General features: G+C 42.5%; 2 protein-coding genes across 2 annotated transcripts; one reads left to right on the top strand and one right to left on the bottom strand.

The window, feature by feature from the left end:
* Positions 1–1,815: 1,815 nt before the first annotated feature.
* LOC112249869 (glycine receptor subunit alpha-4-like) lies at positions 1,816–30,454 on the top strand. Its single transcript, XM_024419580.2, has 10 exons — positions 1,816–2,074; positions 2,987–3,114; positions 4,015–4,082; positions 4,176–4,399; positions 4,610–4,692; positions 4,892–5,029; positions 5,515–5,729; positions 6,449–6,607; positions 27,880–27,990; positions 29,300–30,454. Exons 1-10 carry the CDS (start codon positions 2,016–2,018, stop codon positions 29,567–29,569), a joined length of 1,455 nt encoding a protein of 484 aa, XP_024275348.2. The 5' UTR covers positions 1,816–2,015; the 3' UTR covers positions 29,570–30,454.
* A 730-nt stretch (positions 30,455–31,184) lies between these two features.
* Positions 31,185–33,004, bottom strand: LOC112250266 (60S ribosomal protein L36a). The gene is made up of 5 exons (XM_024420263.2): positions 32,885–33,004; positions 32,437–32,542; positions 31,776–31,843; positions 31,459–31,581; positions 31,185–31,254 (listed from the first exon to the last, which is right to left on the bottom strand). The coding sequence occupies exons 1-5, from the start codon at positions 32,885–32,887 to the stop codon at positions 31,234–31,236; spliced, it is 321 nt and encodes a 106-aa protein (XP_024276031.1). The 5' UTR covers positions 32,888–33,004; the 3' UTR covers positions 31,185–31,233.
* Positions 33,005–61,796: the final 28,792 nt, after the last annotated feature.

Raw genomic sequence — 61,796 nt, 5'->3', positions numbered from 1 at the left:
ATGATCTAAAGAAGGCTGTCACGTTAAAATTAAGGCCGGCCTACTTAACCACTATGGGACTGGAAATGGTTTTACATGCAGAAAACTTACTTCATGATTGTAATGAATTTTCCCCATCCGCTGACACTTTGGCTCTTAAAGACCTTCTTGTGGGAAGGTGGGAAAGGTCTTACAGATGTGAGGGAAAGGTCTTATGACAACATGTGCAGATAACATCCCTGTTGCTAAGGTAGTCGTAGGCATAATTACTATTTTTTTTAACTGTGTGAAATGTATTGCGGCCTCTGTTACTGTAATTTAATTATGCCAATGTGCTTTCATTAATTGAAAACCCTTAATCTATTTTATGAGAATTTGTAAGATTCTTTGTTTGCATAAAATAGACGCAGACCAGTCTTTCAATAATAGGTAACATAATTTATTCTCAGAGCGCGCTGCTACTTAACCACGAGCAACAGTTTATATATAGATCGTGACATCATTTCATTGCTTTTACAGAATCCCCTCCTCTCGACCGGGACAAAGTGAGGTGAAAAGTTCATTCTAACTTACTAACACACTCCCAGGTAACGTTTGACCCCTCAACATTATCGATCACCACTGAGCTGACAGTTCTAATTAACAGAAAACCTAGGAATGCACTCACTGTCTTATCTAAAAACCCCAGAGCTAATTTTCTGTAGGTTCAATGCTAGGTTAAGGACCTTATGTGTTTACACAGTCCCCAACCCATTCGTTTCTTCCTAGTTGGGATGGTGTTCATTAACTTTAATTACTCCTTGTCCGTGTCACACAATCCCTTCTTATGAACTCATATTGTTAATCAGATATAATAAAACAGAGTATAAGTTTTACTTAGTTACAGTTCCATTTAAAATGATTTGTTCAGTCATTTAATCATAATTTTACCAACAGCCTCATGTCTGACTTTTACTATAAATCTGAGTTACATTTTAGCAGACGCTCTTATCCAGAGAGACTTACAATTAATGCATTCATCTTATGGTACTGTAGCTAGGTAAGACAACTACACAATCATATCATGTACATTTTCCTTCAAAGTATTTATCAGCAAAGTTTGTACTTGTGGTAAAAGGGAAGTGCCTTTATTTTTAATATATATATTTATTTATTTTTTTGGGGGGGGGGTTACTACATAGGTGTTGTAATTTATCTAGGTGTTCAAAGATACTGAAGTGATTAACCTGTGAACAGAAAATGTAACCCTTCAAGGGAGAGTTTAATTAACTAGTTGAGACAACTAACATTTTTCATAAGAAATAAATATGCAAAATATCTTCCCCTTTTGCCCTTTTTTATTTGACTCCTAGAAAGTAATTTCCTTTAACTTTGTACCCTTGATTATTGCATTTGACTGCCTTGAGTGCCCCTCTTCTCATGCTAGACTTCAAAATCAAAATCCTTTTTACCAATTAGTATTTATTTACTAAATAATTATTGAAATGAATTACTATTTTAATAATGGAAGTATCTATACATATATATTTGGGGAATGTATGTCCACGTTCTCTGTTATGAATGTGTTTTTATTTGTGGGGGGGGGGGGATGATTTATTCCACATGAAATGCCATCATAAGAGTGTGGATCCAAACTGTGCTCAAAGTCTAAAGCCATCATTAGATGAAATCTCAAGGTATTTTGGGCTCAAAAAGTGCACTGAAAAGAGAGTCTAAAATGCTGCTGTCTCTTTAAATATTCCTGACGTAATTCCTGCAGCATGCATGTGGCAATGAAAAAGAGATAAAGCTTGTGTTCTTCCACACAAACTCTCATATAGCAAAACTTCCCCAGACCTTGAGTTATAGACAAGCATCATCTTGGATGTTACACCTGCAGAGAGCGGGAGGGTCAGAGGGCTCCATAAGGATTTGTCTGGGTAGCGGAGCAATACCATGGTTCTCTGCATAGGTTCACAGACTCTTCACTGAGTTATATGCCTCTGAATACTTAATAAAATTGTCCTTTATTTTATGTGTATTGCTGTAAGCAGAGAATGCTTTCACTGGTCCCATGGATGGTATGGGTCTCGTCTGTCTGCTTTCTACAAGGCAGGTAAGACACATCTAATTATTGTCTTGACCTTAGGCTTACTAAGCCTTTAGGTACTTATTGTTGTTTTATTATAGCCTATGCCTCTGGCTGTTTTGAGTCAAATTGGGGAGGAGACTAAAAAAAACGAAATATGTTGTTTCAGTGTACATTTATAATGTGTAATAAAATGAAGAAATATAGATCAGCTACTTTTGAAGTGAGAGAAGTTGTTGAACCATAGGGAATTTACAATGTTTTGCCAATTATATGAAAATCAGGCTAATTACCTACAGAGAAACATAGTTATTTGAAAGGTTCATGTTATTTAAATGTACCTAAGGAACACATGTAACATATATATTTTATTGAGGTGACGAGCTAAGCATGTTTTACATTGCATTTTGTAAAAGGAATGACCAACAACTAGGATTTGTAAACCGCTGAGAGACGGAAAGAGACGACTTGGAATGTTGGGAAAGACACAGTGGAGAGGAGGATGTTGTTGGATGTTGGAGGATGTTGTCCATTGGATGAGATATACAACAGTCTACATAGAGGGAGGGGCAAGCTACATGACCTGCGTGTTTCTAATTTCAATATAATATATAACCGATCACTCCCACTGAACTACCATCCTTTTAATTGTAATTATATGAATATTACAATTGTATTACCAAAAACGACTTTACTTTAGTGCATGTGGTTCATCACAAAAAGATGGCAAATACAAAAGAGCATATCTTATTTCCTTATGTTTTCTGAGAAATATTTGAGCAGAAAATCACTTGAGCTACAGAGTGTAAACTCCTCACCTTCACCTGTATGACTCAAATCCCTTTATCATGGCCATCATCTGAAGCAGTAGTTGCCCATCAGTTCCAGTTAATAGCACTCCTGCTTTTCCTCTTACGGTTTCCTCCTCCCCTCTGGCAGGCCTGGGTCCTGTAAGGAGATTAAGCTACCTAGCAGGGTAGGGAAGGCCCCTTCCCCATCTGACTTTCTGGATAAACTTATGGGAAGGACATCTGGGTATGACGCCCGCATTAGACCCAACTTCAAAGGTATATTGCAATATATAGTACAGTAGATTGCACAGTACAGTAATACACATTACCGTATAGTACACCCTACACAGGTGGGTATAGTACAGTAGTTTTACAGAATAAATCTAAGACACAATGTGACATAAATCAGAAAGATTTCCACTTTCTATTTATTGTGGTACTTGAACCCAGAATAACTAAAGAGTGTTTGTTTTTGGTTAGAAGTGTCATTTTGAATGCATGTTCACCCACAGGCCTAGTTTATTTTGTTTCTTCACAGCCAGCGAAGCCAGCAGATTCCCTCTGACATACTTCCTCTTCATTTCTCAGGGGTCACATCTCGTCATATATATTTCATGCTTGCTCCACATCACTGAAATATGCCAGTACATGCCTTGCAGGGTAACTCCCTGCTGATGTCTATAAATACACTAATGTAACTCAAGTAGAATTAATAAATGATACCCTCTTAGGAAATTATATTATGAAAAATGTAGGATGTCAGTAGTTGAGAGATGCAATATACTAATGGGAGTGTATTGGAAATGACAACACCATTTTATTCTGTCTGTTTGTGATAACTTAATCTAATACAAGACAACTTGCCACAATATGAATGTAAGCTGTTATTCCATTATGCAATGGTAGACAATACAATCCTCATGTCATTGCAATTTAGATACTGTAGACCTGAAAATGTTTTCTGATCAGTTTGTGTTTACCACAGATGCTGCATCTTTTCAGTGAGATAATAAACATGTATGAATGAACATGTACAAGTAATGCATTTTACTGTACATCTGAAGCTAAGAACACTGCCTGTTTCAGAAAGCAGCATAAAATGAAACATGGAATTTATATTTATATTACAGATATATTACATATGAATGGCTGAGTTTCTTATGGACGATTTTTCAGGTCCTCCTGTGAATGTCACCATTAACCTCTTCATCAACAGCTTTGGATCCATCACAGAAACCACAATGGTGAGGGTCTTTTCACTATCGCCATCCACCTTTCATCCAAACAGTGGCTGTTCGCTCCATTTAATAGTCTCTTTTATACAATAACTACCGTAGGATTATCGTCTCAATGTGTTTCTACGTCAACAATGGAATGACCCGCGACTGGCCTATAAGGAGTACCCTGATGACTCTCTGGACCTGGATCCTTCCATGTTGGACTCCATCTGGAAACCTGACCTTTTCTTTGCCAATGAAAAGGGGGCAAACTTTCACGAAGTCACCACAGACAACAAACTGCTGCGGATATTCCAAGATGGGAATGTCCTCTACAGTATCAGGTGACCGGTGTCTCTAAAACTGTAGTCTCCTCATAATGATAGATAATAATAAAATGCTATAACGTGATCAGTAAAAATAATTAGCAAAAGTTCACATCTTTGACTTTATACACTCAATTTGAAGCCACAGGTAATGTTAGATTGTACAAAGCTCCCCATACCTGTCTTCGATTCATCTTCTCACTATGTGCTTCTGGTTCTGTGAGCCAGGTTAACTCTGATCCTGTCCTGCCCCATGGATCTGATGAATTTCCCCATGGACATTCAGACGTGCTCTATGCAGCTGGAAAGCTGTGAGTTTTCTTTTCCCTCTTTTTATCTATTCTTTGCACTTGGCTAGTTTCACTCCCTGATGCCTCTTTTTCCCCATTCTCTACACTTGACTAGACAGGCTTTTGCTGTTGACAACTTTATAAATAAACTCTCTCTGTCGCTGGCTATACCATGAATAAAAGAAACCCATGTTCTCCCTTCTTCTCCTCTGTGCTCTAGTTGGCTACACCATGAATGACCTGTGTTTCCAGTGGCTGGACATTGGTCCTGTCCAGGTTGCTGATGACCTGATGCTTCCTCAGTTTGTGTTGAAGGAGGAGAAAGACTTGGGCTACTGCACCAAGCACTACAACACAGGTAGATTCTGGACTCCCAATGCTATGCTATTGCCACACTTTGCTTAAAACTACAGGATCGGTGTCCCCGCGCAGGACGTTTGAGCTAACGTAGGCTAATGTGATTAGCATGAGGTTGTAAGTAACAAGAACATTTCCAGGACAGACATACATTTTGGCCTTTCACTTGCATTTCAAAGATGGGGGGGGTCTAATGTGTTATATTCTCCTACATTAATTTCACATTTCCACAAACGTCAAAGTGTTTGCTTTCAAATGGTATCAAGAGAATGCATATCCTTGCTTTAGGTCCTGAGCTACAGGCAGTTAGATATGGGTATGTCATTTTAGGCAAAACATTTTTTTTAAAGGGTCCAATCCTTATGTTAGTGTCACAGGTCGCAGTTGTAAATGAGAACTTGTTCTCAACTGGCCTACCTCGTTAAATAAAGGTGAAATAAAAATAAAACAAAAAATGTAATCTCCAACCATCTGGCATGCTGGCAGGTAAATTTGCCTGCATTGAAGTAAAGTTCCACCTGGAGAGACAGATGGGCTACTACCTGATCCAGATGTATATCCCCAGCCTGCTAACCGTTATCCTCTCCTGGGTCTCCTTCTGGATCAACATGGATGCCGCCCCAGCTAGAGTGGGCCTTGGTATCACCACAGTGCTCACCATGACAACCCAAAGCTCTGGGTCCAGGGCATCCCTGCCTAAGGTCAGAGAGAAATTATATTGTATTCTGCTCAGGTGTTTTGTCTGGACAACCAACATATAGTCAATAAACATTTATTTAAAAATATGTTTTAACTCAGAAGCTACCAGTTCTATACGTAATTCCCAATCCACACATTATTTATTTTATTTTTTACCCCTTTTCTGTGGTATCCAATTGGTAGTTATACAGTCTTGTCTCATCGCTGCAACTCCCGTACAGACTCGGGAGAGGTGAAGGTCGAGAGCCGTGCGTCCTCCGAAACACAACCCAACTAAGCCGCAATGCTTCTTGACACAAAGCCCACTCAACCCGGAAGCCAGCCACACCAATGTGTCGGAGGAAACACTGTGCACCTGGCGACCATGTCAGCGTGCACTGTGCCCAGTCCGCTACAGGAGTCATTAGTGCTCAATGGAACAAAGACATCCCTGCCGGCCAAACCCTCCCCTAACCCGGATAACACTGGGCCAATTGTGCACCGCCCCATGGGTCTCCCGATCGCAGCCGGCTGTGACAGAGCCTGGACTCGAACCCAGGATCTCTAGTGGCACCGCTAGCACTGCAATGCAATGCCTTAGACCACTGAGCCTATCGGGAGGCCCCCACATTATTTCAGTGGTGGGAACGTTCCTTTACTAAGAGCACCATCACCGTGTTGTTTACCTGCATGTTACAGTTGTGATTCTAACCATTATTCATTTATTTTGTGGGTTGTGTAGGTGTCTTATGTGAAGGCCATTGATATCTGGATGGCTGTGTGTCTTCTTTTTGTGTTCGCTGCACTGCTGGAGTATGCAGCAGTAAACTTTGTTTCACGGCAGCACAAAGAGTTCTTCAGACTGAGGAAAAGGATCAAAGAACAACAGCGGCAGAGAACTGTGAGTACAGTACAATTATGTATATAAACATTGCATTGCTGATGCTATGTATTGGCCATTGAGAGGCTTTGACGACACTGGGTAGCCATATTTGCACTCCCCAGTAAAAGCAATCCTCCATAGGAATGAATGGAATTGTGCAGTATTTCAATTAAATGTTTCAAGGACAAAAAAGTATTTAAATGTTGTAGAGTGTCAGTAAGGTTAGTTATACAAAAAAAGTATGCATTTAGGTGTCTGTAATAGAATACATTTGGCAAAAACAAATGTAGACATGAATAAATGCATTTCTATAGCTTCCAATATGTTTTTTTTTACAACAATGGGGGAGTGCCAAGGTGGCGGCATGGTGGCTTCAACTCAGTGCTCCCCTATCCGTCATCTAGTGTATAAATCATTGGTACAAGCCCCTGTGCAGCCCACCCCCTCAGGCTGCTGTCGCCTGCTATTCCATCTAAGCCCAGTTATGCAGCAGCTATACAGTTCAGCTGGCTGTCGTATCTCATGCTGGGAGATCCACAGATCCACTGGCCTGTGCTAAATTCAAGTCCTTTTCTTTCTTCTTCTGTCTATATGTGCTCTGTACAACAGCTTAGCTTGCCGTTTCCCTTTGCATCTCAAAATAATGAGACAAATATGAAAGTAAACAAGTAACACAAAAGAGAATGATCTAAAACATTTTTTTGTCAGGAATTATTTAACTGAATTGTGGTAGTAGTTTGTGTGTAGCTCCAGAGCGAGCCTGCCCACAATATTATGACAATTCTGGTAACACTTCATTTCAAGTATGTAACGTGTAATGAGTGAAGAGGTGTGGAGTCAGGCGCAGAGAGCAAAAGGATGTGGGAAAAAACACGCTTTAATGTCCAGGAAAAATAACATGAACAAAAGTAGGAAAACAAATGAACAGAAATATTAACGGACAGCGCGAAACCCAAAATGCAAACAAAATACACTCTAACACAAAACAGACGAACAAGCCCGCACGAAACAGAAGCAGGCTGAACCAACTTAAATAACCCCACCCTAACAACCAAACAAGAAATAGGTGATACCAATTAGACAAAACCAAACGAACACAGAACAAAGGATCGGTGATAGCTAGTAGACCGGTGACGACGACCGCCGAGCGCCACCCGAACAAGAAGGGGAGTCACCTTCGGTAATATTCGTGACAGTACCCCCCCTGACGCGCAGCTCCCGCAGCGCTCCGGCCTCGGGACGACCCGGGGGCCGAGGCGCCGGGCGATCCGGACGGAGGCGATGGAACTCTCTCAACATAGATGGATCTAGAATATCCCCCACCGGAACCCAGCACCTCTCCTCCGGACCGTACCCCTCCCAGTCAACGAGGTACTGCAAGCCCCTCACCCGGCGTCTCGAGTCCAGAATAGCTCGTATAGTGTATGCCGGGGACCCCTCGATGTCCAGAGGGGGCGGAGGGACCTCCGGAACCTCACCTTCCTGCATGGGACCAGCTACCACCGGCCTGAGAAGAGACACATGAAACGAGGGGTTAATACGATAATACTAAGGAAGTAATAATCGATAACAAACCTCGTTTATTCTCCTCAGGACTTTAAATGGCCCTATACACTGCGGACCCAGCTTCCGGCAGGGCAAGCGGAGGGGCAGGTTTCGGGTCGAGAGCCAGACCCTGTCCCCAGGTGCAAACACGGGGGCCTCACTGCGGTGACGGTCAGCGCTCTTCTTCTGCCTTACACTCGCTTGGCGTAATGACTCTTGGACAGCCCTCCAGGTCTCCTTAGAGCGCTGCACCCACTCCTCCACCGCAGGAGCCTCAGTCTGGCTCTGATGCCAAGGTGCCAGGACCGGCTGGTACCCCAACACGCACTCAAATGGTGACATGTTGGTAGAGGAGTGGCTTAGTGAGTTCTGGGCCATTTCTGCCCAGGGAATGTATCTCGCCCATTCCCCTGGCCGGTCCTGGCAATACGACCACAGAAACCTACCCACCTCCTGGTTCACTCTCTCCACCTGCCCATTACTTTCCGGGTGATACCCTGAGGTCAGGCTGACCGAGACCCCCAGACGTTCCATAAATGCCCTCCATACACGGGAGGTAAACTGGGGGCCCCGATCAGACACTATATCCTCGGGCACCCCGTAGTGCCGGAAGACATGGGTGAAAAGAGCTTCCGCAGTCTGTAGGGCCATAGGGAGACCGGGCAATGGGATAAGACGGCAGGACTTAGAGAACCGATCCACAACAACCAGGATCGTTGTGTTACCCTGAGAGGGGGGAAGGTCAGTAAGAAAATCCACCGATAGATGGGTCCACGGCCGTTGTGGAACGGGGAGAGGTTGTAATTTACCTCGTGGCAGGTGCCTAGGAGCCTTACTCTGGGCGCACACCGAACAGGAGGAGACGTAGAATCGCACATCCCTCACCAAAGTGGGCCACCAGTACTTCCTCCGAAGACCTCGCACTGTCCTAGAAATACCTGAATGACCCGACGAGGGTAGACTATGAGCCCATCGAATCAATTGATCACGAACAGCGAGCGGCACGTACCTACGACCCTCCGGACACAGTGGAGGCGCAGGTTCCTCCCTTAGCGCCCGCTCGATGTCCGCGTCCACCTCCCATACTACTGGTGCCACCAGCTTAGCTGCCGGAATGATGGGAGTAGGATCGATGGACCTGTCCTCAGTGTCATAGAGTTGTGACAGCGCGTCGGCCTTAGTGTTGAGGGAACCTGGTCGATACGAGATAGTAAAACGAAATCTGGTGAAATACATGGCCCACCTTGCCTGATGAGGATTCAGTCTCCTAGCTGATCGGATATACTCCAGGTTACGGTGGTCAGTCCAGATAAGGAAAGGGTGCTTAGCCTCCTCAAGCCAGTGTCTCCACACCTTCAGGGCCTCAACCATAGCCAACAACTCCCTGTCCCCCACATCATAATTCCACTCCGCTGGCCCGAGCTTCTTCAAAAAAAAGGCACAGGGGCGGAGCTTCGGTGGCGCACCCGAACGCTGTGAGAGCACCGCTCCAACCCCCGCCTCGGATGCGTCCACCTCTACTATAAACGCCAAAGACGGGTCCGGATGCGCCAACACCGGCGCCTCAGTGAACATCGCCTTCAACCTACGAAAAGCTCCGTCCGCCTCTGCTGACCACTGCAAACGCACCGGCCCCACGTTCAGCCCGTTCAGCAGTGAGGTAATAGGAGCTGCTACCTGACCAAAACCCCGGATAAACCTCCGGTAGTAATTGGCAAACCCTAAGAACCGCTGCACCTCCTTTACCGTGGTCGGAGTCGGCCAATTACGCACGGCCTTTACGCGGTCACCCTCCATTACCAACCCAGAGCTGGAAATGCGATAACCCAGGAAGGAAACTGATCGTTTAGAAAACTCACATTTCTCCGCCTTCACGTACAGGTCATGCTCCAGCAGTCGTCTAAGAACTTTGCGCACCAGAGACACATGCGCAAAATATCGACAATATACACCACTACACCCTGTCCGTGCAGGTCTCTGAGAATCTCATCCACAAAGGATTGAAATATAGCTGGAGCATTCTTTAACCCGTATGGCATGACGAGGTACTCATAATGGCCAGATGTAGTGCTAAATGCAGTTTTCCATTCATCTCCCTCCCGAATACGCACCAGATTATACGCACTCCTGAGATCCAGTTTTGTGAAGAACTGCGCTCCGTGAAATGATTCCACTGCCGTTGCAATGAGAGGTAGTGGGTAACTAAAACCCACCGTGATGGAATTTAGACCTCTATAATCAATACACGGATGCAAACCACCATCCTTTTTCTTCACAAAAAAGAAACTCGAGGAGACAGGTGACATGGAGGGCCGAATGTACCTCTGTTCCAGAGCCTCGGTGATATATGTTTCCATAGCCACCGTCTCCTCCTGGGATAAAGGATACACATGACTCCTGGGGAGTGCAGCGTTTACCTGGAGGTTTATCACGCAATCCCCCTGACGATGGGGTGGTAATTGGGTCGCCTTCTTTTTACTGAAAGCGATAGCCAAATCGTCATACTCAGCAGGAATGCGCACGGTGGAAACCTGGTCTGGACTCTCCACCGTTGTCGCACCGATGGAAACCCCTACACACCTGCCTGAACACTCATCAGACCACCCCTGGAGAGTTCCCTGTTTCCACGAAATCGTAGGATTGTGAATAGCTAGCCAGGGAATCCCCAGCACCACCGGAAACGCAGGTGAATCGATAAGGAACAGACTAATTCGCTCCTTGTGATTCCCCTGCGTAATCATCTCCAACGGAATTATGGCTTTCCTCACCAGCCCTGACCCTAATGGTCGACTATCTAAAGAGTGCACGGGAAAAGGGGGGTCTACTTTTACTAACGGAATCCTCAACCTCTGAGCAAGTCCGCGATCTATAAAGTTCCCAGCTGCACCTGAATCTACCAGTGCCTTATGCTTGAGAGAGGGAGAATAATTAAGGAAACAAATTAATAAGAACATGTGACCAACAGGAAACTCTGGGAGAGTGTGGTGCTTACTCACCTGGGGTGACCGAGGAGTGTTCTGCCTGCCTTCTCGACTCCCAGATGAATTCCTCCAGCACCGACCAGACGTGTGCCCTCTCCGGCCACAACTGGTACAGGAGGAGCCTCCTCCTCCGATCTCCCTAGACGCAGTCCCTCCTAGCTCCATCGGGATAGGAGCGGGAGGGTCAGGAGGTAGAACTGACAGGACCCTTTCAGAACGTCCGCGAGCAGCTAGCAGATGGTCCAACCGGATCGACAGGTCTATCAGTCCATCCAGGCTAAGAACGTCCTCTCTCAGGCTACACCGGTAATGGTCTATCAGGGCCCTGTCGTTCCACCCTGCTCCAGCGGCCAAGGTCCGGAACTCCAGCGCAAAGTCCTGCGTGCTCCTCGTCCCCTGCCTGAGATGGAACAACCTCTCACCCGCCGCTCGACCCTCTGGAGGGTGATCGAACACGGCCCGGAAACGGCGGGTGAACTCCGGGTGATTGCCCTTCGCTGAGTCGGGCCCGTTCCAGACCGCATTGGCCCACTCAAGGGCTCTACCCGTAAGGCATGTGATGAGGACACACATGCTCTCCTCGTCCGAGGGAGCCGGCCGAACGGTGGCCAGATAGAGTTCTAGTTGAAGCAGGAATCCCTGGCACCCCGTCGCTGCTCCATCGTACTCTCTCGGAGGCGTAATGCGCAGAGCGCTGGAACCGGATCCCGATGGGGGAGATGGTAGAGTTGCTGGTGGGAGGGTCGGTGGGGTAGTAGGGAGACCATTCCTCTCTCAACGATCCATCCTCTCCATCATTTGATCCATTGCTGATCCGAGGCGATGGAGGATGGACGAGTGATGAAGGACTCTCTCCTCCATCGTGGGAAGAGGAGTGGTCGCTGCTCCTGCTGACTCCATATTAAGGTGCGGGCTTCTATAACGTGTAATGAGTGAAGAGGTGTGGAGTCAGGCGCAGAGAGCAAAAGGATGTGGGAAAAAACACGCTTTAATGTCCAGGAAAAATAACATGAACAAAAGTAGGAAAACAAATGAACAGAAATATTAACGGACAGCGCGAAACCCAAAATGCAAACAAAATACACTCTAACACAAAACAGACGAACAAGCTCGCACGAAACAGAAGCGGGCTGAACCAACTTAAATAACCCCACCCTAACAACCAAACAAGAAACAGGTGATACCAATTAGACAAAACCAAACGAACACAGAACAAAGGATCGGTGATAGCTAGTAGACCGGTGACGACGACCGCCGAGCGCCACCCGAACAAGAAGGGGAGTCACCTTCGGTAATATTCGTGACAAAGTAGTCCTTATTATAGTGTAATAGTTACATTGTAACAAGTATTGTAATTTATTGTAATAATTCATAGTTACACTGTAATAACAACATGTGGTAATTGCAGTCTGTAATTACAGGGGTGTAAAAACGAATGCTCATTACAAATCTTAAAGTTTCTGATAGCATCCAAACTCACCATATTTCAGCCTGCACAAACCATGTGATAAGTGTAAGCCAATTGAAAACCGACCACCTCATTGACAACATGAGGGACAACAAGTGCTCATTGTGCAAATGTTTTTATGTTTTTAATAAACATTGGAAATGAAATATAGTTTACATGTCAATAATCTAAGCCAACCTCGTATGTTTTGCCCCATAGTTACCCGGTCTAGTTAAAATTTCTAGCCCAATGACTACTCAAAATGCCCTGAAAGCTAGCCTAAATGTTTTTTTTTTCACAGCAAGAGAGAAGTTGCCACATTTAGCCAATAAACCCTTTTTCAACAACGTTATCGAGTGAAATAAGAAGGGATATCGACTTAACTTCTAACAACCTAAGAAGGTTTTCCATCAAAATAATCATTCTTGTAAGCTATAATGTGACTAATAAAGGAATTTGAATGTGTTGCAAGAGAAAATATAATTTGCCCTTATTAGACTTCAAAAAACAAATGTTACGCTATTTTCTAGCCATTGTGCCCTTATTATGTGCCAGATGTTATGACTACAAACTGCTATAAATGGCCTATTTGCACGATTGACTTGTCATTTCCACAGGCATAGGCTAGGCCTACTGACTAAAATCTGGGTTTATGATTGTAATTTAACTTTGCTATGGTTTGGTTAGCTAGATGCAGGTAGCCTATAACGCCTGATAATGCCTGATAGGACTACATCTCATGTCAGATAGCCTACAGTAGCCAAGGCAAGATGTTTAGTTCAAATTGACAGACTAATTTATTCAACATGAATAGCAAGGAGATTGACGTAAGAAGTGCTTCCATTGCCCAATAGCCTGCTGGAATGGGGTCATCATTTCAATCACTTAATTATATAATATGAACTGACTAGGCCTATGCTTGTCAACAACAGCCAGTGTTTTCTTTACCCGTAGCCTAATCTGACTAACTGTTACTTTCAATCTAATGCATTCTATTAAAAATAATATAAAAAATTGCGATAGAACTGTAACCATGATCACAATTAAATAACTTTCAATTTAATTGACTAAACATTGGCATTAATAATTGCATAATAACACAAGTCTCCAACAACAATAAACTGAAGTTATAAAATAGCCTATTTATTAAATCCAGTGGTGTAAAGTACTTAAGTAATAGTACTACATAAGTCGTTTTTTGCAGAGTATCTGTACTTTACTATTTATATTTTTGACAACTTTTACTTTTTTAGGAATGTAGTGAAGTATGTACTTTTTACTCCATCAATTTTCACTGACACCCAAAAGTACTCGTTACATTTTAAATGCTTAGCAGGACAGGAAATTTGTCAAAATCCTGCGCTTATCAATAGAACATCCTTGGTCATCCCTACAGCCTCTGATCTGGCGGACTCACTAAACACACATGCTTCATTTGGAAATTATGTCTGAGTTACGGCAATAGCCCGTGACTATCCATAAATAAATAAAAACAAGAAAATGGTGCCGTCTGGTTTGCTTAATTTAATATAAAGAATTTGAAATGATTTATACTTTTACTTTTGATACTTATATTTTAGCAATTACGTTTACTTTTAATAATTAAGTATATTTAAAACCAAATACTTTTAGATTTTTACTCAGGTAGTATTTTACTGGGTGAATTTCACGGGTACGTTTTCCACCACTGATGAAATCCGTTTGACAGCTCCAGGTGTCATGCCCTGATCTGTTTCACCTTTTCCTGTGATTGACTCCACCCTCTCCAGGTGTCGCTTATTTTCCCCAGTGTATTTATCCGTGTTTCCTGTCGCTCTGTGCCAGTTTGTATTGTATGTTTAGTCAAATCAACCAGCATGTTTTTCCTGTACTCCTTTTGCTATTCTCCTTTTTCTAGTCCTCCTGGTTTTGACCCTTGCCTGTTTCTGGACTCTGTACCCGCCTGCCTGACCATTCTGCCTGCCTTGACCACAAGCCTCTCTGCCACTCTGTACCTCCTGGACTGTGATCTGGTTTTGACCTTTTTGCCTGTCCACGACCATTCTCTTGCCGACCCCTTTGGATTATTAAACATTGTAAGACTCCAACCATCTGCCTCCTGTGTCTGCATCTGGGTCTCGCCTTGTGCCTTGATAATACGAACTGGCCATGACAGACCAGCAGACTTGGACCAGCTCCGCCACACTCTCCCCCTGCAGGAAGCCACCATTAGGAGACATGAGAAGCTGGTACAGGGCCTTTTGGAAGGGCTCAGGTCCTTGACGGAACGCCATGACCATGGGTTAAAGGCTATTATGGAGCAAATCAGGGAATTAGCTCAGAGGCTACCTGCCACCTCTGGAAAAACCCCAATCACCCAGTAATCACCCTGGTATTTTCCCCCTATCTGTGGTGAGTTTGTACAGCCTATCCCGGCTCCCCGTGAAACCCGCTCCCCGAGAAACCCGCTTACCTCCTCCGGAGCGATATTCGGTGAATCCTGCCAGGGTTTTCTTTCTCGGTGCACGCTTATTTTTGAGCTACAGCCATCTTTGTTTCCTTCAGACAGATCGAAGATAGCGTATATTATTACCCTAATGTCGGGATGGGTGCTCTCTTGGGCTACGGCAGTTTGGGAGCAACAATCTGCCATTTGTGGTCATCTGGAGGAATTCATGGCAGACGTGAGAAAGGTATTTGAGTCTCTGGTTTCTGGGAGAAAGGCGGCCAGTAAACTGCTTGACTTACGTCAACTCCCATAGTGTGGCAGACTACGCGGACTGATTTTCGCACGTTGGCCGCCGAGAGTACCTGGAACCCGCAGTCTCTTTTTGATACTTATTTGCACGAATTATCTGAGGAGGTGAAGGATGAGCTAGCTACTCGGGAATTGCCAATGGATCTGGACTCCCTTATCGCCCTTACCATTAAAATTGATGGATGCCTAAGGGAATGCAAGAGTGAGAGGAGATCTGGTCTCGGGCACACTTGTGCACCCGCTTTGGCACTTTCACCTCCGAGGGAATCCGGAAGTTTCCGAAGGTAGCTCTTCAGAGAGGATTCGAAGCCAACAGAGCCCTCTCGGGAATCTACAACGGGTGAGTTGGATACTCCTGAGCCTATGCAGTTGGGAAGAGCTAGGTTATCAATTGGGGAATGCTCTCGAGGGTTGAATAATAACTGTTGTCTGTACTGTGCCCGTTCAATTACGGGTTTCTGGTAACCACAGTGAGACAATACAGTTCCTCCTCATTGCATCTCCCCTTGTTCCGGTTGTTTTGGGATTTTCCTGGCTTTAAAAGCACAATCCGATGATTGATTGGACCATAAGCTCCATCTTGGGTTGGAGCCCATTTTGCCATTCCCACTGCCTTCAAGCAGCACAGCCTTCCTCAAGTCGCCTTCCTCTGGATGTAAGCAAGACTGTGGATGTCTCTGCTATCCCCACAGAATACCATGACATCGTCCTTACGATTGTGCCATTGCTCTTCTCCCAGGCACTACACCACCTCGGAATCGATTGTATTCTCTGTCCGGACCAGAGACCAAAACTATGGAAGAGTACATAGAGGAGTCTCTTGCCACTGGGGCCGTCTGTCTGCATCTCCTGTCGGCGCAGGGTTTTTCTTTGTGGAGAAGGACAAGACCCTGCGTCCGTGCATTGACTTTCGGGGACTTAATGACATTATTGTCAAGAATCGTTACCCCCTACCTCTCCTCTCCTCGACATTTGAACCTCTCCAGGGGGCCACCATATTTTCCAAGTTGGACCTTTGAAATACCTACCACCTGGTTTGGATACGCGAGGGGGATGAGTGGAAGACAGCCTTCAACACAGCTAGTGGACATTATGAGTACCAGGTCATGTTTTCCAGGCTTTGGTCAATGATGTGCTTCCGGACATGCTAAACCGGTTTATGTTCGTATACCTTGACGACATTTTGTTTTTTTTCCGATCTGCACAAGAACATGTTCTTCATGTCAAACAGGTCCTTCAGCGCCTCCTGGAGAACCAACTGTTCGTGAAAGCCGAGAAGTGTGACTACCACCACTCTGCAATCACCTTTCTGGGATATGCCATTGCTGAGGGCAATGTTCAGATGGATCCTGGAAAAGTGAAAGCAGTGGTGGATTGGCCTCAATCAACGGCCAAATCAAGTCAAAGTTTATTTGTCACGTGCGCCGAATACAACAGGTGTAGTGGACCTTACAATGAAATGCTTACTTACAGGCACTAAACAATAGTGCAAAAATGGTATTAGGTGAACAATAGGTAAGTAAATAAATATAACAACAGTAAAAAGACAGGCTATATACAGTAGCGAGGCTAGAAAAGTAGCAAGGCTACATACAGACACCGCTTAGTCAGGCTGATTGAGGTAGTATGCACATTTAGTTTTAGTTTTATGGAAAAAGGGTTGGAAATAGGTGTCTCCATAATGACAATCTATATAGCCTACCTACAACTGGTAAAACAACATACACATATGCTGCTCTGTCTCCCCTCACTCATGTGGCTCAGCTGCCTGCTTTCAGTGTTCATTCTCAACGCGCCTGCACTGAGTCTGTACATAGTCAAAGCTTTCCTTAATATTGGGTTAGTCACAGTGGTCAGGTATTCTGCCACTGTGTACTCTCTGTTCAGGGCCAAATAGCATTCTAGTTTGCTCGTTTTTTTTGTTAATTCTTTCCAATGTGTCAAGTAATAATCTTTGTTTCTCATGATTTGGTTAGGTCTAATTCTGTTGCTGTCCTGGAGCTCTGCGGGGTCTGTTTGTGTTTGTGAACAGAGCCCCAGGACTAGCTTGCTTAGGGGACTCTTCTTTAGGTTAATCTCTCTGTAAGTGATGGCTTTGTTATGGAAGGTTTGGGAATCGTTTCCTTTTAGGTGGTTGTAGACTCTAACAGCTTCTATTTCCTGGATATAGCTGAGTTTCGTCCTAATTCTGCTCTGCATGCATTATTTGGTGTTGTACACGCAGGTGTTTGTACCATTTTGTGAATTCTTGGTTGGTGAGCGGACCCCAGACCTCACAACCACAAAGGGCAATGGGTTCTACAACTGATTGAGATATCATAATTGGGATGTCAAATTTGATGTTCCTTTTGATTGCGTAGAAGGCCCTTCTTGCCTTTTCTCTCAAATCATTCACAGCTTTGTGGAAGTTACCTGTGGTGGTGATGTTTAGTTATAGTTTGTTGTGTGCTCTAGGGCAATGGTGTCTAGATGGAATTTGTATTTGTCATCCTGGCAACTGGACCTTTTTTGGAGATTAACTGTCAGGGCTCAGGTCTGACAAACTGTGCAGAAGATCGAAGTGCTGCTGTAGGCCCTTCTTGGTGGGTAACAGTAGCACCAGATCATCAGCAAACAGTAGACATTTTACTTCAGATTCTAGTTGGGTGAGGCTGGGTGATAATCAAATCTTATTGGTCACATACACATGGTTAGCAGATGTTAATGTGAGTGTAGCGAAATGCTTGTGCTTCTAGTTCTGACATTGCAGTAATATCTAACATCTAACAAGTAATCTAACAATTCCACACCAACTACCTAATACACATAAGAATATGTACATATAAATATATGGATGACCGAGCGGCATAGGCAAGATGCAATAGATAGTATGAAATACAGTGTATACATATGAGATGAGTAATGTAAGATATGTAAACATTATTAAAGTGGCATTAATTTAAGTAACTAGTGATCCATTTATTAAAGTGGCCAATGATTCGAGTCTGTTTGTAGGCAGCAGCCTCTCTGTGTTAGTAATGGCTGATTAACGGTCTGACGGCCTTGAGATAGAAGCTGTTTTTCAGTCTCTAGGTCCCAGCTTTGATGCACCTGATGCACTGACCTCGCCTTCTGGATGGTAGCGGGGGGGAACAGGCAGTGGCTCGGGTGTTTGTTGTCCTTGATGATCTTTTTGGCCTTCCTGTGACATCAGGTGCTGTAGGTGTCATGGAGTGCAGGTAGTTTTCCCCCGATGATGTGTTGGGCAGAGTGCACCACCCTCTGGAGAGCCTTGCGGTTGAGGCGGTGATACAGCCCGACAGGATGCTCTCAATTGTGTAAAACTTTGTGAGGGTTATAGGTGACTGTTGCGCCTTTTTCACCACACTGTCTGTGTGGATGGACCATTTCAGTTTGTCCGTGATGTGTACACCGAGGAACTTAACTTTCAACCTTCACTGCTGTCCCGTCTATGTGGATATGGGGGTGCTCCTGTTTCCTGAAGTCCACGATCATCTCCTTTGTTTTGTTGACGTTGAGTGAGAGGTTGCTTTCCTGACACCACACTCCGAGGGCCCTCAACTCCTCCCTGTAGGCTGTCTCGTTGCTGTTGCTAATCAAGTCCACCTCTGTTGTGTCGTCTGCAAACTTGATGATTGAGTTGGAGGCATGCATGGCCATGCAGTCATGGGTGAACAGATAGTACAGGAGGGGGCTGAGAATGCACCCTTGTGGGGCCCCAGTGTTGAGGATCAGCGAAGTGGAGATGTTGTTTCCTACCTTCACCACCTGGGAGCGGCCCGTCAAAGTCCAGGACCCAATTGCACAGGGCAGAGTTGAGACCTAGGGCCTCAAGCTTATTGATGAGCTTGGAGGGTACTATGGTGTTGAATGCTGAGCTGTAGTCAATGAAAAGCATTCTTACATAGGTATTCCTCTTGTCCAGGTAGGATAGGGCAGTGTGCAGTGTGATGGCAATTGTATCTTCTGTGGACCTGTTGGGGTGGTATGCAAACTGAAGTAGGTCTAGGGTGGCAGGTAAGATGGAGGTGATATGATCCTTGACTAGTCTCTCAAAGCACTTCATGATGACAGAAGTGAGTGCTGCCCTTGTTCTAGTGCCCTTGCCAATTTGTTGAAGGGGGGACCGGTACGGTTGCAGTGGTCGGCTGAGGCGGACAGGGCTTTTGGTCACCTGAGGGCTCTGTTTACCTCGGCTCCCGTGCTGGCCCATCCGGATCCCTCTTTGGCATTCATAGTGGAGGTGGACGTGTCTGAGGCTGGGATAGGAGCCGTGCTCTCTCAGCACTCGGGTACGCCACTGATGCTCCGCCCCTGTGCCGCCTTCTCGAGGAAGCTCAGCCCGGCGGAGCGAAACTATGACATGAGGGACCGAGAGATGTTGGCTGTTGTCAAGGCTTTGAAGGCGTGGAGTCATTGGCTTGAGGGGGCTAAACATCCTTTTCTCATCTGGACTGACCACCGCAATCTTGAGTACATCTGGGCGGCGAGGAGACTGAACCCTCGCCAGGCAAGGTGGGCATGTTTTTTCACCCATTTTGTTTTTACCCTTTCTTACAGACCAGGTTCCCAGAACGTGAAGGCAGACACACTGTCCCGGCTGTATGACACAGAGGAGTGGCCCATGGATCCCACCCCCGTACTCCCGGCCTCCTGCCTGGAAGCGCCGGTAGTGTGGGAGCTGGACGTGGACATTGAGCAGGCGCTACGTGCAGAGCCCACTCCCCTCCATTGTCCCGCTGGGTGTCTGTACGTTCCGTCTGCAGTCTGTGACCGGCTGATCTATTGGGCCCACACGTCACCCTCCTCTGGTCATTCAGGTATCGGTCGGATGGTGCGCTGTCTGAGTGTGAAGCACTGGTGGCACACTTTGGCTAAGGACGTGAGGGTTTATGTTTCCTCCTGCTCGGTGTGCGCCCAGTGTAAGACTCCTAGGCACCTGCCCAGAGGTAAGTTACACCCCTTACCCGTTCCACAACGGCCTTGGTCGCACCTGACGGTGGATTTCCTTACGGATCTTCCTCCCTCACAGGGTAACACCACAATCCTGGTTGTTGTGGACCGTTTTTCTAAGTCCTGCCATCTCCTCCCTCTGCACGGTCACCCTACGGCCCTACAGACTGCGGAAGCCTTGTTTACGGACGTCTTCCGGCACTACGAGGTGCCTGAGGACATAGTGTCTGATCAGGGTCCCCAGTTCAGGTCGAGGGTCTGGAGGGCGTTCATGGAACGTCTGGGAGTCTCGATCAGCCTTACCTCGGGTTTTCACCCCGAGAGTAACGGGCAGGTGGAGAGAGTTAACCAGGATGTGGGTAGGTTTCTGAGGTCTTATTGCCAGGACCGGCCAGGCAAGTGGGCGGCATTCATGCCCTCGGCAGAGATGGCCCAGAACTCGCTCCGCCATTCCTCCACTAACCTCTCCACCTTCCAGTGTGTACTGGGGTATCAGTTCTGGCTCCTTGGCATCAGAGTCAGACCGAGGCTCCTGTAGTGGACGACTGGTTCCGGTGTGCGGAGGAGACATGGGACGCCGCTCATGTTCACCTTCAGCGTGCTGTGGTCAGAAAGTCAGCGCAGACCGTCACCGCAGTGAGGTCTCAGTGTTCGCACCGGGGGACGGGGTCTGGCTCTCGACCCGAAACCTGCCCCTCCGCCTGCCCTGCTGGAAGCTGGGTCCGCGGTTTGTGGGGCCATTTAAAGTCCTGAGGAGACTGAACGAGGTGAGTTACAGGTTACAGCTTCCCCCCGATTACCGTATTAACCCCTCGTTCCATGTGTCTCTCCTCAGGCCGGTGGTGGCTGGCCCGCTCCAGGAGTCTGAGGTGCGTGAGGTTCCTCCGCCCCCCCTGGACATCGAGGGGGCCCTGGCATACTCCGTTCGCTCTATACTGGATTCGAGACGCCGGGTGAGGGGCCTTCAGTACCTCGTGGACTGGGAGGGGTACGGTCCGGAGGAGAGATGCTGGGTTCCGGTGGAGGACGTGTTGGACCCTTCAATGCTGCGGGAGTTCCACCGCCTCCAATCAGATCGCCCTGCGTCTCACCCTTTCGGGTCGTCCCCGAGGCCGGTGTCGGCGCGCTGCTGGAGCCATGCATCAAGAGGGGTGGGGGGTACTGTCACGAATTTCGCCGAAGTCGGTTCCTCTCCTTGTTTGGGAGGCGTTCAGGTGGTCGACGTCACCGGTCTTCTAGCCATTGCCGATCGACCTTTCATTTTCCATTTGTTTTGTCTTGTTTTCCCACACACCTGGTTTACATTTCCCTCATTACTTGTCATGTATTTAACCCTCTGTTCCCCCCATGTCTGTGTGTGAAATTGTTTATTGTTTTGTGTATGCGCACGTTAGACTGGTTGCGCTGGGTTATGTCGACCCGTATTGTGTTTAATGTTCTTTGTGCTGTGTGTTTTGTGTTTTGTTTGCCTAAATAAAAGGCTCCGTTTGCTACCCAAATTCTGCTCTCCTGCGCCTGACTCCCTTACAGCCAGTTACGCATACCTAACACAGAGATGCATACAAAGCTCTCCCCCGCCCTCCATTTGGCAAATCTGACCATAATTATATTCTACTGATTCCTGCCTACAAGCAAAAACGAAAGCAGGTAGTACCAGTGACTCACTCAATACAGAAGTGGTCAGATGACGCGTATGCCACGCTACTGGACTGTTTTTCTAGCACAGACTGGAATGTGTTCCATGATTCATCAAATGGCATTGAGTAGTATACCACCTCAGTCATCGGCTTCATCAATAAGTGCATTGACGATGTTGTCCCCACAGTGACCGTACATACATATCCTAACCAGAAGCCATGGATTTCAGGCAACATCCGCATCAAGCTAAAGGCTAGAGCTGCCGCTTTCAAGGAGTGGGACGCTAATCCGGACAATTATAAGAAATCCCGCTATGCCCTCAGAGTAACCATCAAACAAGCAAAGCGTCAATACAGGATTAAAATTGAATCCTACTACACCGGCTCTGACGCTCGTCGGATGTGGCAGGGCTTAAACTATTACGGACTACAAAGGGAAACCCAGCCACGAGCTGCCTAGTGATGCGAGCCTACCAGATGAGCTAAATGCCTTTTATGCTCGCTGAGAGACAAGCAACACTGAAGCATGCACGAGAGCACCAGATGTTATGGACGACTGTGAGATAACGCTCTTGGTAGCCTATGTGAGCAAGACATTTAAACAGGTCAACATTCACAAAGCCGTGGGGTCAGATCGATTACCAGGACGTGTACTCAAAGCATGCACAGACCAACTGGCAAGTGTCTTCACTGACATTTTCAACCTCTCCCTGACCGAGTCTAATACCTACATGTTTAGACTCATCAGTGTGGTAGTAAGGCGTAGGCAACAACACGTCTGCTACGCTGATCCTCAACACTGGGGCCCCACAGGGGTGTGTGCTTAGTCCCCTCCTGTACTTCCTGTTCACCCACGTGATCATGCATGACTCCAACACCATCATTAAGTTTGCTGACGACACAACAGTGGTAGGACTGATCACCGACAACGATGAGACAGCCTATAGTGAGGAGGTCAGAGACCTGGCAGTGTGGTGCCAGGACAACAACCTCTCCCTCAAATTGAGCAAGACAAAGGAGCTGATCGTGGACTACAGGAAAAGGTGGGCTGAACAGGCCCCAATTAACATTGACGGAGCTGTAGTGGAGCGGGTCGAGAGTTAGGGGATCAGGGTCCAAACACACCAAGACAGTCGTGAAGAAGGCACAACAAAACCTTTTCCCCCTCAGGAGACTGAAAAGGTTTGGCATGGGTCCCCAGATCCTCAAAAAGTTATACCGCTGCACCATCGAGAGCATCCTGACCGGTTGCATCACCGCCTGGTATGACAACTGCTCGGCATCTGACTGTAAGGTGCTACTGCGTCCGGCCCAGTACATCACTGAGGCCAAGCTTCCTGCCATCCAGGACCTATATACTAGGCAGTGTCAGAGGAAGGCCCAAAAAATTGTCAGACTCCAGTCACAGAAGTCACAGACTGTTTTCTTTGCGACCGCACGACAAGTGGTACCGGAGAGCCAAGTCTAGGACCAAAAGGCTCCATAACAGCTTCTACCCCAAGCCATAAGACTGTTGAACAATTAATCAAATGGCCACCAGATTATTTACATTGACCCCCCCCCCCCTCCATTTGTTTTGTACATTGCTGCTACTTGCTGTTTATTATCTATGCATAGTCACTTCACCGCTACCTACATGTACAAATTACCTCGACTAACCTGTACCCCCTGCACATTGACCCGGTACCCCCTGTATATAGCCTTGTTATTATTTTGTTGTTACTCTTTTATTATTTTTTGCTTTAGTTTATTTGGTAAATATTTTCTTAACTCTTTCTTGAACTGCACTTTTGGTTAAGGGCTTGTAAGTAAGCATTTCACGGTATGGTCTATTCGGCGCATGTGACTAATAAAGTTTGATTTGATTTGAAAGATTACCTGTCATACGTCCACAATAATGTAGCAGCAGAAAATAATGATGTAGCAGCAGACCAAGCAATTTGTGAGAAGAGGACACAACCTAAAATTATTCTGGTTGGTGTCAGCTTAATTCACTAACAGGTACAGAGAAATTCGATTCTGTTACTTGTTATTCATGTTACATATTTCCATTCTGGGATAGTTGTTCACTGAATTGCTAGCACTAGTTGCTACAATGTAAACAGATGTAGCTAGCTAGCATAAAAGCTAGCTTTGTTGGTGTCGGCTGCATGATGATGCAGTTTCAAATTTAGGTTAAAGATCATGTCGAAGTACGTTTCAAATTTAGCAGATTTTAAGCGCTCTGTGTTCTCCTATACTAGACGGTATGATCTCTCAGGTGTTCTTGAAAGAACAGGAAAACGCAAGTATGCAATTTGGAACATTGTTTTAAACAATGCTTTTAACCCCCCTTTACCACTTAAATTCAATCACTTCCTTAGTTATATGTCATGATCAGTCTTGTGACTTGGTTACCATCGTCAAGTGCAAGCCAATAAGCAATGAAATATTATAGCTTAACTTGTGACAACAGTACTAAAGAGATAGAGCAGGGGGATATCAAACCTCATTTGTCACTTTCCATGGAAGCAAAAGTTAAATGTTTTGTTTTGTCAACGCTATGTAGAGCACATGCTAGCTAAGATAGCTAATTTACTCATAAAATATTCTACAAACAACATTCAAAAATAACTATGCGACCCCTAACATGTTTATATAGGCATTAGTTGCAGTTTTAGTATGTTTCTCTAACTCTTTACCTGTTCAAAAAAAAAGTTATATTAGCAGTACTTGAACTAGCTAGCTAAACTGCCTGGCAGCCATTTACTCAACTGTTGTTATGGTGACCAAGATGTCACATGACCCTGCATCTTCTTGTTGTAGATTGTAAAGGAAAGTTTAAAACACATTTTTGGGTAATCAAAAACTAGCTACAAAATGATGTGCACTCACCACCACACACACACTTTATTTCCTCCAGTAGTTTGACTATCTGATATGGCCTTACCGAATATCAAAATCCTGCAGGATTCGTTCTGGAATTGGTCCTTCAGGAATTGCCATTGAATTTGTAAAATTTTATTGAACCTTTATTTAACTAGGCAAGTCAGTTAAGAACAAATTCTTATCTTACAATGACAGCCTACCTCAGCCAAACCCTCCCCTAACCCGGACGACGCTGGGCCAATTGTGCGCCGCCCTCCCCGAACCAGGATGACCCTAGGCCAATTGTGCGCCGCCATAAACCCTGCAGGAATATCAAAATCCTGCAGGATTCACCCTTACAAAAAAAGATTGCAGTTTTAAAACTGCAGTAAAAGTGCAGTAACTGCAGTCAACTATGATATTTTGGACACAGTAATTGCAGAATAACTGCAGTTATACAGGTTATACATATTCTACAGGATTCCTGCAGGACACCTGCACAATTCCTTCACAAAAGGTTTTTAAAAATTGTAAGGGTATTTTGCAATAAAGCTGACTGAAGTAGAAGCTCTTTGGTAGGTATTTTCACTTGGTAATAAGTAATTATATAGAAATTGCTCATAGGTACAGTTACACATCACTTTAAATAGCTACATCCCGTGTAAGAACTATCAACAACCATGTAATCATTACAGATATGTAGTCTGTGGTCTATTAGTGTGTTTATTTTCTCACAACTAGATTGTCAGAATGAGTAACGTACTTTGTAGGTACACAATTATTACAAGTACTCATCAAGATACCCTTCATTTTAACTAGCTAAATCCTGTGTAACACCTAGTAATTACATTGTACTTATGCAGATATTGCATGTACTCTGTAGTGTACTTGTGTTTATTTTCTCACGTTGATGGGGTTTCCAGAAGCTTTAAAATGAGGGCCAGGATGGGTAACGTACAATATAAGTACACATTAATTACAAGTACCCCCCAACATACTCTAAATTTTAACTACCTAAATCCTGTGTAGCACCTAGTAATTGCATTGGACTTACAGATATTACATGCATTCTGGTGTACTAGTGTGCTTATCCTCCCACTTGGATGGTGCTTCAGGAAGCCTTAAAATGAGGACCAGGTTGTCAGGATGGGTAATGTACTATGTAAGTTCACCTCAAAATACACTTCATTGTAAACAGCTAAATCCTGTATCACACCTAGAAGTTACATTGTACTTATGGATTTATCCTCTCACTTGGATGGCAAGGACGTTCAGGTTGTCATAATGGGTAATGTACACAAGTTGTATTAAAATATACAGTTGAAGTCGGAAGTTTACATTAACCTTAGCCAAATACATTTAAACTCAGTTTTTCACAATTCCTGACATTTAATCCTAGTACAATTCCCTGTCTTAGGTCAGTTAGGATCACCAATATATTTTAAGAATGTGAAATATCAGAATAATAGTAGAGAGAATGATTTATTTCAGCTTTTATTTCTTTCATCACATTCCCAATGGGTCAGAAGTTTACATACACTCAATTAGTATTTGCTAGCATTGCCTTTAAATGGTTTAACTTTGGTCAAACGTATCGGGTAGCCTTCCACAAGCTTCCCACAATGATTTGGGTGAATTCCCAACTCATTCCCAACTCACTCCTTCTGACAGAGCTGATGTAACTGAGTCAGGTTTGTAGGCCTCCTTGCTTGCACACGCTTTTTCAGTTCTGCCCACAAATATCTGTAAGATTGAGGTCAGGGCTTTGTGATGGCCACTCCAATACCTTGACTTTGTTGTCCTTAAGCCATTTTGCCACAACTTTGGAAGTATGCTTGGGGTCATTGTCCATTTGGAAGACCCATTTGCGACCAAGCTTTCACTTCCTGACTGATGTCTTCGACATATCCACATAATTTTCCTGCCTCATGGTGCCATCTATTTTGTAAAGTGCACCAGTCCCTCCTGCAGCAAAGCACCCCCACAACATGATGCTGCCACCCCTGTGCTTCACGATTGGGATGGTGTTCTTCGGCTTGCAAGCCTCCCCCTTTTTCCTCCAAACATAACAATGGTCATTATGGCCAAACCGTTCTATTTTTGTTTCATCAGACCAGAGGACATTTCTCCAAGAAGTACGATCTTTGTCCCCATGTGCAGTTGCAAACCGTAGTCTGGCTTTTTATTGAGGTTTTGGAGCAGTGGCCTTTCAGGTTATGTCGATATAGGACTCGTTTTACTGTGGATATGCATACTTTTGTACCTGTTTCCTCCAGCATCTTCACAAGGTCCTTTGCTGTTGTTCTGGGATTGATTTGCACTTTTTGCACCAAAGTACATTATTCTCTAGGAGACAGAACGCATCTCCTTCCTGAGTGGTATGATCGCTGTGTGGTCCCATGGTGTTTATACTTCCATACTATTGTTTGTATAGATGAATATGGTACCTTCAGGTTTTTGGAAATTGCTCCCATGGATCATCCAGACTCATGGAGGTCTACAATTTTTTCCTGAGGTCTAAGCTAATTTCTTTTGATTTTCACCTGATGTCAAGCAAAGAGGCACTGAGTTTGAAGGTAGGCCTTGAAATACATCCACAGGTACACCTCCAAACTTCCAACTTCAACTGTAAATAAATAATCTGGGATGACACTTGTATGGTAGACCCTAGTCGGTAAAGTGAACCTATGTCTGATCTGTAATTGTAAATTTAACCAGGTCAACCCAGATGGTACTTTTTTGTGGCAAGTGCTAGCAAAAATGTTGAAGAGTGCACATTCATGGGTAGGTAATTGGAGCCTATTGAGCCTCCAATCTTTAATCTCAGACACCCAGTGCACAAGAGATTATAGTCCTTGTGACAGTTATGACTAAATCCGATGGAGCAGGGAAGAAACTAAACACTGAATAGGTGAATTTAGTAGAAACTTGCCGATTTGTAACAAGCATGGTAACAAGCATTTGTTGTTACACCTCTGTAATTACAGACCGCAAATACCACCAGTTACATGTTATTACAACTTTATTAAATGTACATTTGAAAAATGAATGTAAATCAGTAATGTGTCATTGCATGTTGTTTAGATTGAATCACAGTATTCATGTATGCCTGCTAGACCTCCATGTTGCTCTGGATTTATTAGCAGAGAAGTGGAAGTGGGGAGAGCAGCCAAGTGAAAGGTAACAACTTGCCAGGCAACAACTCCTCCCAGGGGACCCTGCCTGGCCCTCAGCAATGCAGCGTCTGTGCCAGGGTAAAAACTCCTACATTTCTCATGCTGACTGGAGTTTAGTTTAATGGGGTATTCCACTGTTTGTTCACTTAGAAAAACAAAATGGTAGTGCCTTCAGAAAGTATTGACACCCGTTGACGTTTTCCACATTGTGTTACAGCCTGAGGTTAAATTGAGATTCTGATCTACACACAATACCCCATAATATCAAAGTGGAATTGTTAAGAAATGTTTACAAATTAATAAATGAAAAGCTGAAATGTCTGGTAGATGGGTAAAGAAAAAAGCAGACATTGAATATCCCTTTGAGCATGGTGAAGTTATTAATTACACTTTGGATGCTGTATCAATACACCCAGTCACTACAAAGATACAGGTGCCCTTCCTTCGTGGATTTAATCATAAGGCCAATAGTGATTTTAACAGTTGAATGGCTGTGATAGGAGATAACTGAGGATGGGTCAACAACATTGTAGCTACTCCACAATACTAACATAAATAGAGTGAGAAGAAAGCCTGTACAGTATAAAAATATTCCAGGACAAGCATCCTGTTTGCGATAAGGCACTAAAGTAAAACTGAAAATGTACTTTTTGTCCTGAATAGCAAGAATTGTGTATGGGGCAAATCCAACAACACTGAGTAACACTCTTCATATTTTCAAACATGGTGGTGGCTGCATTATGTTACGGGTATACTTTTCTTTAGCAAGGACTAGGGAGTTATTTTTAAACAAATAAATGGAATAGAGAAGCACAGGAAAAATCATTGAACGTTGACTGGTTCTGACTAGCCTAGTTTATAAAGTTTAGGTTTGAAAATCTATGGCAAGAATTAAGTGGCTGTCTAGCAATGATCAACAACTAACTTGAAAAATTGTACAATCCCAATGAGCAAAGCCCTTAGACTTACTTAGAGAAACTCACAGCTGTATTCGCAGCCACAAGTTATGTATTGACTCAGTGAGGTTGAATATTTATCCAAGACATTTTATTTTCCATTAATTAAAAATAAAATAAAAATCTTCCAATTTCAGAGTATTGTGTTGACAATTGCAATTAAATATTTTTTTTCTATCACACTTTAATTGTGAAAAAAGTTAAGGGGTGTGAATACTTTCTGAAGGCACTGTAGATCTCACTTAGTGTTGAGGTTGTCTGTTTAACCTCGTGAAATGTATTTATCACAAAATCCAATTCTTACAAAGGCCTTATTGACTTCGCAAGAGTTTAATCATAATCCAGTATGCAGCAAGTAATGTGGAGAAAATATTGCAGGTTATGACTGAGGGTGACAGACATTTGGCCCTTTTCCTTTTGTTCTTTCTTAGGAGCAGGAGCTGGTGGAGCAGAGCCAAGCCTATTTTCTCCATAGTTATGGAGTAGCAGGCGATGCACCACCAGAGATGGACGCCCCGATCTTTCAGGCCTTACCTCATGGGTTCCCACTGTATGACATCCGCAAGCAGTTTGTAGATCGGGCAAAAAGGATCGACACCATATCTAGGGCTGTGTTCCCTCTGAGTTTTCTCTGCTTCAATGTTTTCTATTGGCTCACCTACAAAGTGCTGCGGAATGAAGCCATCCGAGCTACTCTGTGACAAACCAACACGAGGACTGAATTACAGCACTAAAAACCAATACGGAGTTGAACCTAGTCTTCCACAGAACACTTTTACAGACAATGTCAAATCCATTCATTGTGCCAATGGTAAAATAATTGACTGCATGTCCAGTTCCATTCATTTTTTCACTAAAGTTAGCAAACCTGATGTAGTCCAAGTGTCATCCTTAAGGGGGCAATCTGCAGTTTCCACCCCACCACTGATTTGGTAAACAACCATGGGATTAGGCTGGAGAGATATAACCACTCAAATGTGTAGACCGCTATGGATGCAGTTAATGACCCTCCATGATAAACTTAAGAATGTTTTTTTAGGCTAGTGCTTTAAGAATCAAATGAGTATATCTAAATTAAGTCCAAAAATATGTGCCAAACGCATATTGCCCCTTTAACTTTCTATTTTTTACAATTCCAATGGAATGCACTAATTAGCACAAATATTGTAGTCCTTGTACTATGGATACTTTTAATGTCACTCATGGAGCAAACACAAGCCCAGATATTGAGGCAGGACTGCATGGAAATGTTGGATTCCCCCCCTCCCCGGAATTGTATTTTGTACTCGTTTCTGCCACATTACATTATTACAATTATTATTGGCAAATAGTTAATAAATCCCTACAAATGATTTCAACCTAATATGGAATACTATGTAATGGGACAGTACTATCGGTACATGAATCAACAGAAGTGAATGCTGGACATTTTGAATTGTCTAGTTAGACGATGTTATTCGTTAATTGTCTTTCTTTTCTTTTTGCACCTCATCTTGGATGTTTTTTTCCCAATGTCAATGGCTAGTGTGAAAATGAATAATTTGTTTAAATATAAAACCATGGCTGTTGTCACCACTACAAATTCATGCAGATGTCTCAATGTTTCTAAGCTTGCTTCCATTGAGGAAGTATTTATTTATAAGTCAGTGAATGAAAACATACATCAGAGGGGAATGAAAGTTCAGGATGAAGCGTACATCTTCCCGAGTCAATGTAAAATCCACAACTATTCCATTAGAAACACTGAATAATACATAGGCATTATCTAGTTTGTTTTCCTTCAGAGGTATTTAACAACTAAACATTCTGCCCCCAAGCAAGATGACTATGTAGCATTTGCTTCACACCATTGAAAGTCAATTCAGGCGAAGCTATCATCCCCAAGCTTCACTACACATTTAATGCTGCAATGTATCTTTTTGGGCAACCTGACCAAATTTCACAGAAATTTGAGTTATAGATCAGTGGCTCTCATTGAAAACAGGTCTAAGAAGCAGTAGATCAATTTTATGTGTGCTATTTCTATGCTTCCCGATCCTAAGTTTCATTTTTCTATACCAGCTTTAAACAGCTGAAAATACAATATTTTAGGATACGGAAAACATATTTCAGTTATGGTACAATGATTTGTCAAAATGAAATTAGGCAAACTTTTCACATTTTAGCAACCAGGAAATGGTAGCGCAGTTTCTGCATATCACACCTTTAATGTGTAACTACATGTGCCAGACAACTCAAGATCCCTTATCTGATTGGTTCCAATGTTTCAACGCATAAAGGTTTATTAACTGACAGTAAATACAGTACAAGTTCAGGTACAGTTAGAATACATATTTTATTGACAAGTGACCCAAGAAAAGAGAGCTCAAAACTGGATGACCTGGCCCTGAAAGAGTGAGAAAAAAGACATAAGAAATTGGTATTTCAAATTGTTGCAAAGAAATTCAAATCACCACCTATTAACTCAATCTCATTAACACCACTGTCTGCCTACTGCCTTATTTCCAAACAATGTTCTGGTTTGCCATTACGCTTAGAGTAGAAGCCAAGTTTGTTGGCTCTCAAAACTGGGGAGAACCAGCATGCTTACCTTTCTCTTCTTGTCTCCTCCCAGTTCAAAGTGTTTGCATCTCTTGATGGGCACCATTCTCTTTTGCCGACAGTTGGGCTCCACACACTCCAGCCTCAACACGATCTTCTTTGTAGTTTTAGCCTGCAGGAGAAATCACAAGGGTTTGAGCAAGTAACATAAAAAGATGGAAATGATGTGTGCTGACTAATAGACTGAGTATTGACATGGAGAATAAACCCGAAGACAGTGGCAATTTGCAAACAAACATGTCCCATCTGTAGGAGGGGAAGACAAGGTGAATTTGTAAATCTTTTCCCATTATGATTATTCCATACCTTCTTTCTGAAAATAGGCTTGGTCTGGCCACCATAACCAGATTGCTTTCTGTCATATCTCCTTTTGCCTGAAAAACAGTTACCTGATAAATGCATGCCAAGGTAGATACCACACATTATACATGTGAATGTTCAAGCAGACAAGAAAGGAAAGTAACTTTAGACCAAAGATGTATTCTAACTAAACCAAGATAGACCACAGCCTGTCGTTTCCAATGGGAACAAATTAGTCATATCATGCAAGGAGGGCAGAGCCAAGCACAAGCTAGCGAGATCCTACTGGCCCTTACTAGCATGTATCTGCATAGCCTACCCTGTGAGGTGCATGTGCAATAACTCAATTCACCTTAGCACTTCTAAATAACACTTTTTTTAAATTATTTTTTACTTTTACAAAAGGTAAAGTCCACAAAATGTAGTCGACTCTGTTCATAACAGATTAGTTGTGGGAACAGATAACTATTCAAGTCAAATGTTTCATGGATGAGAATTTTCAGAATGTCAGCCAAAATCCATCTCCTCCCACTGCCTGCCACTGGGCTTCCTCTCAGTACCATATTTGGTAGTGAGTGGAAACAAAAATGCAGATGATTCACAATTATACATCCGGTGAAATATCTGTCTCGTTGTTCTATTTGTGGTTAGACTATAGCAAACTTACCCTGTGCATACAGAGAATCCTTCCCCTTCTTGTACTGGGTAACTTTGTGAGTTTGATGTTTCTTACATTTCTTGCAATAAGTCCTGCGGGTCTTCGGTACGTTTACCTAGATAAATTATAAAAAATAAGTAAATGACTGTACCAAAGATACTATAGTTAAGGCTTCTCTCCGATTTAAACATGTGCCCCGTTGCGTTCTAGCAATTTCAGTAACGTTAACTAGTTGCCAAGTAGCTTAACCACATTGCATTGGAAGTGTTTGCTTAGCTAACGTTCACTAACCAATTCCTGTTAATACGCTCTAGGGCCACAACCAACTGGCTCGTATGAAACGGGAGGGAGAACAATAGTTGCAACACATTATCTCCTACATACAATATAAACTAGCTTAAATACATTTTTTAAATAGTTGTGGGTTACAAATTAGCAATTGGTAGCGAAAACGTACCATGACTGCACACTCTTGATGCAGGAGGTCAAAGGAAGAAAAATAAGTCAGGAGACCACATGTAGATGAAACCGGAAATACGTGAGTGAGCTGAACAGAAGAGATCTGTGCAATACAATAGTGCCGTCCTGTGGATTAAGTCCGCCTAGCAGAAGATAAAATAATTTAATGGAAATTACTGGCACAGGGTTTCTAAACCCATACTAAACCATCTTTGTTACAGGTAAGTCATTTTTATGGCTGTTCCCAGTTCACGGATGTAAGAATGAAGAAATGACTTGTAAGCCTACATTGTGACAATGGAATCTGACTTTCATTTACTGAAACCATTACTGAGAGACTAGAATATGTAATATTGACATGGATAACTGCATGTGGAAATGTACTATTGTGGAAAATAATTATGTTAGAAACATTGAATTATGAATGTATTAATTATTGAAAATGTAAAAAATATCAACATCATGAAATATTACGTCAACATATATAGTATATGGTACCAATAGTACTGGCCTGATACCATAAAACAGCACATCAGATTTCCATCCAGTAACGTTAGATGGATTTTGTAAAACGGGGTCATGATTCTCATCATTAGACCGTTTATTCATTTTAATGTGTATTAACCCATTCACGCCAGGGTACGGTATGTAATACAATATCAAAATGCACCACTGAACAAATTATGTTTGGTGTTATTGCATGACATTTGGTGTCAACATAGTACACGTGTCTACACAGGCCACATTGAAATATTAAGATTGTCATTATCTATCATACTTCCACTGCCAATCAAAGTTGGGACTTTGAGAACATTTTTTTTTAAATCATTAAAATGACTTCAGCATATGTATTTTAAAATACCTTTCAGAATGTATTTGTTTAAAAGCATATAGTATTGTACCTGTGCCAAATATGATTTAACTCATTGTTGTTTGAACTATAGCTGTTTCTATATTTTTTCTATATTTAGTCTTTGGACACACAAGGTCAATTATTATTATTTTTTTTACACATTTCACAAATCAAGTGAAGTGAATACACGTTCAAATAATCAGATCTTAATCATTTTTGGTATATAGATTGTCCAGACCAATACACTGAGTGTACAAAACATTAGGAACATCTGCTCTTTCTATGACATAGCTTTCACTTGGATTCACATGGTCAGTCTATGTTCCCTTATTGGTGACACCTGTTAAATACACTTTAATCAGTGGAGATGAAGGGGAGGTGACAGGCATTGAGACATGGATTGTGTGCCATTCAGAGGATGCTTTTGAACGGGGTATGGCACTAGGTGGAAGGCGCACCGGTTTGAGTGTGTCAAGAATTGGGTTTTTCACGCTTAGTAGTTATCTGTGTGTATCAAGTATGGTCCACCACCCAAAGGACATCCAGACAACTTGACACAACAGTGGGAAGCATTGGAGTCAACATGGGCCAGCATCCCCATTGAATGCTTTCGACACCTTGAAGAGTCCATGCCCCGACAAATTGAGGCTGTTCTGAGGGCAAAAGGGGGTGCAACTCAATATTAGGAAGGCGTTTCTAATGTTTTGTACACTCAGTTTCCGGACGAAGAGATCAATGCTGCCTTTCCAGAGTTTGTATTTGACTGATCTCCTCGATTAACAAAAAATAATGGGAGCATTTCCACAAGGAAAAGGTTTAGCAGGGTAACACAGCTGCCATCTTTTCCTGCCATCTTTCTTGTAACTTGTTGTTTCTTATTGGGAACAAGTTAGCCTACAGCATGAATTCCGTTACCATGAGACAAGGCATAAAACATTTATACTGTATATAACATAGCAGTAGAGATATGCTTCAAAGTAATAAACGGGTTACTTGAAAAAGTAACTTATATTACAATATTTAAAGACAGGAACTTATATTAATTACTCCGTTACTCATGTAAGTAACATATTACACTCAACACTGGTCCCGAGTGATTCTATTTTTGGAACAGAATCACTTTTTGGAACAGAATCTGTTTTTGGAACTTTGTTGTGTAATGTTTTTGCATAACTGGCATCCTCATTGCTAAAAGTGCAAATATGAGAAAGTACAGACATGCTACTCGAAGTAAACACATTTTTGATATTGTGAGAATATGGCAACCATGATCTGGGTATGTTTCTATCAGAAGCAACACTACCTCCTGGGCCATGTTTCAGCAATAATTTAAGAATGTTACAGATAAAAATGCAATGATGAGAGCTGATGTGATTCCTAATGAGACACTTTGTTCTACATGGTATGTGGTGTGTATGCTCAGCTATATAGAATTCTACTGATTCACATCTTTCAATGTGAAACTCATTTTACTTAGAACAGATAGGTGTGGTGTAATTTATGCCAAATAATGACGTTAACATATATTGCTAAGAATCTGAGAGTAGGGTGACTCTTCTAGTGGGTATTGAATGCAGGCCACCAGCACCAATGACAAACACCCTAACTACTGTCCAATAAGGGATATCTCTAGGGCATGTGCTTATTGGGCCAGTATAGTTAGGCACTGGCCAGAAGAAAACCTAACCCCTCCTCCCTTGGTACTTGTGTAGATCTGAAACATCTTGATAGGAGTAAGCAATAGGGTGAATGCACTTTTAAGAAAATTAAAAGTATACTCAAGAAAAACCTTTATTGATCATAGAGATTCAGGAGTATAATTAAAACTGGTTAATATGCCCCACCAACATTAGACAACTATACCGAAAGCCCTTAAATTGTTGAAATGTAAAGTCAATGAAGAGAGAATCGTCAAATTAACTGATAACTGACACAGACATGGTGGCATAGCAGAAATATCTAAATGCTGTGAACCAAGAGGTTGTGAGTCCAAATCCCAGGTGAGGACATGTTGAATAATAATTACTGTATAAATTAACATGCACAATGTAATCATGTAAGTCAAAGTGTCATGTAAGTTGAAAACACTTTGTTAAAAGCACTGTGTGTGTGAGTATCCCTTACCTTGCCAAACAAAGATATATGAATGGATCAGGGCCCTGGGCCCTGATGGGATATGTAATGGGGACGTTTTGTGTAGAACTTTAATACTGTATCTTACATTCTGAGAACATGGCAACCATGTTCTGAGTATGTTGGGTGGCAGGGTAGCCTAGTGGTTAGAGAGTTGGACTAGTAACTGAACGGTTGCAAGTTCAAATCCCTGAGCTGACAAGGTACAAATCTGTCATGCCCCTGAACAGGCAGTTAACCCACTGTTCCTAGGCCGTCATTGAAAATAATAATTTGTTCTTAACTGACTTGCCTAGTTAAATAAAGGTAAAATAAAAATGTTTGGTGGGAAGTTGATGGAATATTTCCCTAACCCTCAGAAAACTGGACACATTTCAATGTCCCATCAAATGTGTCTAGAACTAAACGTATTATGTTCTGAGAACATGGCCACCATGTTCTGTGTATGTTTGATGTGACATTGATGGAATATTCTCCTAAAGGATGAATCAACATGTACAGAATGGTTACATGGGGGAGGGTCATACTTTTTCAATTTCAAGGGGAGGGTTTAGTATTTACTAAATCTAGTCCAGGGGAGGGTCATGTAATTTCAATATTTCTCAGTATTTTAGAATTAGTTGCTTATTAGGCTATATATCGATGTGTGCCTGACGCCGCCCCTCATCTCTGATTCTCCGCTGGATGCGCAATATCAACTGCGCCTAAAGGCTATTAGTGTGGTCTCAATCAAATGATCCATAACCTATAAGCTATAGGCTACAAAGTGCATGCTTGGAGAAGCATAGAGCAAGGTTATGTTTCTAAAATAGCTGCTGCGATGGTGTAAATACAACTAGGCTGCATTACACACTGCAATGGATATTCTCCATGTAACCCTTATTATAAATAACGTTCACTCCCTAACTCTCAGAAAACTAGACACATGAATGTTCTTGCAACGTCCCATAATACACCTCTCCCCTAAACTAATGGACAACAATACGTAGGCTTCCACTTCCAGCATATACATACTACATACATTTCATGGATAGTATATTTGACATTAGTTATCTTGTTTGTTTTTAGTCCCAGCCTTCAGCTACCCTCAACCCCTCCCATCTATTTCTGAAGAACATCCAGTTTTGAATTCTAGCTGCCATATATTTTTCCACTGTGCTGTGATGTTTCACAAAAGTTCTGAACCTTTCTATTCTCATAGTTTTTACAGATTGCAAATGAAAGATAAACACCTTTGCTAAGATTATTATTATATTATTGATCAATTTACCATGACTTCATATCACCCAGCAGTGCTATTTGCAGAGTTAGCTTCGAGTAAATGTACAAATGTTTCTGCTATTTCTGAAGCTGTGACCGAAAACAAGCTACATATATAGTGATCTAATGATTCTCTCTTCGCAGCAAAATCTGAAGAGATGGGATGGTTGTATCCCCCATATATATATAAAATTGTATTAGTTGCAAAAATTTTGTATGATAATTTACATTTAAAAACTACGTGTTTGAATCCAGCGTTGTTTTGTGTATCAGTTCATAGACCACGTGTCATGGAATCAGTACATTGAAAATCTCCCAATTATTTTGCAACCTGTATGGCGCAGCTGTCAATTTTTGGTCCGTATACTTTTTTATTTATTCCAATATATACAATGCCTTCAGAAAGTATTCGGACCCCTTGACTTTTTCCAAATTTTGTCACGTTACAGCCTTATTCTAAAATTATTGAAATCGTTTTTGTTCCCTCATCAATCTACACACATTACCCCATAATGACAAAGCAAAAACAGGTTTTTAGAAATTTTCGCAAATTTTAATAAAATAAAAAACTGAAATATCACATTTACATAAGTATTCAGACCCTTTACTCAGTATTTTGTTTAAGCACCTTTGGCAGCGATTACAGCCTTGATTCTTATTGGGTATGATGCTACATACTTGGCACACCTGTGTTTGGGGAGTTTCTCCCATTCTTCTCTGCAAATCCTTTCAAGCTCTGTCAGGTGGATGGGGAGCGTCGCTGCACAGCTATTTTCAGGTCTCTCCAGAGATGTTCGATCGGGTTCAAGTCCGGGCTCTGGCTGGGCCACTCAAGGACATTCAGAGACTTGTCCCGAAGCCACTCCTGAGTTGTCTTGGCTATGTTCTTAGGGTCGTTGTCCTGTTGGAAGGTGAACCTTCGCACCAGTCTGAGGTCCTGAGCTCTCTGGAGCAGGTTTTCATCAAGGATCACTCTGTACTTTGCTCCATTCATCTTTCCCTCGATCCTGACTAGTCTCCCAGTCCCTTCCCCTGAACATAATCCCCATAGCACGATGCTGCCACCACCGTGCTTCGCAGTAGGTTTCATCTGTGCCGCAGAGATGATTGTCTTTCTGGAAAGTTCTCCCATCTTGACAGAGGCACTCTAGAGCTCTGTCATTGTGACCATCGGGTTCTTGGTCACCTCCCTGACCAAGGCCCGTCTCCCCCGATTGCTTAGCTCTGGAGAGACCTGAAAATAGCTGTGCAGCAAAACACCCCATCCAACCTAATAGAGCTTGAGAGGATCTGCAGAAAAGAATGGGAGAAAGTACAGGTGTGCCAAGCTTGTAGCGTCATTCCCAAGAAGACCCAAGGCTATAATCGCTGCCAAAGGTGCTTCAACAAAACAAATACCATATTATACTGTGGTATAAATATTGTAGTATTCACTGTAGTATTTACTGTAGTACTTATAGTTGACTATAGTATGAATACTGTAGTAATATAACAATGTAGTATAAAGTATAGTAATTAATGTAGTGTTTTTGCAGATTCTAGTATAATGTATTTAGTGTAGTGTTTTTGCAGATTGTAGTATACTGTAGTATTTATGTGTTGTTTTTGCAGACTGTAGTATACTGTAGTATTTACTGTAGAGTTTTTGCAGATATTACTGTAGTATTTATAGTGTACTGGAGAAATACTAAAAGAGCAAATGTTGTCCTTCTGCTCTTTTCTGCAACCTGTAGGGAACACAATACACAATACTTGGCATGTTATATCCCCTTTCAGGGATATAACATTAGAATTGTATAGCTAATAGGCTATGTGTTTGTAGAGCGACTGAGGTGAATTAACCTACAGCAGCCAAGGTGATAATGGCTGGGGTCATTTTTGCTTGTTTTTGCTAGCATTTAATTATTTATTTTTTATAGAAATGCATAAAATGAGCTTCAACTTTCAGAAAATGTCATGGGAGCCCCCTTCTGGACCTCACTAAAACCCTGGTTACAGCCCTGAGAGGTGAAATGTGGAATAATTGAAGGAATGGATCCAAGCCTCACGCTTATCACCTGTGGAAGGCGGGGCTTCCAGCGAGGTGTGGATTTCATTGGCCTTGTCTGGCGTGATTGTAAATGCTTCAACCGAAGTTACGAGAGAGCGACTCCCCATAGTATGTTGTACGAAAGTTGACTGAAAGGGAACTCACAGTTCTCTCTCTAACAGGCTGACCACACCGTTCGCGTCGCATGTGTTGCAAAATAAATGTAGAAATCTATGTTATTCAATTATTGCACCCTCACTGTTTGTGCGCACCAACGAGCGTCTGCATTGCCAAGGGCTAAAATAGAAATCAGTTCCATTTCTGACACAGATCGCGCTGCAAGTCCTGCCTCTCCCATCTCATTAGTTTATAGAAGCAGGTACCCACGTGCCATCTCCTCATTGGTTATACCCACGTAGGTGACTGAAAGACAAACGAGGTCAGTGGCGGTAATGCACCTAATTTATTAAAATTGCCAATCGCAATATAAAGTCGAGAGAAGAAAAACCCTAGAAGGAAGAGAGATGACTAGAAATTATTTAGTTGACCGTTTTATGTGTGGATTAATTGGCAGTAGAGAGTAGAGGACCTTGTGCATTTCAGGTAAAATAACCACTCAATGTTTATATCCCAGGACAGATTAGCTAGCAACAGCAAGCTAGCTAAATAGGACAAATTAGCTAGCAAGTGTAAGCTAACTAGCTAAATTGCCATAAATGTTTAATGCTTTTCGACCTGTCCCCAAATTAATATAATTGGTTGAGTTTGTTTTGATATTTTAACCTGCGTGTCATGATCACGTTGTGTGGGGGGACAAAATACATTTATGCACGATGGGGCAAGCGCGCAGCCGGTTTGGGATCCGTGTAAGGGAAAGACGTTCTTCAGTTGCTCTATGGCCTGTTGAAGGTGATGGAGCTGGAGCAGGGTGATCCAGCCTAAGGCCGGTCCTGCTTACACAGAGGGAAAACAAAAGCATGAGGGCTCCCTTTTAGACAGGCCCCTAATGCCTTTTGACAGTTAATCCTCATATCAAACGAGCGTACTATGTTACCTCGGGGTTCAGTGTTGCTGGCTCCTGTGCTTAGCTGTCTCCCCAGCTGGTCTCTTTGTAACACTGATGATGGGGTTCCAGTCGATACATTGTCCTTGGAATCCTCTCTCTCTAAACATATACTAATATCATGAGGAAATAAAAGGATGCACCTTCATGTGGATAGGACTGCATTCAAGGCATCCCCCTGTCTGCTAACCTCTGACTGGGACTCCCTGTTGTAGAATCTCCTTTAGCCGGTGGAGCTGACTCTAGCTCCTTGTTGGGGTACTCCAGGATCTGCATGCAGGTTTCCAGCCTGCCCTGATGGTACCTCAGGTCCCTGGCCTCAGCCAGCAAGGCCTGGTTCTGGTAGTCCTACTGCTCCACGGAGCCCTCCCTCAGATGTGGTCAGGCCTGGCCACAGCATGCTGCCACTCTAGATGTCAGTACTCCCCCTGCAGTACCTTGGGGGGAATTACACTTTTGTGACCCAAGGTACTTTGTGTTTTATGTCTACAACTGTGCTCTGATATGATGGCAGATCTAAGTTAAACACTGCCTGAAGAATACTGTTGTAGTACTCGAAACGCGTTGTAGTTGTGCATACTGATATAAACTATAGGCTGATTGGCTCCTAATTTATGTATATATTATCTGTAAGTTAACTAAAGTTTTCTGCATCGTACTGGCCACCTACTTGTTTTCTTTCTTAGATCTGAGGTAAACCCATTATGATTAGATACTCTGGGCCAGGTTTTTCAAAAGTTATCTGGATTTCGCCTATTGAATAGGATTAAATGCATAAAAATAGAATGATTAGAACGGGAGTTCCCATTAAAGTCAATGATTTGTCTGTTCTAATCATTATGTTTCTATGCATTTAATCCTATCCGATAGGCAAAATCCAGATATATAACCATTGAAAAACTGGGCCCTGATGCCAGAAATATTTTGATTTGGGTGTGATTGGACTGACTTTGGTACTCATAAAATGAAAAGGACATGAGGGTTCGTGACCTCTCACCTGTTCTCATTCTACAGCATGGCCAGTGTTTTCTGCAGCTCATCCTCGGTCACAGCCTGTATAACCCAGGTAATGGTCATAGGATGCCAGGGAGTCCTGCTCCAGGCGGTCAAGATACTGATCCTCAACCAGAATCCTCAACCAGAACAGAGGGAAGGACAGAATGAACCATGCGGACGTGAGGAAACCTGAGTGAAGCTAATCTAATGTTTTCTAACACAGTCTCATCTTGTTGTATCGTAAGAGCTTTATATGATAAACTCACAGGCTCTCAGTGAAGAAGGAGCAGTTCTCCATCTCAACGAGTCTTGAACAGAAGCAGAGAGTAAAAAGAGTTCACTGTAAAATTAAATGTGTCATGGGAGGGAATTCCAAGAAGTGCAAATCCAGCAGTCTTAACATTACAAAAGAGAAACCCTAGCTGTTGCTGCTAAGTCAGGTTTATGTGCTTTTCTTTGTCAGAATTACATTTCTGTGCCTTCTTCACTCATTGCTTACATTTTATAAACATGATCTGGCAGAGAACAAGGACACGCCAGACCAAATGTTTTAATATGATTAAACCCAAACAAAGGAGTCACGCCACTCCACCATACTCGTTAGTGGCATCATGTTCATCTGTGTGGAGAAGACTATTTCAGAGAAAAGGCACATTGTGGGCAGTGCTGCTGAGGGCAGAATATAATGACATATAAAGACTGCATGCATGTATAATGTACAAATTAAAATGAAGGAGTTAGCCTACTACAGATTACTTAAATGTCAGGGGGAAAAGTTAAGAAACTGACAGGCTATCCTTTGCATGCAAGTAGTGTTCACTATGCACAGTCTGCTGATGTCAACCCAGCTGTTCAAAGTATAGTCTGCAGGAGTCATTGCCTGATAAAAACTGGGTTATGAAGTTCTGCGGACCCTGCTGACCTTCAGTGTGCTCTCCTGTACTGTCTGGTAGGGCTGGCCCACTTCTCTGACCCTTATTCACAGATGTGTTACAACTGATCAATACCCCTGGGGTGAAGCCTACTCAACTAGTGGGCATCAGCAGGCAGGTGATGCTATAAAATAATTTCTTGACTCCTACCTACAGGTATAGTGCTCAATTCTGGAGTGTGTGTCAGAGGGGAAGCCTTGGGGATGAGCTGGACCTGACGGAAGCACAGAGATGTCTATCAAAATAAGGAGTGTTAATCTGTGCTGACAGTCTCTAGATGTTCCATCACATAAGACCTCCCAGGCTTTATGACTAATAATCCTCACTCCCTGCCCCCAAGACAGGCTGTACATTTGAACATGTTCTTCAGTGTTTTGGCAAAATCACATCCTCTCCCCTGAAGTGGTTTGTTCTGAGATCAGAAAATAACAGACATTCCTTGGAAATATTCTAGAATCTATGCTTGGGTGTGGTAAACAATGATGGCATAAAATTAACTAATTTACAAAAAGAGGAACTGAGGCAATTAAATATTTTCAGTCTGGAAAAACACCAGGGCTTGATGGTATACCAGGTATATCAGACCTTTTTTGATGTACCTAAAGATCCATTATTAGCATGATTTAATTACTCCTATAAAAATGGTAGACTTTCAAGTACTCAACCAGGTCTGATTTCATTACTACTAAAACAGGACCCAGGTGGTAAGTATAAAAAGCCAGTCCATTTAAAAATCTGGATGCCTCTTACACTTCAATGTTGTGATGCAAACTTCCTGGCGAAATGCATATCACATAAAATAAAAAATGTTTTTTACCAGATATTGTTCATCTTGATCAAACAGTTTTTTTTACATGGACGACATATTGGAGATAATATACAACAATTACTTGAAACAATTGAACATGATGAAACATCAAATATACCAGGCCTGGTCTTCAAAGCAGATTTTGAAAAGATGTTTGATAAAGTACGACTATAATGTATTTATAAATGCCTGAATTACTTTAATTTAAGTACATCTCAATTACAATGGGTTAAAGTTATGTACAGCAACCACAGATGTAAATAATGGTTACTTCTCAGAAAGTAAGAGGAGTAAAACAAGGCTGTCCGTTGTCTCCAAATCTGTTTATTATGACCATTTGAAATGCCAGCTATTAAAATTAGATCCAACAAGAACATCAAGGGGTTAGAAATCCAGGGGATAAAAACAAAAGTGTCAATGTATGCTGATGACTCTAGTTTTTTCTTAAGTCCGCAATCTGGATCCCTGCACAGTCTCATTGAAGATCTTGATCACTTTTCGAGCTTCTGGACTAAAACCTAATTATGACAAGTGTACCATATTACGTATTTGATCATTAAAAGACAGTGTTTACACTACCTTGTAGTTTACCACTAAAATGGGCGGATGGTGCAGTAGACATACTTGGTATTCACATCTCAAAAAATATATCAACTTATCACAATCAATTTCAATAGAAAGTTTGCAAAAATTGATAAGATTCTGCAACCATGGAGAGGTAAAAAAAATAAATAAAAAAAATAAATCATTGTGAAAAATCACAATGATTAACTTTTTGGTCCTATCACAGTTTACTTACTTACTAATGGCACTGCCTACTCCAGATGACTCATTTTTTAAATCATATGAGCAAAAAAATATTTATTTTTATTTGGAATGCTAAGCCAGACAAATTAAACGTGCCTATTCATATAGTGAATATGAGTTTGGGGGGCTAAAATGATTAAATATTAAAGCTTTAAACCTCTCACTAAAAGCTTCACTCATACATAAATTATACTTAAACCTAAAATGGTTCACCAGTAGATTTGTTCAAAAATTGCCTTTTTGTCTTTATACAGATTACAACTTCTAATTTCCGACGAATTGAAAATTAAATTTTGTTTAAAGTATCGCCCTTTCTTAAACAAGCCATACAAAGCTGGTTACAATTTCTGTTTTATCCTCCAGAAAAGATAGAACAAATATTACAGTAAATGTTATGGTTAAACTCAAATATACTGCTTAATAAAACAACATTCTTTATGGATTTTTATTTTAAAATGGCATTATATTTATTAATGATATTATGAATAGAAACGGTGGAGTTATGTCACATATGTAGCTATCGGAAATACAGTGGGGCAAAAAAGTATTTAGTCAGCCACCAATTGTGCAAGTTCTCCCACTTAAAATGAAATGAAGAGTGTAACTCTTTCTCTGGGGAATCATTTAATACATTTTTGTGGGAAAATATATTTAAAAAATATATATATTCTGATGATGTTTAGGCCAGCAGAGAAGGCCTTGCTGGCTCTGAAGGCCCACCACTGGTATATAACAAAGTATTGAGAAACTTTTGTTGTTGACCAAATACTTATTTTCCACCATAATTTGCAAATAAATTCATTAAAAATCCTACAATGTGATTTTCTGGATTTTTTTCTCATTTCGTCAGTCATAGTTGAAGTGTACCTATGATGAAAATTACAGGCCTCTCTCATCTTTTTAAGTGGGAGAACTTGCACAATTGGTGGCTGACTAAATACTTTTTTGCCCCACTGTATATGGGAATGTCTGCTCAATCCAAATTTACAACCAACTGATTGCAGCATAACCCACAAAAATGGAGGAGACAAGTGGAAAAGGGAGAAGGTAGGGAGCTTGTTTGCCTGCCATATATTGAAGATGCAAATTGGCTGTAAGGATTTGACACAAATAGAAAAATATAAGAGTTTCGTTTGAGGACAAAAATGTTGACAGCAGCACCATACAGGTTTCAAAATAAATGGGAAGAGATTTGACATACCGATTACATGGTTTATGAACTGGTACAAAAACAACACTTGATGTTTTTCAATTTAAATTATTATTTCCGCCGTACAACAATCTCAGCTCTGTAGATTTTGCTGCGAATAGACAGAATCCCTAGATTAATTTAACATTTAAATTTAACTAGGCAAGTCAATTAAGAACAAATTCTTATTTACAATGACGGCCTACACCAGCCAAACCCGTACGACGCTGGGCCAATTGTGCGCTGCCAAATGGGACTCCCAATCATGACCTGTTGTGATACAGCCTGGAATCAAACCAAGGAGTCTGTAGTGACGCCTCAAGCACTGAGATGCAGTGCCTTAGACCACTACGCCATCTGGGATCCCATTTATTCTGGTAAAAAAAAACACTTAAAATGAACCTTACAAATAGCAGTGTTGGGCGATTTAGAAAGCCATAGTCAGTCAAATAATACTCGCAGAAAAGGTTTTCATCTTTAGCTCACAATCTGTGGATACTAAAGCACACACATCCCTGAGTCGCTCGTCTTTTCAGTTTGCTGCAGCTACCGACTGGAACGAGCTGCAACAAACACTCAAACTGGACAGTTTTATCTTAATCTCTTCATTCAAAGACTCAATCATGTACACTATTACTGACAGTTGTGGCTGCTTTGCGTGATATATTGTTGTTTCTACCTTCTTGTCCTTTATGCTGTTGTCTGTGCCCAATAATGTTTATACCATGTTTTGTGCTGCTACCATGCTGTGTTGTCATGTGTTGCTGCCATGCTATGCTGTTGTCTTAGGTCTCTCTTTATGTAGTGTTGTGTTGTCTCTCTTGTCGTGATGTGTGTTTTGTCCTATATACATTTTATTTTTTATCCCAGCCCCCGTCCCCGCAGGAGGCCTTTTGCCCTTTGGTAGGCCGTTATTGTAAATAAAAATGCCTTCTTAACCGACTTGCCTAGTTAAATAAATGTTAAATAAAAATAACAAATATAGGATTAGAAAGGTTCAATGTATGTAAAATATCACAATCGAAAAATATATGACACATGGAAACCAAATGAGGGTGGTTTATGGTGATAGCTGGGATGGGCTGAGAGTGACATAAAAAATACTGATGACATAATGAAATTAGTCTTATGGGTTTATCAGAGTCCAAAATGTGTATGCATACGCAAAGCAGTGTTCTCCAACATTGGACCGTTGTCTTTCATACTTTTCGAATTCTCAGCACAGCTCAAGCAATTTCACCAACTGTCAACACATTCAAATGAATAGAGGACACGTACGTACCGGAGACGCGTTGGCTAGGAATTGTGTGGATGTACATCCCCCACTTTGGTGGTCTCAGATGGGACATGAGACAATCGTATCTCAGCATCTGTGGACTATGATTTATTATTTTTACTGGGGTGTACTGTAGTACTCAATGATGGGGTAAATTAAAGCCTTGCCCTTGGTAGTATGCCAGGACAGGAAGCAGCTTTGACATTCCCTATATGGTTGAAATAGCATTCACCTGTCGAGGCCCTGTGGCTCACCTAAAGCTCTTGATGGGAAACTGTTTCCAGGTGGAGCACTTGGCCTGGTGTTAGGCGTTCTCTGCCTGGACCACTCGCTGCAGCACAGACAGCCACACCACAGACTGGAGCTCCAGGCTCATCCACTCCAGGAAGTGGGACAGCTGGATGGAGGTTTTCCCAGGAGCCTATAGCCACATGGTGGGGAAGAGAGGAGAGGAGGACCATGAGACCACCAGAGATCCAGAGGCAGGGCATATGCTCTCTGGCAGCCTGGGGACAGTAGTTCCCTTCAGAGACTGACTTAGTAGAGCTGTAGTAAATTACTCTAGTCTCAGTCCTTTATTTCCAGAAATAAGTAATGAAATTGATGATGACAAATGTTAAAGAAAGTTCTCATGAGTCACTAATGTTCATTACTGGACACAATTCTCATTAAAAGGGTTTGAAAGTCACTCCATGTTTAATTTCTTAAGGGTCTACATGAGAGAAATGACATAATTAAGTTGCTATTCCCGTTTGGGTTCCATCCAGCTGTGGAGCCTGTCTACTATAGTGGCATCCCAATTCTCCTGGAGTAAGAGACTGCTGGGTATCTTTCAGGGGTACATAACAGAGAACAAATCACATATTTACTACACAAAGACATGCAAAACGTGTGTGCATGTACAAATACACAACATACACATAAGTGCCAGACAGCACAAGGTCAGAGACAGGGCCTGTGGTGATTAGCCCTTTCGGATAACACAGCCCATTAAAATGCCATGACCCCTTCAAACAATTTAGTGTACACTAATCTCAGACACGTCAAGATGGGACTGAGGCAGCAGACATATGACTGACTCATCTATAAGAGTCTATCAGAAACAAGGCACTGATGTCTCACCGTATTCATCATGAATGTTTGACAGAAGGTTTGAGTTAGCATAACTGTCATCATAAATTAGATGCTCAGTTTAATAGATCTCACAGTGTTTAGGCATCTGCATCTCTCCACCATGGTCTCAGAGCTACTCTCAAAGATGTATAAATAGCCTCAAATCCTCTCTTGACATTAGTCTGCTGCTCACATAATGGATTAAAGTACACCTTACAAGTGCATAAAGAATGTTCAAAATCCATTTTGAAAATCAATAACATCACACATCAAGATTGGAGATAATCCAATGAGAGTTTTTAACACAGATTGGATTTTTATTTCTACCCTTCTTGTAATATTGTACTATAACAGCGACTAACATGGGGAAAACCTTGGGCTGTACTTAACAGTAATAGCTAAATGCTTATTTTGACCAACGTAAATCCTAGCTCACCATGCAAAAGCAGCTGGCCACACTGGGCTCCACGTTGCTCCCTCCGAAGGCCACCCCGGCCACCTCTCCTGGCTGCCGTGGGACCTGGATGAGCTCCTGGAGCAGGGCACTGAGGTGTTGCTGGTCAGCACATCCACCAGGACCAGACACCTGCCAGAACATCCTCCCCTTAGACAGGAAATAGGACACAGACAAGGATGAGCATAAATGGCAAAATACAACTACAAAATACCCTAAAGACCAAAGTATTGTATTTAATTCAAATACATGTATTTTAAAATACGAAAATACATTTGCAAGTAGCCGGACGAAAATCAACGACATTCTCAAAAACTTCTTACTTGCTTTGACTGTGATATGTTGTTGTTTATCTACATTAGTTCCAAGTTTCAGAGTTTATTTTTTATTTTTACAGGGACAGTGCACATTAATCAACGTTTCAGTAAAAGTGCCGGTTTTAGCCAGCCGGCTAATTTTCAACCGCAGTCCCTGGGCAGGTTATTAAAAACAATTACAATATAGACAATAGTAACATAGAACAAGCAAGACATAGCAACATAGGACAAGCAAGACATAGCATACAGACAGAGCAACATAGAACAAAAAGCAGCAAGACAAAATTCATAAAAGCAACAAAGTGTTTCCACACCTCACAAGCTACAGACAACAGACAACATGGAAAGCGGCAACACACAGCTAGGGATCATGTTCACAAATCTGATTGACCTTTAGCCAAGTCTTCAAGCATTTTGTGAAAGTGTGATATGTGGTGCAGTTATGTGTGTCTGATGGCAGTGCATTCCAGACATGGGAAGCTCTCACAGAGAATGCAGATTTACTAAAGGTGTTTTTCCTTAGGGGAACTATACAGTCACCTCTCATGGCAGACCTTGTGGATCTGCTGCCATATGTCTGGGTTTTCTGTTTAACAAAAATATTGAGTGGAGGGGGAGCCAGGCCATTAAGGATCTTGAATACAAGACATGCGTCGGTGTTGAATGCAAATCAAATTTTATTTGTCACATACACATGGTTAGCAGATGTTAATGCGAGTGTAGCGAAATGCTTGTACTTCTAGTTCCGACAATGCAGTAATAACCAACGAGTAATCTAACAATTCCACAACTACTACTTTATACACAAAGGGATAAAGAATATGTACATAAAGATTTATGAATGAGTGATGGTACAGAACGGCATAGGCAAGATGCAGTAGATGGTATAGAGTACAGTACATACATATGAGATGAGTAATGTAGGGTATATAAACATAAAGTGGCATAGTTTAAAGTGGCTAGTGATACATGTATTATATAAAGATGGCAAGATGCAGCAAGATGCAGCAGTTTAAATGAGTACAGTATATACATATGAGATGAGTAATGTAGGGTATGTAAACATTATATTAAGTGTCATTGTTTAATGTGGCTAGTGATACATTTTTACTTAAATTTCCATCAATTCCCATTATTAAAGTGGCTGGAGTTGAGTCAGTATGCTGGCAGCAGCCACTCAATGTTAGTGGTGGCTGTTTAACAGTCTGATGGCCTTGAGATAGAAGCTGTTTTTCAGTCTCTCGGTCCCAGCTTTGATGCACCTATACTGACCTCGTCTTCTGGATGATAGCGGGGTGAACAGGCAGTGGCTCGAGTGGTTGTTGTCCTTGATGATCTTTATGGCCTTCCTGTGACATCGGGTGGTGTAGGGGTCCTGGAGGGCAGGTAGTTTGCCCCCGGTGATACGTTGTGCAGACCTCACTACCCTCTGGAGAGCCTTACGGTTGTGGGTGGAGCAGTTGCCGTATACAGCCCGACAGGATGCTCTCGATTGTGCATCTGTAGAAGTTTGTGAGTGCTTTTGGTGACAAGCCAAATTTCTTCACCACGCTGTCTGTGTGGGTGGACCAACTCAGTTTGTCCGTGATGTGTACGCCGAGGAACTTTAAACTTACTACTGTCCCGTCGATGTGGATAGGGGGGGTGCTCCCTCTGCTGTTTCCTGAAGTCCACAATCATCTCTTTGTTTTGTTGACATTGAGTGTGAGGTTATTTTCCTGACACCACACTCCGAGGGCCCTCACCTCCTCCCTGTAAGCCATCTCGTCGTTGTTGGTAATCAAGCCTACCACTGTAGTGTCGTCCGCAAACTTGATGATTGAGTTGGAGGCGTGCATGGCCACGCAGTCGTGGGTGAACAGCGAGTACAGGAGAGGGCTCAGAACACACCTTTGTGGGGCCCCAGTGTTGAGGATCAGCGGGGTGGAGATGTTGTTACCTACCCTCGCCACCTGGGGGCAGCCCGTCAGGAAGTTTTACTCACGTCAGCTGCAGTGAAGGAGAGCCCGCAGGTTTTGGTAGCGGGCCGTGTCAGTGGCACTGTATCGTCCTCAAAGAGAGCAAAAAAGTTATTTAGTCTGTCTGGGAGCAAGACATATGGGAGCACTGTCACTCTGGATAAGAGCATCTGCTAAATGACAAATGTAAATGTGTATGTGAAAATTAACAACTGCAAAGCACACTGGGTATTGTCATTGACCTTGTTTTGGGGCGGAGCTCCTCAGAGCAATACTCTGCATGCAATTGTTCATTTTTACATATCCATTTAGCAGATGCTCTTATCACACCATAGTGCCATCAGACTTTTAATACCAATGCAGGGTGAAAGGAAGCCACTGTAAGGGGTGCATGACTGGCTGCAGGGAAGTCAGGAGCAGGAGAGCAGAACTGGGTAATAACCGGAGCAGTTTAATATGCAAAACCAACGGCACCCAGAACAACAAAATATGGGTACAAAAATATCCCGTTGCGAACCAGTCAGAGTGCACCAGCACTTTACAACAAACAATTTTACACACAGACATGGGGGGAACAGAGGGTTAAATACACAACAAGTAATGAGGGAATGTAAACCAGGTGTGTGGGAAAACAAGACAAAACAAATGGAAAATGAAAGGTGGATAGTCGATGGCTAGAAGACCGGTGACGTCGACCGCCGAACGCTGCCAGAATAAGGAGAGGGACCGACTTCGGCAAAAGTCGTGACAGCCACAAAATTGTGAACCGTTATAACGAAATGGTTTTGAAAATGATTTTGTATTTTGAAAATACTAAAGTACAGCTTTCGAAAGTATCTTGTTACAAAATACAATGGAGTGTAGTTCAAATCCAATTTAATTAGTCACATGCGCGGAATACAACCTTACAGTGAAATGCTTACTTACGAGCCCTTAACCAACAATGCAGTTTCAAAAAATACAGATAAGAATAAGAGATAAAAGAAACAAGTAATTAAAGAGGAGCAGTAAAAATAACAATATATACAGGGGGGTGCCGGTACAGAGTCAGCCCAGTGTAATGCAATATACAAAATACTCAGAAGTAGGGGAGGCAGGTAGCCTAGTGGTTAAGAGCATTGGGACAGTAACTGAAAGGTTGCTGGTTTGAATCCCTGAGGCGACTAGGTGAAAAATCTGTTGATGTGTCCTTGAGCAAGGCACTTAACCCTAATTGCTACTAAGTCGCTCTGGATAAGAGCGTCTGCTAAATTACACATCTCAAGGCCCGTTGTACACGTCGCAGCTTCATGTATTGTTCGATAGGCAGAGAACCTGGTGTTGTTCAGATCAGCTGGGGAAAGGAGGGAAATATGGACATGTTTAGATCAGCACCATATAATGTCCTCACTTCAGGTGCATGCAGACTTTTTTGCAGTGACAAAGAGCTAATTTCTGTCTCTTCATCTTAGACAGTGTATATCACACATTCTTGTTATACTGTAATAATCCAATCATACCAAGTGCCTGGTAGAGCACTTTCATCTGAGGATGATCCCAATAAGTGGTCTGGGATTGATGGCTTACTTAATGTACAGTCGTGGCCAAAGGTTTTGAGAATGACACAAATATTAATTTTCACAAAGTTTGCTGCTTCAGTGTCTTTAGATATTTGTGTCAGATGTTACTATGGAAAACTGAAGTATAATTACAAGCATTTCACAAGTGTCAAAGGCTTTTATTGACAATTACATGAAGCTGATGCATAGAGTCAATATTTGCAGTGTTGACCCTTCTTTTTCAAGACCTCTGCAATCCGCCCTGGCATGCTGTCAATTAACTTCTGGGCCACATCCTGACTGATGGCAGCTCATTCTTGCATAATCAATGCTTGGAGTTTGTCAGAAATTGTGTGATTTAGTTTGTCCACCCGCCTCTTGAGGATTGACCACAAGTTCTCAATGGGATTAAGGTCTGAGGCGTTTCCTGTCAATGGACCCAAAATATCGATGTTTTGTTCCCCGAGCCACTTAGTTATCACTTTTGCCTTATGGCAAGGTGCTCCGTCATGCTGGAAAAGGCATTGTTCGTCACCAAACTGTTCCTGGATGGTTGGGAGAAGTTGCTCTCGGAGGATGTGTTGGTACAATTCTTTTATTCATGGCTGTATTCTTAGGCAAAATTGTGAGTGAGCCCACTCCCTTGACTGAGAAGCAACCCCACACATGAATGGTCTCAGGATGCTTTACTGTTGTCATGATACAGGACTGATGGTAGTGCTCACCTTTTCCGGATGCCCCGAACAATCAGAAAGGGGATTCATCAGAGAAAATGATTTTACCCCAGTCCTCAGCAGTCCAATCCCTGTACCTTTTGCAGAATATTAGTCTGTCCCTGATGTTTTTCCTGGAGAGAAGTGGCTTCCATGCTGCCCTTCTTGACACCAGGCCATCCTCCAAAAGTCTTTGCCTCACTGTGCGTGCAGATGCACTCACACCTGCCTGCTTCCATTCCTGAGCAAGCTCTGTACTGGTGGTGCCCCGATCCCGCAGCTGAATCAACTTTAGGAGACAGCCCAGGTGCTTGCTGGACTTTCTTGGGCGCTCTGAAGCATTCATTACAACAATTGAACCGCTCTCCTTGAAGTTCTTGATGATCTCTTTGAAAATTAATATTTGTGTCATTCTCAAATTGGCCACGACTGTAGTATGGCACTCTGTTGGGCAATATGGCACATTCCCATGGAAATAAAACAAACAGCATTGTAAATCAAGCAAGCACAGCTATGTAGCATGGCAGATTTAACCTGGAGATCAATGCTTTGCACAAAGCATGGCAAATCAATGCTGGGACCTGGGCCCAAGGTGCCTGTGGACCTCCAGTAACTGCCTCAGCCTCTCCTCAGTGGACTCCTGCAACAGGGAAACACAAAACACTGCAGCACACACATCTCTAAGATTGCAGCTTTAAAGCTAATATCCTGCCAACAATAAAACATCTCTCTGCTACATGACAAACTCTGTAGAATTGCAGAGGCAATGTTCTTTCCCTGGGCCCGAGACTTGGTTCGTCCGGCCATGCAATGCCAAAGTCATAGTAAAACTCCTTGTATGCTATTTTTAATCTCACCTGTTGTGTTCTGATTATGAGGGGGTCCCTGAGGAATTTGCTATCACAAAACAGGTCCCCGGCCCCAAAAGGTTTGAGAACCCCTGCATTAAAGGAACTATTTCTAAGATGCTTCCCCCTTGTTTACTTGCCTAGTTAAATAAAGGTTATATAAAAAATAAAACATTGTTGAAGCTGAACGAATTGCAACAACACTTATGCTGAATCTAAACAACTCTTCCCCCCCCTGGATTTACTCCCCATCCCCTCCCCACTTTTGAGCCCCTTAGTTTCGGTTTTGTCCACCAGCTTCAAACAATATTTAGATTTAGATGGTACAATGATTCTCTACACAGCATTTCTCTCAGACATTTTTTGCTTGTTTTGTCACAAACTGAAATTAGGCGAACATGATAGAATTTTAGCAACCATGTAATGGCAGTGTAATTTCTACCATTGATGATTGTGCTTAACCACACCTCTGATTGACGCTGATGGAAGAGAGGAAGGGTGCAGCCTTCCAATTTGACAACCAGAGACAGACCATCTTTTGTTGACCAATAGGAAGGCTGAACAATCTTAATGCAATTTTGTGTGGGCCAACCTGGACTCAACCTGGGCCAATATTGTAAATGTAAATCTGTGACACTTAAATTAGTATGATATGTTACGAATTCCAATTTGTTGTGGCTAACGTTAGCTAGTTGGCTAGGCTAGGGGTTATGGGTTAAAGTTAAGGTTTGGGATTAAGGTTAGGGGAAGGGTTAGTTAACATGCTAAGTAGTTATTAAAAAGTAGTAAATTGTTGCAAAGTTGCTAATAAGATAAATTGCTGAAGTTTTCTGTGATGAGATTCGAACACGCAACCTTTGGGTTGCTAGACGTTCGCGTTGTATGCCCACCCATCCGTGTACACTGCATGTGTTTGTGGCGCTGGACACTGCGTGACATCACTCTCTCCCACATGTCTGCAGCCACTGCAGCCTGCCTCGACACCCAGCGACTGGTACTCTGCTGCTGAGGACTCATACCTACAGAGAGGAAAGGCAGAGGAACAGGAGGGGCAGATCTCACTGCAGAGTCAATGACAATGGATCTAGCTAATTATGTGATTAGCATTTTCTTCCCAACCAGGAACACATAACTCATTCCCAGTGGTGTGTATTCATGGATGCCAAGGGAAGCCAAGAAAAATAAAATGAAACATATAACATAATTAATCTAGTATCTCACTAGAGAAAGCATTCGAGTGAGCAAAACAGCACCCCTCTGTCTCTGCATGTGTAGGCCATCTGATGCGGTCTGGTCAAAAAGAATATGACTTTGTTGCCACCCGTAGCATTAAACGTAAGGGAAGCCAGCGAGCATTTGGCCTCCCTTGATAAACAAAGTATAAAATAATAACCAATCAGTGTTGAGCTAAACTGAGTGAGTTCAGCTGTGAATGGTTCCGGTGCACCAAAAATAAAAATAAAGTGTCAAGGGAAGCCAGTTTGGATTTGGCTTCACTCCAATCACATCCCTTCGAGAGCAATACGTAATTGACAGGAACAACTTGAATTGTTGCATCTCGTTGTTTTGTTGTTCTCTGGAGCTAGCTAGCTAGCTACAATTAGCCCTTTCCTAAATTAGCCATGGATGGAGATAGGGATTTGGACTTGTGGTTTTACTTAATTCTCCGTACTGGCCAATAAATATAATGGTGATTCTGATCCAACCATGAATTCATACATTGTGACCCTTGCCTGAGAGGAAGGAAGTTCAATATGTAGCTAGATGTAGAAGGCTAATGTTAACTGGCTAACGTTCCCATGAAAGGAAGTTAGGCTAGCAAGCTAACATTTTAGTCTTGGACAATAAAAAAATAAGAGTCATAGACCCTTTACTGCATGACAGAGTCATAGACCGTTACTGCAACATGAAAGAGAAGAGGATTGGCTTTTCTCTACAAGTAGGGTAAATGTTTTTTCTGCTTGCGCACACACACACACACACACAAATCAGAACCATGGACAGCCACATCATATTTAGCTTAAGTTGATTGGACTAAATATTTTTTTGTATCTTTTAGTTATCACTGTAGTAGACTAAGCATGGGTGATTTGATTATGTAAAATGTTGATTTTGAAATGTTGCTGGAATAGTGAAGGCAGCTCCTGTTTTCTTTGCAACTTGAGGTAACTCTCCATGGTTCTAAATCAACAGTTGTTTAGCAGTCCGAAAATGTCAGAAACATTAACTGGCTTGACCATGCTGTAGGTCATATAACTGTTTGTTACATGCAATATGCTTTGTGGACTTCACAGGACAGATGTTGCTCTCCGGTTTTCTGATGAAGCAAAGATGTGGTTTAATTTTATCTGCCAGTGTCTTCTTATTGTCTCGGCCTTGGGCCGACACAGTATATCACAGTCACAAGGCATATGACTTAACGGGCTATAGAGCAAACAATGCAATTATCACAACATGTAATATGGCTTTTTTTACCGACTTGGCTTCACCAGTGATTTTACCCACGCACCAGTACTGCTAATTTCTTGACTTAACGATCTGATAATTGGTTTTGCCATATCCTGCCGACTTCCTTTGCCGTCTTCTGATCCATAGTGGCACATTGTGAGAGGAAGGCCTGAGCAGACTCCAACAATGAGTAAATAAAAAGTGACTTCTCAACAAAAACCTACAGATGAGATCAACAGAACAGACATCTGTTCCATGATCTTTGTATCGCTCTGGTTGAAGTGCTGCACATAACAGCATAACAAGACTTGATGTTAATAAAACCAGAAAACTGAAGTATACATAATATATCTTGTTTGGTTCTACCTTGTAACTGAATTAGATAAGATCTTTGTGGACTGGCAAATACAGTCAGGAGCAAACCAGAGAAGAAATAGTCACAAACTCAGGCTCCAGACTGAAGCTGTGTTGCTTTCCAATGACAATATCCAGACTACATAATTTTTATTTAACCGTTATTTAACTAGGCAAGACAATTAAGAACAAACTTTTATTTACAATGACGGCCTACCCGGACCAAACCCGGACGAAGCTGGGCCAATTGTGTACCGCCCTATGGTACTCCCAATCACGGCCGGTTGTGATACAGCCTGGAATCGAACCAGGGTCTGTAGTGACCCCTCTAGCACTAAGATGCAGTGCCTTAGACGACTGCACCACTCGGGAGCCCATAATGTGGATTAAAGTACTCTCTCTCTCTATTTATAATTTCATTTGGATTACATTTTATATATTGCATGCGTTGGGAGTTTGTGATTCTGTACAACCAGCAGACTGTAGAGATGATTTGGGCATATAAAGATCATCTATAGAAAACGTTCTTGCCAACCACCTCATAAACAATGGATCAATGTATAAGAGCTTTACAAGGCAATTTTAATGTTTGATTTATATACAGCACTGAGTGTACAAACATTAGGAACACCTGTCTTTCCATGAGATAGACTGACCAGGTGAAAGCTATGATCCCTTATTGATATCACCTGTTAAATCCACTTCAATCAGTGTGGATGAAGGGGAGGAGACAGGTTAAAGAAGGATCTCTAAGCCTTGAGAAATGGATTGTGTGTGTGCCATTCAGTGGGTGATTGGGCAGACAAAATATTTAAGTGCCTTTAAACGGGATATGGTTGTACGTTCGGAACGCTTTCGACACCTTGTGTTCCTAATGTTTTATACTCTCAATGAATATTATGTACGTATCCTGCAATAAATACACGATAAAAGTCTAACAAATAAAAAGTTATATCTCAGATTGTTTTGGCCTACCTGACGTACCTCAGTCTGATGCTGGTAGGTTGTTATATCGTCATGTGAAGGCAAACTGTCAGAGATAGCTCCTCATCCCTCACAGAAAACAAATGTATTTATTTAACCTTTTTAACTAGGCAAGTCAGTTAAGAACAAATTCTTATTTACAATGACGGCCTACCAAAAGACATCCTGCGGGGGCTGGGATTAAAAATAAAATAAATAAATATAGGACAACACACACACACACACACACACACACACACATCACGACAAGAGAGTGTCATGACGTGCCCTGGGGGAAGATCATAGCCCTCTCTCTAGTTTTATGAATTTACGACAGGTCATAAATACCTGGTAGAAACTGCCATGCAGTACTGAGAGAGTCTACCAGAACAAAGACCTTATTTTATTCAAAACTCCTAATACCCAAAATGGGGAGAACTAAACAATATTTCTACTTTTGAGAATGTGGGAATGGTCCGTGGACACTTAAAGGGACAGTTATGGCGAGTGTGTTTCATTTGGTGATCTCATGAAGGACAGGAAACACATAACTGTATCTCTTAAAGTGTACATTTCCAAGCTGTCAGGTTTACATCTAAATATTGTTAAATGTAATGTCATGTTAACCTTCAAAATGAGAGAATGGGTTTTCATATAAAATTAACCAACTCAATGGCATAGACATTACGTTGGGCGTCACCACCTGTGACGAAATGTACATTTCATGCCAAAGAGACCCACGGTAAGCCAGACGTCTCGAATGCTTAACAAGTCAGAGAATGCCGGCACAGGAGTCTCCACATTGGAATGGCTACAATTCCATGGGCCATCGGAGACCATGCAGCTGTAGTTTGGCTACACGGCTGGAAATGGTTCAACTCTGAGACTATTGATCACGACAGAATAAGAGCAAATCATAGACGTATAATTACTAGTCTGCAGCTAGAAATGACTTAAAAGTCTAGAACGAGAATACCAACAACCGCCGAAACATCTATCCTATGAGAACATTTCCAAATGGTACTCTGAAGTATCCATTCTAACCCCCTACAACCACGAAAGACATTGTGACTCCTCGGAAAGTTAACCAGAGACTGATGATCTCTACAGGACGATCAAGTGTTTAACGGAGAGACAACAACGACATCCAGGTGTAAATATATACATTGCAATTTCTTTCAGAATGAGCGGCCGTTCATGTGCAAAGGATTAGCATTTCAATGAATATAATTATAGAATGTGTGAAGTGAATCCATTTTGTCTTTCCCGTTCTCTCAGTCCCCACCCCTTTCCTTTGTCTACCAAGCCGTCATATCCGCTTAGCCCACTAGGGACTTTATCATTGTTAGTAACCAATATCTAATGTTTGTTTTATGTATTTCAGTGATTATTTAGTTAGTTAGTAAATAAATAATTAAACCAATTTGTATATTGCTGATTCATTATGGAAACTAGGGTTCGTGCAGATAACCAATAATTTTCCGTTGTTTGGAATGAGACTGAGGTAACAATGAATAATTCATTAATAGAATACTAATTGATTAGATATTAAAATATCTGAAGATTTATATTCGGAAAATTATAACTTTAATCTCAACTTTTTCCATGGTGCCCGACTTCCTAGTTAATTAATGTTTACATTGTTAGTTTCATCACTTAATAATTAAACCTAGAGAACTGATTTGATATAAATAAGTCTTCACATTTAATGAGTCAAAGACACGACAAGAGACAACACAACATTGTTGTGCTTTCTCCTATAGAGCTCAATTTTTATGGAATGGTCTGCCTACCCATGTGAGAGACACAAACTCGGTCTCAACCTTTAAGTCTTTACTGAAGACTCATCTCTTCAGTGGGTCATATGATTGAGTGTAGTCTGGTCCAGGAGTGTGAAGGTGAACGGAAAGGCTCTGGAGCAACGAACCACCCTTGCTGTCTCTGCCTGGCCGGTTCCCCTCTTTCCACTGGGATTCTCTGCCTCTAACCATATTACAGGGGCTGAGTCACTGGCTTACTAGGGCTCTTTCATACTGTCCCTAGGAGGGGTGCGTCACTTGTCTGGGTTGAGTCACTGATGTGATCTTCCTGTCTGGGTTGGCGCCCCCCCTTGGGTTGTGCCGTGGCTTTGGCAAAGTGGGTGGGGTTATATCCTCCTGACCCCTCCTGTCTCAGCCTCCAGTATTTATGCTGCAGTAGTTTGTGTCGGGGGGCTAGGGTCAGTTTGGAGACGCAGTCAGGATGGGATCCCTCTATCTTCCTGTGGGCTATACTCGGGGGCCTTGTCTCAGGATGGTAAAGTTGGTGGTCTAGAAGATATCCCTCTAGTGGTGTGAATCTAGGGGGCTGTGCTATTATCTTGGCAAAGTGGGTGGGGTTATACCTTTCCTCCTGACCCCCTCCTGTCTCAGCCTCCAGTATTTATGTCATTTTTGCAGTAGTTTGCAACTTTGTCACGTTAATAAGCTATAAAAATCATCAGGGGGCTAGGGTCAGTTTGTCATATCTGGAGTACTTCTCCTGTCCTATCCGGTGTCCGTGTGAATTTAAGTATGCTTTAACAATTCTGGCGCATGGAACTTTTTTCCATCTCTCAGATTTTTCGGAGGACCTGTTATAGCCCGTGATTTAAACAGGACCATGCTAATCAGGACTACCTGACATGATTTTTGACTCCGAAAAGTTGCTGTCCCCAGTCCACCTGGCTGTGCTGCTGCTCCAGTTTAAACTGTTCTGCCTGTGATTATTATTATTTGACCATGCTGGTCATTTATGAACATTTGAACATCTTGGCCATGTTCTGTTATAATCTCCACCCGGCACAGCCAGAAGAGGACTGGCCACCCCACATAGCCTGGTTCCTCTCTAGGTTTCTTCCTAGGTTTTGGCCTTTCTAGGGAGTTTTTCCTAGCCACCGTGCTTCTACACCTGCATTGCTTGCTGTTTGGGGTTTTAGGCTGGGTTTCTGTACAGCACTTTGAGATATCAGCTGATGTACGAAGGGCTATATAAATAAATTTGATTTGATCATTACATAAACAGAGACCTAAGACAACAACATAGCAAGGCAGCAACACATAACAACACAGCATGGTAACAGCACAAAACATGGTCCAAACATTATTGGGCACAGACAACAGCACAAAGGGCAAGCAGGTAGTGACAACAAAACATCACACAAAGCAGCCACAATGGTCAGCAATAGTGTCCATGATTGAGTCTTTGAATGAAGAGATTGAGATAAAACTGTCCAGTTTGAGTGTTTGTTGCAGCTTGTTCCAGTTGTTAGCTGCAGCGAACTGAAAAGAGGAGAGACCCAGGGATGTGTGTGCTTTGGGGACCTTTAACAGATTGTGACTGGCCGAATGGGTGTTGTATGTGGAGGATGAGGGATGCAGTAGATACCTCAGGTTGGGGGGGGGTGAGGCCTAAGAGGGTTTTATAAATAAGCATCAACCAGTGGGTCTTGCGACAGGTATACAGAGATCACCCGTTTATAGAGGACTATAGAGTGCAGTGATGTGTCCTATAAGGACCACTGGTAGAAATTCTGATGGCCGAATGTTTTTTTAAATTAATTTTTGATTTCCCCTTTATTTAAACAGGTAGGCCAGTTGAGAACAAGTTCTCATTTAAAACTGTGACCTGGTCAAGGTAAAGCAAAGCGACACAAACAACACAGAGTTACACATGGAATAAACAAACATACAGTCAATAACACAATAGAAAATAATATATACAGTGTGTGCAAATGAAGTAAGATTAGGGAGGTAAGGCAATAAATAGGCCATAGTTGCAAAATAATTACAATATAGATATTAAACACTGGAGTGATAGATGTGCAGAAGATGAATGTGCAAGTAGAGATATTGGGGTGCAAAGGAGTAGAAAAAATAAATAACAATATGGGGATGAGGTAGTTGGGTGGGCTATTTACAGATGGGCTATGTACAGGTGCAATGATCTGTAAGCTGCTCTGACAGATGATGCTTAAAGTTAGTGAGGGAGATATGGGTCTCCAACTTTAGTGATTTTTGCAATTCGTTCCAGTCATTGGCAGAAGACAACTGGAGGAAATGCAGCCAAAGGAAGAGTTGGTTTTGAGGGTGACCAGTGAAATATACCTGCGTGCTGCGGGTGGGTGCTGCTATGGAGACCAGTGAGCTGAGATAGGGTGGGGCTTTACCTATCAAAGACTTGTAGATGACCTGGAGCCAGTGGGTTTGGCGAAGAATATGAAGCGAGGGCCAGCCAACGAGAGCATACAGGTCGCAGTGGTGGGTAGTATATGGGGCTTTGGCACTGTGATAGACTGCATCCAATTTGCTGAGTAGAGTGTTGGAGGCTATTTTGTAAATGAAATCAGTCGATTTTACGAGGGTATGTTTGGCAGCAATAGTGAAAGATGCTTTGTTGCGAAATAGGAAGCCGATTCTAGATTTAATTTTGGATTGGAGATGCTTAGTGTGAGTCTGGAAGGAGAGTTTACAGTCTAGCCAGAGACCTAGGTATTTGTAGTTGTCTACATATTCTAAGTCAGAACCGTCCAGAGTAGTGATGCTAATCGGGCGGGAGGGTATGGGCAGCAATCGGTTGAAGAGCATGCATTCAGTTTTACTTGCATTTAAGAGCAGTTGGAGGGCACGGAAGGGGAGTTGTATGGCATTAAAGCTCGTCTGGAGGTTTGTTCACACAGTGTCCAAAGAAGGGCCAGAAGTATACAGAATGGTATCGTCTGCGTAGAGGTGGATCAGATAATCACCAGCGACATCATTGATGTATACAGAGAAAAGAGTCGGCCCGAGAATTGAACTCTGTGGCAGCCCCATAGATACTGCGAGAGGTCTGGAAAACAGAC

The sequence above is a fragment of the Oncorhynchus tshawytscha genome, linkage group LG30 (genome assembly GCF_018296145.1).
Source record: "Oncorhynchus tshawytscha isolate Ot180627B linkage group LG30, Otsh_v2.0, whole genome shotgun sequence".
In the NCBI taxonomy this organism is placed as follows: domain Eukaryota; kingdom Metazoa; phylum Chordata; class Actinopteri; order Salmoniformes; family Salmonidae; genus Oncorhynchus; species Oncorhynchus tshawytscha.
Note: the sequence above shows the minus strand (reverse complement) of the source record. Positions and strands in the feature narration are given on the sequence as shown.

Coding starts and splice junctions, on each gene's coding strand:
- LOC112249869 (XM_024419580.2), top strand. CDS start 2,016: ATGCTTTCACTGGTCCCATGGATGGTATGGGTCTCGTCTGTCTGCTTT. Junction 4,083..4,175: donor CCATCACAGAAACCACAATG/GTGAGGGTCTTT, acceptor TAACTACCGTAG/GATTATCGTCTCAATGTGTT. Junction 6,608..27,879: donor AACAACAGCGGCAGAGAACT/GTGAGTACAGTA, acceptor TGGATTTATTAG/CAGAGAAGTGGAAGTGGGGA.
- LOC112250266 (XM_024420263.2), bottom strand. Junction 31,844..32,436: donor GGATTCTCTGTATGCACAGG/GTAAGTTTGCTA, acceptor ACTGTTTTTCAG/GCAAAAGGAGATATGACAGA. Junction 31,582..31,775: donor AGCCTATTTTCAGAAAGAAG/GTATGGAATAAT, acceptor TTTCTCCTGCAG/GCTAAAACTACAAAGAAGAT.